This window comes from Triturus cristatus, chromosome 10 (assembly GCF_964204655.1).
Source record: "Triturus cristatus chromosome 10, aTriCri1.1, whole genome shotgun sequence".
Classification (NCBI taxonomy): Eukaryota; Metazoa; Chordata; class Amphibia; order Caudata; family Salamandridae; genus Triturus; species Triturus cristatus.
The window spans coordinates 878,991,659-879,063,747 of record NC_140593.1 but is presented as its reverse complement, the minus strand read 5'-3'; positions in this window follow the sequence as shown (position 1 = coordinate 879,063,747).

Sequence of the window (72,089 nt, the reverse complement as noted above, 5' to 3'; positions counted from 1 at the left end):
GCTCCTTTTCAACGTTGGCTGGAGTTACAAGAACAGACTATTCTAAATAGTAATACATCTTGAGTATCAGAGTCCCACAAACAGAGTGCAGGGAAACCGGTTAAATGAGCTTTCTTTCATGTCAAAGTCAATCACTCTAACTTAAGAAAACTCATTCCAGCCTCAAAGAGTAATTTCCTCTGAGGGAATATTGCTAGCAAAAGTATCTAAAGAAAGATTTGTCAGCCTTGTAGACGGCCAAAGTCTTTGATAAACTATCAAGACACTCATAGCATCATACACATTGCTACCGTCTTGACAAATTATATTGACGCGTAAGACCCCACTAAAAGGTACGGGGAGATGTCAGATGCTATGAACTTCTTTTAATGAGAAGCAAAAAGATTAAATGCGAGTTGGACTTACCATATAAATGGATGAAGTGCAGCAGGCTCATGAATTTTTTTTTTTGTTTCTCTCAGCATCGTAGAGAAATTCTCTTCTGCAACACTGCCTCTGTTGGTCAATTCAATGTATCCTGCAGATGAAAGGCTGATGAACGTTTTTTTTTTTTGGACCGTAGACAAATTCTCCTCTGCAACACTTTCTCTGCTGGTCATTCAATATATTCTTCAGATGAAAGGCTGATTAAAGTGTTTTTTTTTGTCTCAGCAAAGGAGAGAAATTCTCTTCTGCAACACTGCCTCTGTTGGTCAATTCAATGTATCCTGCAGATGAAAGGCTGATGAACTTTTTTTTTTTTTTTTTGAACGCAGACAAATTCTCCTCTGCAACACTTTCTCTGCTGGTCATTCAATATATTCTTCAGATGAAAGGCTGATTAAAGTGTTTGTTTTGTCTCAGCAAAGGAGAGAAATTCTCTTCTGCAACACTGCCTCTGTTGGTCAATTCAATGTATCCTGCAGATGAAAGGCTGATGAACTTTTTTTTTTCGAACACAGACAAATTCTCCTCCGCAACACTTCCTCTGCTGGTCATTCAATATATTCTTCAGATGAAAGGCTGATTAAAGTGGTTTTTTTGTCTCAGCAAAGGAGAGAAATTCTCTTCTGCAACACTGCCTCTGTTGGTCATTCAATATATTCTGCAGATGAAAGGCTGATGAACTTTTTTTTTTGTCTCAGCAACGCAGAAAAATTATATTCCGCAACACTGCCTCTGCTGGTCATTCAGTATATTCTGCAGATGGAAAAGTCCACTGTTAGTACATTATAAGAACTTGAATATTTCCAAAATAATGCAACAAAATAAAAAACTTATTTTTACCAAGCATTATTAATTAGGACTATGGAGTCTATAATATTGTGAAAGTTTACAGCTCAAAAAAAATTCAAATCTCAAGTTTTTTTTCAACCTAGCATACTTCTCTCAATCCGGTCTTATTTGCTACCAATCTCGACACAACTCAAGCACCTATATTAGGACTTAGATAAAAAGATCTCATGGCCAGCCAACTGACATCATACCCTTCTCTCTGCAATTCTTATAGGTTATGGTACACCACTAGCAATTAAGTAAGCTGAAAAGTTGAGGGAGGAAGTTTCATGCTACAGTTATTGGGAATATTGAAAACTATGAATAACAGATTCTAACATCTTCATTTTAGCACATCCCTATCAGCTAACCCTATAGAGAAGGCAAAAATATTATGATCAACCACACCTTCAAAAAAATGTATAAGCCTCAAATAATGCCAGAGTTTCTTTCATCTCAACATCTCAGTCTTCATCTGGGTGTCCTGTCTACCCTGCTACCCATTTCAATACGATGATAAATAGATCCCATTGCTTGCTAGGCAATTGATTGGCCCTCATGTCAGATGACATCCTCCTGTAGCTTTATCATGTTAGGGCACCACCTGACCAATCGCTCTGGGGGACTATTACACAAGAGGACGAGACATCAGCAATTACTCACTGGGTAATTCTCTGTAATTAACAATGCAAGAAAGTAGGGGGTGTAAGGGGAATGTACTTTGTACCATTGCAACCATCGGGCTCCTTTTCAACGTTGGCTGGAGTTACAAGAACAGACTATTCTAAATAGTAATACATCTTGAGTATCAGAGTCCCACAAACAGAGTGCAGGGAAACCGGTTAAATGAGCTTTCTTTCATGTCAAAGTCAATCACTCTAACTTAAGAAAACTCATTCCAGCCTCAAAGAGTAATTTCCTCTGAGGGAATATTGCTAGCAAAAGTATCTAAAGAAAGATTTGTCAGCCTTGTAGACGGCCAAAGTCTTTGATAAACTATCAAGACACTCATAGCATCATACACATTGCTACCGTCTTGACAAATTATATTGACGCGCAAGACCCCACTAAAAGGTACGGGGAGATGTCAGATGCTATGAACTTCTTTTAATGAGAAGCAAAAAGATTAAATGCGAGTTGGACTTACCATATAAATGGATGAAGTGCAGCAGGCTCATGAATTTTTTTTTTTGTTTCTCTCAGCATCGTAGAGAAATTCTCTTCTGCAACACTGCCTCTGTTGGTCAATTCAATGTATCCTGCAGATGAAAGGCTGATGAAGGTTTTTTTTTTTTTGGACCGTAGACAAATTCTCCTCTGCAACACTTTCTCTGCTGGTCATTCAATATATTCTTCAGATGAAAGGCTGATTAAAGTGTTTTTTTTTGTCTCAGCAAAGGAGAGAAATTCTCTTCTGCAACACTGCCTCTGTTGGTCAATTCAATGTATCCTGCAGATGAAAGGCTGATGAACTTTTTTTTTTTTTTTTTTGAACGCAGACAAATTCTCCTCTGCAACACTTTCTCTGCTGGTCATTCAATATATTCTTCAGATGAAAGGCTGATTAAAGTGTTTGTTTTGTCTCAGCAAAGGAGAGAAATTCTCTTCTGCAACACTGCCTCTGTTGGTCAATTCAATGTATCCTGCAGATGAAAGGCTGATGAACTTTTTTTTTTCGAACACAGACAAATTCTCCTCCGCAACACTTCCTCTGCTGGTCATTCAATATATTCTTCAGATGAAAGGCTGATTAAAGTGGTTTTTTTGTCTCAGCAAAGGAGAGAAATTCTCTTCTGCAACACTGCCTCTGTTGGTCATTCAATATATTCTGCAGATGAAAGGCTGATGAACTTTTTTTTTTGTCTCAGCAACGCAGAAAAATTCTATTCCGCAACACTGCCTCTGCTGGTCATTCAGTATATTCTGCAGATGGAAAAGTCCACTGTTAGTACATTATAAGAACTTGAATATTTCCAAAATAATGCAACAAAATAAAAAACTTATTTTTACCAAGCATTATTAATTAGGACTATGGAGTCTATAATATTGTGAAAGTTTACAGCTCAAAAAAAATTCAAATCTCAATTTTTTTTCAACCTAGCATACTTCTCTCAATCCGGTCTTATTTGCTACCAATCTCGACACAACTCAAGCACCTATATTAGGACTTAGATAAAAAGATTTCATGGCAAGCCAACTGACATCATACCCTTCTCTCTGCAATTCTTATAGGTTATGGTATACCACTAGCAATTAAGTAAGCTTAAAAGTTGAGGGAGGAAGTTTCATGCTACAGTTATTGGGAATATTGAAAACTATGAATAACAGATTCTAACATCTTTATTTTAGCACATCCCTATCAGCTAACCCTATAGAGAAGGCAAGAATATTATGATCAACCACACCTTCAAAAAAATGTATAAGCCTCAAATAATGCCAGAGTTTCTTTCATCTCAACATCTCAGTCTTCATCTGGGTGTCCTGTCTACCCTGCTACCCATTTCAATAAGATGATAAATAGATCCCATTGCTTGCTAGGCAATTGATTGGCCCACATGTCAGATGACATCCTCCTGTAGCTTTATCATGTTAGGGCACCACCTGACCAATCGCTCTGGGGGACTATTACACAAGAGGACGAGACATCAGCAATTACTCACTGGGTAATTCTCTGTAATTAACAATGCAAGAAAGTAGGCGGTGTAAGGGGAATGTACTTTGTACCATTGCAACCATCGGGCTCCTTTTCAACGTTGGCTGGAGTTACAAGAACAGACTATTCTAAATAGTAATACATCTTGAGTATCAGAGTCCCACAAACAGAGTGCAGGGAAACCGGTTAAATGAGCTTTCTTTCATGTCAAAGTCAATCACTCTAACTTAAGAAAACTCATTCCAGCCTCAAAGAGTAATTTCCTCTGAGGGAATATTGCTAGCAAAAGTATCTAAAGAAAGATTTGTCAGCCTTGTAGACGGCCAAAGTCTTTGATAAACTATCAAGACACTCATAGCATCATACACATTGCTACCGTCTTGACAAATTATATTGACGCGTAAGACCCCACTAAAAGGTACGGGGAGATGTCAGATGCTATGAACTTCTTTTAATGAGAAGCAAAAAGATTAAATGCGAGTTGGACTTACCATATAAATGGATGAAGTGCAGCAGGCTCATGAATTTTTTTTTTTGTTTCTCTCAGCATCGTAGAGAAATTCTCTTCTGCAACACTGCCTCTGTTGGTCAATTCAATGTATCCTGCAGATGAAAGGCTGATGAACGTTTTTTTTTTTTTGGACCGTAGACGAATTCTCCTCTGCAACACTTTCTCTGCTGGTCATTCAATATATTCTTCAGATGAAAGGCTGATTAAAGTGTTTTTTTTTGTCTCAGCAAAGGAGAGAAATTCTCTTCTGCAACACTGCCTCTGTTGGTCAATTCAATGTATCCTGCAGATGAAAGGCTGATGAACTTTTTTTTTTTTTTTTTGAACGCAGACAAATTCTCCTCTGCAACACTTTCTCTGCTGGTCATTCAATATATTCTTCAGATGAAAGGCTGATTAAAGTGTTTGTTTTGTCTCAGCAAAGGAGAGAAATTCTCTTCTGCAACACTGCCTCTGTTGGTCAATTCAATGTATCCTGCAGATGAAAGGCTGATGAACTTTTTTTTTTCGAACACAGACAAATTCTCCTCCGCAACACTTCCTCTGCTGGTCATTCAATATATTCTTCAGATGAAAGGCTGATTAAAGTGGTTTTTTTGTCTCAGCAAAGGAGAGAAATTCTCTTCTGCAACACTGCCTCTGTTGGTCATTCAATATATTCTGCAGATGAAAGGCTGATGAACTTTTTTTTTTGTCTCAGCAACGCAGAAAAATTCTATTCCGCAACACTGCCTCTGCTGGTCATTCAGTATATTCTGCAGATGGAAAAGTCCACTGTTAGTACATTATAAGAACTTGAATATTTCCAAAATAATGCAACAAAATAAAAAACTTATTTTTACCAAGCATTATTAATTAGGACTATGGAGTCTATAATATTGTGAAAGTTTACAGCTCAAAAAAAATTCAAATCTCAATTTTTTTTCAACCTAGCATACTTCTCTCAATCCGGTCTTATTTGCTACCAATCTCGACACAACTCAAGCACCTATATTAGGACTTAGATAAAAAGATTTCATGGCAAGCCAACTGACATCATACCCTTCTCTCTGCAATTCTTATAGGTTATGGTATACCACTAGCAATTAAGTAAGCTGAAAAGTTGAGGGAGGAAGTTTCATGCTACAGTTATTGGGAATATTGAAAACTATGAATAACAGATTCTAACATCTTTATTTTAGCACATCCCTATCAGCTAACCCTATAGAGAAGGCAAGAATATTATGATCAACCACACCTTCAAAAAAATGTATAAGCCTCAAATAATGCCAGAGTTTCTTTCATCTCAACATCTCAGTCTTCATCTGGGTGTCCTGTCTACCCTGCTACCCATTTCAATAAGATGATAAATAGATCCCATTGCTTGCTAGGCAATTGATTGGCCCACATGTCAGATGACATCCTCCTGTAGCTTTATCATGTTAGGGCACCACCTGACCAATCGCTCTGGGGGACTATTACACAAGAGGACGAGACATCAGCAATTACTCACTGGGTAATTCTCTGTAATTAACAATGCAAGAAAGTAGGCGGTGTAAGGGGAATGTACTTTGTACCATTGCAACCATCGGGCTCCTTTTCAACGTTGGCTGGAGTTACAAGAACAGACTATTCTAAATAGTAATACATCTTGAGTATCAGAGTCCCACAAACAGAGTGCAGGGAAACCGGTTAAATGAGCTTTCTTTCATGTCAAAGTCAATCACTCTAACTTAAGAAAACTCATTCCAGCCTCAAAGAGTAATTTCCTCTGAGGGAATATTGCTAGCAAAAGTATCTAAAGAAAGATTTGTCAGCCTTGTAGACGGCCAAAGTCTTTGATAAACTATCAAGACACTCATAGCATCATACACATTGCTACCGTCTTGACAAATTATATTGACGCGTAAGACCCCACTAAAAGGTACGGGGAGATGTCAGATGCTATGAACTTCTTTTAATGAGAAGCAAAAAGATTAAATGCGAGTTGGACTTACCATATAAATGGATGAAGTGCAGCAGGCTCATGAATTTTTTTTTTTGTTTCTCTCAGCATCGTAGAGAAATTCTCTTCTGCAACACTGTCTCTGTTGGTCAATTCAATGTATCCTGCAGATGAAAGGCTGATGAACGTTTTTTTTTTTTTTGGACCGTAGACAAATTCTCCTCTGCAACACTTTCTCTGCTGGTCATTCAATATATTCTTCAGATGAAAGGCTGATTAAAGTGTTTTTTTTTGTCTCAGCAAAGGAGAGAAATTCTCTTCTGCAACACTGCCTCTGTTGGTCAATTCAATGTATCCTGCAGATGAAAGGCTGATGAACTTTTTTTTTTTTTTTTTGAACGCAGACAAATTCTCCTCTGCAACACTTTCTCTGCTGGTCATTCAATATATTCTTCAGATGAAAGGCTGATTAAAGTGTTTGTTTTGTCTCAGCAAAGGAGAGAAATTCTCTTCTGCAACACTGCCTCTGTTGGTCAATTCAATGTATCCTGCAGATGAAAGGCTGATGAACTTTTTTTTTTCGAACACAGACAAATTCTCCTCCGCAACACTTCCTCTGCTGGTCATTCAATATATTCTTCAGATGAAAGGCTGATTAAAGTGGTTTTTTTGTCTCAGCAAAGGAGAGAAATTCTCTTCTGCAACACTGCCTCTGTTGGTCATTCAATATATTCTGCAGATGAAAGGCTGATGAACTTTTTTTTTTGTCTCAGCAACGCAGAAAAATTCTATTCCGCAACACTGCCTCTGCTGGTCATTCAGTATATTCTGCAGATGGAAAAGTCCACTGTTAGTACATTATAAGAACTTGAATATTTCCAAAATAATGCAACAAAATAAAAAACTTATTTTTACCAAGCATTATTAATTAGGACTATGGAGTCTATAATATTGTGAAAGTTTACAGCTCAAAAAAAATTCAAATCTCAATTTTTTTTCAACCTAGCATACTTCTCTCAATCCGGTCTTATTTGCTACCAATCTCGACACAACTCAAGCACCTATATTAGGACTTAGATAAAAAGATTTCATGGCAAGCCAACTGACATCATACCCTTCTCTCTGCAATTCTTATAGGTTATGGTATACCACTAGCAATTAAGTAAGCTGAAAAGTTGAGGGAGGAAGTTTCATGCTACAGTTATTGGGAATATTGAAAACTATGAATAACAGATTCTAACATCTTTATTTTAGCACATCCCTATCAGCTAACCCTATAGAGAAGGCAAGAATATTATGATCAACCACACCTTCAAAAAAATGTATAAGCCTCAAATAATGCCAGAGTTTCTTTCATCTCAACATCTCAGTCTTCATCTGGGTGTCCTGTCTACCCTGCTACCCATTTCAATAAGATGATAAATAGATCCCATTGCTTGCTAGGCAATTGATTGGCCCTCATGTCAGATGACATCCTCCTGTAGCTTTATCATGTTAGGGCACCACCTGACCAATCGCTCTGGGGGACTATTACACAAGAGGACGAGACATCAGCAATTACTCACTGGGTAATTCTCTGTAATTAACAATGCAAGAAAGTAGGCGGTGTAAGGGGAATGTACTTTGTACCATTGCAACCATCGGGCTCCTTTTCAACGTTGGCTGGAGTTACAAGAACAGACTATTCTAAATAGTAATACATCTTGAGTATCAGAGTCCCACAAACAGAGTGCAGGGAAACCGGTTAAATGAGCTTTCTTTCATGTCAAAGTCAATCACTCTAACTTAAGAAAACTCATTCCAGCCTCAAAGAGTAATTTCCTCTGAGGGAATATTGCTAGCAAAAGTATCTAAAGAAAGATTTGTCAGCCTTGTAGACGGCCAAAGTCTTTGATAAACTATCAAGACACTCATAGCATCATACACATTGCTACCGTCTTGACAAATTATATTGACGCGTAAGACCCCACTAAAAGGTACGGGGAGATGTCAGATGCTATGAACTTCTTTTAATGAGAAGCAAAAAGATTAAATGCGAGTTGGACTTACCATATAAATGGATGAAGTGCAGCAGGCTCATGAATTTTTTTTTTTGTTTCTCTCAGCATCGTAGAGAAATTCTCTTCTGCAACACTGCCTCTGTTGGTCAATTCAATGTATCCTGCAGATGAAAGGCTGATGAACGTTTTTTTTTTTTTGGACCGTAGACAAATTCTCCTCTGCAACACTTTCTCTGCTGGTCATTCAATATATTCTTCAGATGAAAGGCTGATTAAAGTGTTTTTTTTTGTCTCAGCAAAGGAGAGAAATTCTCTTCTGCAACACTGCCTCTGTTGGTCAATTCAATGTATCCTGCAGATGAAAGGCTGATGAACTTTTTTTTTTTTTTTTTGAACGCAGACAAATTCTCCTCTGCAACACTTTCTCTGCTGGTCATTCAATATATTCTTCAGATGAAAGGCTGATTAAAGTGTTTGTTTTGTCTCAGCAAAGGAGAGAAATTCTCTTCTGCAACACTGCCTCTGTTGGTCAATTCAATGTATCCTGCAGATGAAAGGCTGATGAACTTTTTTTTTTCGAACACAGACAAATTCTCCTCCGCAACACTTCCTCTGCTGGTCATTCAATATATTCTTCAGATGAAAGGCTGATTAAAGTGGTTTTTTTGTCTCAGCAAAGGAGAGAAATTCTCTTCTGCAACACTGCCTCTGTTGGTCATTCAATATATTCTGCAGATGAAAGGCTGATGAACTTTTTTTTTTGTCTCAGCAACGCAGAAAAATTCTATTCCGCAACACTGCCTCTGCTGGTCATTCAGTATATTCTGCAGATGGAAAAGTCCACTGTTAGTACATTATAAGAACTTGAATATTTCCAAAATAATGCAACAAAATAAAAAACTTATTTTTACCAAGCATTATTAATTAGGACTATGGAGTCTATAATATTGTGAAAGTTTACAGCTCAAAAAAAATTCAAATCTCAATTTTTTTTCAACCTAGCATACTTCTCTCAATCCGGTCTTATTTGCTACCAATCTCGACACAACTCAAGCACCTATATTAGGACTTAGATAAAAAGATTTCATGGCAAGCCAACTGACATCATACCCTTCTCTCTGCAATTCTTATAGGTTATGGTATACCACTAGCAATTAAGTAAGCTGAAAAGTTGAGGGAGGAAGTTTCATGCTACAGTTATTGGGAATATTGAAAACTATGAATAACAGATTCTAACATCTTCATTTTAGCACATCCCTATCAGCTAACCCTATAGAGAAGGCAAAAATATTATGATCAACCACACCTTCAAATAAATGTATAAGCCTCAAATAATGCCAGAGTTTCTTTCATCTCAACATCTCAGTCTTCATCTGGGTGTCCTGTCTACCCTGCTACCCATTTCAATACGATGATAAATAGATCCCATTGCTTGCTAGGCAATTGATTGGCCCTCATGTCAGATGACATCCTCCTGTAGCTTTATCATGTTAGGGCACCACCTGACCAATCGCTCTGGGGGACTATTACACAAGAGGACGAGACATCAGCAATTACTCACTGGGTAATTCTCTGTAATTAACAATGCAAGAAAGTAGGCGGTGTAAGGGGAATGTACTTTGTACCATTGCAACCATCGGGCTCCTTTTCAACGTTGGCTGGAGTTACAAGAACAGACTATTCTAAATAGTAATACATCTTGAGTATCAGAGTCCCACAAACAGAGTGCAGGGAAACCGGTTAAATGAGCTTTATTTCATGTCAAAGTCAATCACTCTAACTTAAGAAAACTCATTCCAGCCTCAAAGAGTAATTTCCTCTGAGGGAATATTGCTAGCAAAAGTATCTAAAGAAAGATTTGTCAGCCTTGTAGACGGCCAAAGTCTTTGATAAACTATCAAGACACTCATAGCATCATACACATTGCTACCGTCTTGACAAATTATATTGACGCGTAAGACCCCACTAAAAGGTACGGGGAGATGTCAGATGCTATGAACTTCTTTTAATGAGAAGCAAAAAGATTAAATGCGAGTTGGACTTACCATATAAATGGATGAAGTGCAGCAGGCTCATGAATTTTTTTTTTTGTTTCTCTCAGCATCGTAGAGAAATTCTCTTCTGCAACACTGCCTCTGTTGGTCAATTCAATGTATCCTGCAGATGAAAGGCTGATGAACCTTTTTTTTTTTTTTTTTTTTGAACGCAGACAAATTCTCCTCTGCAACACTTTCTCTGCTGGTCATTCAATATATTCTTCAGATGAAAGGCTGATTAAAGTGTTTTTTTGTCTCAGCAAAGGAGATAAATTCTCTTCTGCAACACTGCCTCTGTTGGTCAATTCAATGTATCCTGCAGATGAAAGGCTGATGAACTTTTTTTTTTTCGAACACAGACAAATTCTCCTCTGCAACACTTCCTCTGCTGGTCATTCAATATATTCTTCAGATGAAAGGCTGATTAAAGTGGTTTTTTTGTCTCAGCAAAGGAGAGAAATTCTCTTCTGCAACACTGCCTCTGTTGGTCATTCAATATATTCTGCAGATGAAAGGCTGATTAAAATGTTTTTTTTGTCTCAGCAACGCAGAAAAATTCTATTCCGCAACACTGCCTCTGCTGGTCATTCAGTATATTCTGCAGATGGAAAAGTCCACTGTTAGTACATTATAAGAACTTGAATATTTCCAAAATAATGCAACAAAATAAAAAACTTATTTTTACCAAGCATTATTAATTAGGACTATGGAGTCTATAATATTGTGAAAGTTTACAGCTCAAAAAAAATTCAAATCTCAAGTTTTTTTTCAACCTAGCATACTTCTCTCAATCCGGTCTTATTTGCTACCAATCTCGACACAACTCAAGCACCTATATTAGGACTTAGATAAAAAGATCTCATGGCCAGCCAACTGACATCATACCCTTCTCTCTGCAATTCTTATAGGTTATGGTACACCACTAGCAATTAAGTAAGCTGAAAAGTTGAGGGAGGAAGTTTCATGCTACAGTTATTGGGAATATTGAAAACTATGAATAACAGATTCTAACATCTTCATTTTAGCACATCCCTATCAGCTAACCCTATAGAGAAGGCAAAAATATTATGATCAACCACACCTTCAAAAAAATGTATAAGCCTCAAATAATGCCAGAGTTTCTTTCATCTCAACATCTCAGTCTTCATCTGGGTGTCCTGTCTACCCTGCTACCCATTTCAATACGATGATAAATAGATCCCATTGCTTGCTAGGCAATTGATTGGCCCTCATGTCAGATGACATCCTCCTGTAGCTTTATCATGTTAGGGCACCACCTGACCAATCGCTCTGGGGGACTATTACACAAGAGGACGAGACATCAGCAATTACTCACTGGGTAATTCTCTGTAATTAACAATGCAAGAAAGTAGGGGGTGTAAGGGGAATGTACTTTGTACCATTGCAACCATCGGGCTCCTTTTCAACGTTGGCTGGAGTTACAAGAACAGACTATTCTAAATAGTAATACATCTTGAGTATCAGAGTCCCACAAACAGAGTGCAGGGAAACCGGTTAAATGAGCTTTCTTTCATGTCAAAGTCAATCACTCTAACTTAAGAAAACTCATTCCAGCCTCAAAGAGTAATTTCCTCTGAGGGAATATTGCTAGCAAAAGTATCTAAAGAAAGATTTGTCAGCCTTGTAGACGGCCAAAGTCTTTGATAAACTATCAAGACACTCATAGCATCATACACATTGCTACCGTCTTGACAAATTATATTGACGCGTAAGACCCCACTAAAAGGTACGGGGAGATGTCAGATGCTATGAACTTCTTTTAATGAGAAGCAAAAAGATTAAATGCGAGTTGGACTTACCATATAAATGGATGAAGTGCAGCAGGCTCTTGAATTTTTTTTTTTGTTTCTCTCAGCATCGTAGAGAAATTCTCTTCTGCAACACTGCCTCTGTTGGTCAATTCAATGTATCCTGCAGATGAAAGGCTGATGAACGTTTTTTTTTTTTTTGGACCGTAGACAAATTCTCCTCTGCAACACTTTCTCTGCTGGTCATTCAATATATTCTTCAGATGAAAGGCTGATTAAAGTGTTTTTTTTTGTCTCAGCAAAGGAGAGAAATTCTCTTCTGCAACACTGCCTCTGTTGGTCAATTCAATGTATCCTGCAGATGAAAGGCTGATGAACTTTTTTTTTTTTTTTTTGAACGCAGACAAATTCTCCTCTGCAACACTTTCTCTGCTGGTCATTCAATATATTCTTCAGATGAAAGGCTGATTAAAGTGTTTGTTTTGTCTCAGCAAAGGAGAGAAATTCTCTTCTGCAACACTGCCTCTGTTGGTCAATTCAATGTATCCTGCAGATGAAAGGCTGATGAACTTTTTTTTTTCGAACACAGACAAATTCTCCTCCACAACACTTCCTCTGCTGGTCATTCAATATATTCTTCAATATATTCTTGCTGATTAAAGTGGTTTTTTTGTCTCAGCAAAGGAGAGAAATTCTCTTCTGCAACACTGCCTCTGTTGGTCATTCAATATATTCTGCAGAAGAAAGGCTGATGAACTTTTTTTTTTGTCTCAGCAACGCAGAAAAATTCTATTCCGCAACACTGCCTCTGCTGGTCATTCAGTATATTCTGCAGATGGAAAAGTCCACTGTTAGTACATTATAAGAACTTGAATATTTCCAAAATAATGCAACAAAATAAAAAACTTATTTTTACCAAGCATTATTAATTAGGACTATGGAGTCTATAATATTGTGAAAGTTTACAGCTCAAAAAAAATTCAAATCTCAATTTTTTTTCAACCTAGCATACTTCTCTCAATCCGGTCTTATTTGCTACCAATCTCGACACAACTCAAGCACCTATATTAGGACTTAGATAAAAAGATTTCATGGCAAGCCAACTGACATCATACCCTTCTCTCTGCAATTCTTATAGGTTATGGTATACCACTAGCAATTAAGTAAGCTGAAAAGTTGAGGGAGGAAGTTTCATGCTACAGTTATTGGGAATATTGAAAACTATGAATAACAGATTCTAACATCTTTATTTTAGCACATCCCTATCAGCTAACCCTATAGAGAAGGCAAGAATATTATGATCAACCACACCTTCAAAAAAATGTATAAGCCTCAAATAATGCCAGAGTTTCTTTCATCTCAACATCTCAGTCTTCATCTGGGTGTCCTGTCTACCCTGCTACCCATTTCAATAAGATGATAAATAGATCCCATTGCTTGCTAGGCAATTGATTGGCCCTCTTGTCAGATGACATCCTCCTGTAGCTTTATCATGTTAGGGCACCACCTGACCAATCGCTCTGGGGGACTATTACACAAGAGGACGAGACATCAGCAATTACTCATTGGGTAATTCTCTGTAATTAACAATGCAAGAAAGTAGGCGGTGTAAGGGGAATGTACTTTGTACCATTGCAACCATCGGGCTCCTTTTCAACGTTGGCTGGAGTTACAAGAACAGACTATTCTAAATAGTAATACATCTTGAGTATCAGAGTCCCACAAACAGAGTGCAGGGAAACCGGTTAAATGAGCTTTCTTTCATGTCAAAGTCAATCACTCTAACTTAAGAAAACTCATTCCAGCCTCAAAGAGTAATTTCCTCTGAGGGAATATTGCTAGCAAAAGTATCTAAAGAAAGATTTGTCAGCCTTGTAGACGGCCAAAGTCTTTGATAAACTATCAAGACACTCATAGCATCATACACATTGCTACCGTCTTGACAAATTATATTGACGCGTAAGACCCCACTAAAAGGTACGGGGAGATGTCAGATGCTATGAACTTCTTTTAATGAGAAGCAAAAAGATTAAATGCGAGTTGGACTTACCATATAAATGGATGAAGTGCAGCAGGCTCATGAATTTTTTTTTTTGTTTCTCTCAGCATCGTAGAGAAATTCTCTTCTGCAACACTGCCTCTGTTGGTCAATTCAATGTATCCTGCAGATGAAAGGCTGATGAACGTTTTTTTTTTTTTGGACCGTAGACGAATTCTCCTCTGCAACACTTTCTCTGCTGGTCATTCAATATATTCTTCAGATGAAAGGCTGATTAAAGTGTTTTTTTTTGTCTCAGCAAAGGAGAGAAATTCTCTTCTGCAACACTGCCTCTGTTGGTCAATTCAATGTATCCTGCAGATGAAAGGCTGATGAACTTTTTTTTTTTTTTTTTGAACGCAGACAAATTCTCCTCTGCAACACTTTCTCTGCTGGTCATTCAATATATTCTTCAGATGAAAGGCTGATTAAAGTGTTTGTTTTGTCTCAGCAAAGGAGAGAAATTCTCTTCTGCAACACTGCCTCTGTTGGTCAATTCAATGTATCCTGCAGATGAAAGGCTGATGAACTTTTTTTTTTCGAACACAGACAAATTCTCCTCCGCAACACTTCCTCTGCTGGTCATTCAATATATTCTTCAGATGAAAGGCTGATTAAAGTGGTTTTTTTGTCTCAGCAAAGGAGAGAAATTCTCTTCTGCAACACTGCCTCTGTTGGTCATTCAATATATTCTGCAGATGAAAGGCTGATGAACTTTTTTTTTTGTCTCAGCAACGCAGAAAAATTCTATTCCGCAACACTGCCTCTGCTGGTCATTCAGTATATTCTGCAGATGGAAAAGTCCACTGTTAGTACATTATAAGAACTTGAATATTTCCAAAATAATGCAACAAAATAAAAAACTTATTTTTACCAAGCATTATTAATTAGGACTATGGAGTCTATAATATTGTGAAAGTTTACAGCTCAAAAAAAATTCAAATCTCAATTTTTTTTCAACCTAGCATACTTCTCTCAATCCGGTCTTATTTGCTACCAATCTCGACACAACTCAAGCACCTATATTAGGACTTAGATAAAAAGATTTCATGGCAAGCCAACTGACATCATACCCTTCTCTCTGCAATTCTTATAGGTTATGGTATACCACTAGCAATTAAGTAAGCTGAAAAGTTGAGGGAGGAAGTTTCATGCTACAGTTATTGGGAATATTGAAAACTATGAATAACAGATTCTAACATCTTTATTTTAGCACATCCCTATCAGCTAACCCTATAGAGAAGGCAAGAATATTATGATCAACCACACCTTCAAAAAAATGTATAAGCCTCAAATAATGCCAGAGTTTCTTTCATCTCAACATCTCAGTCTTCATCTGGGTGTCCTGTCTACCCTGCTACCCATTTCAATAAGATGATAAATAGATCCCATTGCTTGCTAGGCAATTGATTGGCCCTCATGTCAGATGACATCCTCCTGTAGCTTTATCATGTTAGGGCACCACCTGACCAATCGCTCTGGGGGACTATTACACAAGAGGACGAGACATCAGCAATTACTCACTGGGTAATTCTCTGTAATTAACAATGCAAGAAAGTAGGCGGTGTAAGGGGAATGTACTTTGTACCATTGCAACCATCGGGCTCCTTTTCAACGTTGGCTGGAGTTACAAGAACAGACTATTCTAAATAGTAATACATCTTGAGTATCAGAGTCCCACAAACAGAGTGCAGGGAAACCGGTTAAATGAGCTTTCTTTCATGTCAAAGTCAATCACTCTAACTTAAGAAAACTCATTCCAGCCTCAAAGAGTAATTTCCTCTGAGGGAATATTGCTAGCAAAAGTATCTAAAGAAAGATTTGTCAGCCTTGTAGACGGCCAAAGTCTTTGATAAACTATCAAGACACTCATAGCATCATACACATTGCTACCGTCTTGACAAATTATATTGACGCGTAAGACCCCACTAAAAGGTACGGGGAGATGTCAGATGCTATGAACTTCTTTTAATGAGAAGCAAAAAGATTAAATGCGAGTTGGACTTACCATATAAATGGATGAAGTGCAGCAGGCTCATGAATTTTTTTTTTTGTTTCTCTCAGCATCGTAGAGAAATTCTCTTCTGCAACACTGCCTCTGTTGGTCAATTCAATGTATCCTGCAGATGAAAGGCTGATGAACGTTTTTTTTTTTTTGGACCGTAGACAAATTCTCCTCTGCAACACTTTCTCTGCTGGTCATTCAATATATTCTTCAGATGAAAGGCTGATTAAAGTGTTTTTTTTTGTCTCAGCAAAGGAGAGAAATTCTCTTCTGCAACACTGCCTCTGTTGGTCAATTCAATGTATCCTGCAGATGAAAGGCTGATGAACTTTTTTTTTTTTTTTTTGAACGCAGACAAATTCTCCTCTGCAACACTTTCTCTGCTGGTCATTCAATATATTCTTCAGATGAAAGGCTGATTAAAGTGTTTGTTTTGTCTCAGCAAAGGAGAGAAATTCTCTTCTGCAACACTGCCTCTGTTGGTCAATTCAATGTATCCTGCAGATGAAAGGCTGATGAACTTTTTTTTTTCGAACACAGACAAATTCTCCTCCGCAACACTTCCTCTGCTGGTCATTCAATATATTCTTCAGATGAAAGGCTGATTAAAGTGGTTTTTTTGTCTCAGCAAAGGAGAGAAATTCTCTTCTGCAACACTGCCTCTGTTGGTCATTCAATATATTCTGCAGATGAAAGGCTGATGAACTTTTTTTTTTGTCTCAGCAACGCAGAAAAATTCTATTCCGCAACACTGCCTCTGCTGGTCATTCAGTATATTCTGCAGATGGAAAAGTCCACTGTTAGTACATTATAAGAACTTGAATATTTCCAAAATAATGCAACAAAATAAAAAACTTATTTTTACCAAGCATTATTAATTAGGACTATGGAGTCTATAATATTGTGAAAGTTTACAGCTCAAAAAAAATTCAAATCTCAATTTTTTTTCAACCTAGCATACTTCTCTCAATCCGGTCTTATTTGCTACCAATCTCGACACAACTCAAGCACCTATATTAGGACTTAGATAAAAAGATTTCATGGCAAGCCAACTGACATCATACCCTTCTCTCTGCAATTCTTATAGGTTATGGTATACCACTAGCAATTAAGTAAGCTGAAAAGTTGAGGGAGGAAGTTTCATGCTACAGTTATTGGGAATATTGAAAACTATGAATAACAGATTCTAACATCTTTATTTTAGCACATCCCTATCAGCTAACCCTATAGAGAAGGCAAGAATATTATGATCAACCACACCTTCAAAAAAATGTATAAGCCTCAAATAATGCCAGAGTTTCTTTCATCTCAACATCTCAGTCTTCATCTGGGTGTCCTGTCTACCCTGCTACCCATTTCAATAAGATGATAAATAGATCCCATTGCTTGCTAGGCAATTGATTGGCCCTCATGTCAGATGACATCCTCCTGTAGCTTTATCATATTAGGGCACCACCTGACCAATCGCTCTGGGGGACTATTACACAAGAGGACGAGACATCAGCAATTACTCACTGGGTAATTCTCTGTAATTAACAATGCAAGAAAGTAGGCGGTGTAAGGGGAATGTACTTTGTACCATTGCAACCATCGGGCTCCTTTTCAACGTTGGCTGGAGTTACAAGAACAGACTATTCTAAATAGTAATACATCTTGAGTATCAGAGTCCCACAAACAGAGTGCAGGGAAACCGGTTAAATGAGCTTTCTTTCATGTCAAAGTCAATCACTCTAACTTAAGAAAACTCATTCCAGCCTCAAAGAGTAATTTCCTCTGAGGGAATATTGCAAACAAAAGTATCTAAAGAAAGATTTGTCAGCCTTGTAGACGGCCAAAGTCTTTGATAAACTATCAAGACACTCATAGCATCATACACATTGCTACCGTCTTGACAAATTATATTGACGCGTAAGACCCCACTAAAAGGTACGGGGAGATGTCAGATGCTATGAACTTCTTTTAATGAGAAGCAAAAAGATTAAATGCGAGTTGGACTTACCATATAAATGGATGAAGTGCAGCAGGCTCATGAATTTTTTTTTTTGTTTCTCTCAGCATCGTAGAGAAATTCTCTTCTGCAACACTGCCTCTGTTGGTCAATTCAATGTATCCTGCAGATGAAAGGCTGATGAACGTTTTTTTTTTTTTGGACCGTAGACAAATTCTCCTCTGCAACACTTTCTCTGCTGGTCATTCAATATATTCTTCAGATGAAAGGCTGATTAAAGTGTTTTTTTTTGTCTCAGCAAAGGAGAGAAATTCTCTTCTGCAACACTGCCTCTGTTGGTCAATTCAATGTATCCTGCAGATGAAAGGCTGATGAACTTTTTTTTTTTTTTTTTGAACGCAGACAAATTCTCCTCTGCAACACTTTCTCTGCTGGTCATTCAATATATTCTTCAGATGAAAGGCTGATTAAAGTGTTTGTTTGGTCTCAGCAAAGGAGAGAAATTCTCTTCTGCAACACTGCCTCTGTTGGTCAATTCAATGTATCCTGCAGATGAAAGGCTGATGAACTTTTTTTTTTCGAACACAGACAAATTCTCCTCCGCAACACTTCCTCTGCTGGTCATTCAATATATTCTTCAGATGAAAGGCTGATTAAAGTGGTTTTTTTGTCTCAGCAAAGGAGAGAAATTCTCTTCTGCAACACTGCCTCTGTTGGTCATTCAATATATTCTGCAGATGAAAGGCTGATGAACTTTTTTTTTTGTCTCAGCAACGCAGAAAAATTATATTCCGCAACACTGCCTCTGCTGGTCATTCAGTATATTCTGCAGATGGAAAAGTCCACTGTTAGTACATTATAAGAACTTGAATATTTCCAAAATAATGCAACAAAATAAAAAACTTATTTTTACCAAGCATTATTAATTAGGACTATGGAGTCTATAATATTGTGAAAGTTTACAGCTCAAAAAAAATTCAAATCTCAAGTTTTTTTTCAACCTAGCATACTTCTCTCAATCCGGTCTTATTTGCTACCAATCTCGACACAACTCAAGCACCTATATTAGGACTTAGATAAAAAGATCTCATGGCCAGCCAACTGACATCATACCCTTCTCTCTGCAATTCTTATAGGTTATGGTACACCACTAGCAATTAAGTAAGCTGAAAAGTTGAGGGAGGAAGTTTCATGCTACAGTTATTGGGAATATTGAAAACTATGAATAACAGATTCTAACATCTTCATTTTAGCACATCCCTATCAGCTAACCCTATAGAGAAGGCAAAAATATTATGATCAACCACACCTTCAAAAAAATTTATAAGCCTCAAATAATGCCAGAGTTTCTTTCATCTCAACATCTCAGTCTTCATCTGGGTGTCCTGTCTACCCTGCTACCCATTTCAATACGATGATAAATAGATCCCATTGCTTGCTAGGCAATTGATTGGCCCTCATGTCAGATGACATCCTCCTGTAGCTTTATCATGTTAGGGCACCACCTGACCAATCGCTCTGGGGGACTATTACACAAGAGGACGAGACATCAGCAATTACTCACTGGGTAATTCTCTGTAATTAACAATGCAAGAAAGTAGGGGGTGTAAGGGGAATGTACTTTGTACCATTGCAACCATCGGGCTCCTTTTCAACGTTGGCTGGAGTTACAAGAACAGACTATTCTAAATAGTAATACATCTTGAGTATCAGAGTCCCACAAACAGAGTGCAGGGAAACCGGTTAAATGAGCTTTCTTTCATGTCAAAGTCAATCACTCTAACTTAAGAAAACTCATTCCAGCCTCAAAGAGTAATTTCCTCTGAGGGAATATTGCTAGCAAAAGTATCTAAAGAAAGATTTGTCAGCCTTGTAGACGGCCAAAGTCTTTGATAAACTATCAAGACACTCATAGCATCATACACATTGCTACCGTCTTGACAAATTATATTGACGCGTAAGACCCCACTAAAAGGTACGGGGAGATGTCAGATGCTATGAACTTCTTTTAATGAGAAGCAAAAAGATTAAATGCGAGTTGGACTTACCATATAAATGGATGAAGTGCAGCAGGCTCATGAATTTTTTTTTTTGTTTCTCTCAGCATCGTAGAGAAATTCTCTTCTGCAACACTGCCTCTGTTGGTCAATTCAATGTATCCTGCAGATGAAAGGCTGATGAACCTTTTTTTTTTTTTTTTTTGAACGCAGACAAATTCTCCTCTGCAACACTTTCTCTGCTGGTCATTCAATATATTCTTCAAATGAAAGGCTGATTAAAGTGTTTTTTTTGTCTCAGCAAAGGAGATAAATTCTCTTCTGCAACACTGCCTCTGTTGGTCAATTCAATGTATCCTGCAGATGAAAGGCTGATGAACTTTTTTTTTTTCGAACACAGACAAATTCTCCTCTGCAACACTTCCTCTGCTGGTCATTCAATATATTCTTCAGATGAAAGGCTGATTAAAGTGTTTTTTTTGTCTCAGCAAAGGAGAGAAATTCTCTTCTGCAACACTGCCTCTGTTGGTCATTCAATATATTCTGCAGATGAAAGGCTGATTAAAATGTTTTTTTTGTCTCAGCAACGCAGAAAAATTATATTCCGCAACACTGCCTCTGCTGGTCATTCAGTATATTCTGCAGATGGAAAAGTCCACTGTTAGTACATTATAAGAACTTGAATATTTCCAAAATAATGCAACAAAATAAAAAACTTATTTTTACCAAGCATTATTAATTAGGACTATGGAGTCTATAATATTGTGAAAGTTTACAGCTCAAAAAAAATTAAAATCTCAAGTTTTTTTTCAACCTAGCATACTTCTCTCAATCCGGTCTTATTTGCTACCAATCTCGACACAACTCAAGCACCTATATTAGGACTTAGATAAAAAGATCTCATGGCCAGCCAACTGACATCATACCCTTCTCTCTGCAATTCTTATAGGTTATGGTACACCACTAGCAATTAAGTAAGCTGAAAAGTTGAGGGAGGAAGTTTCATGCTACAGTTATTGGGAATATTGAAAACTATGAATAACAGATTCTAACATCTTCATTTTAGCACATCCCTATCAGCTAACCCTATAGAGAAGGCAAAAATATTATGATCAACCACACCTTCAAAAAAATGTATAAGCCTCAAATAATGCCAGAGTTTCTTTCATCTCAACATCTCAGTCTTCATCTGGGTGTCCTGTCTACCCTGCTACCCATTTCAATACGATGATAAATAGATCCCATTGCTTGCTAGGCAATTGATTGGCCCTCATGTCAGATGACATCCTCCTGTAGCTTTATCATGTTAGGGCACCACCTGACCAATCGCTCTGGGGGACTATTACACAAGAGGACGAGACATCAGCAATTACTCACTGGGTAATTCTCTGTAATTAACAATGCAAGAAAGTAGGGGGTGTAAGGGGAATGTACTTTGTACCATTGCAACCATCGGGCTCCTTTTCAACGTTGGCTGGAGTTACAAGAACAGACTATTCTAAATAGTAATACATCTTGAGTATCAGAGTCCCACAAACAGAGTGCAGGGAAACCGGTTAAATGAGCTTTCTTTCATGTCAAAGTCAATCACTCTAACTTAAGAAAACTCATTCCAGCCTCAAAGAGTAATTTCCTCTGAGGGAATATTGCTAGCAAAAGTATCTAAAGAAAGATTTGTCAGCCTTGTAGACGGCCAAAGTCTTTGATAAACTATCAAGACACTCATAGCATCATACACATTGCTACCGTCTTGACAAATTATATTGACGCGCAAGACCCCACTAAAAGGTACGGGGAGATGTCAGATGCTATGAACTTCTTTTAATGAGAAGCAAAAAGATTAAATGCGAGTTGGACTTACCATATAAATGGATGAAGTGCAGCAGGCTCATGAATTTTTTTTTTTGTTTCTCTCAGCATCGTAGAGAAATTCTCTTCTGCAACACTGCCTCTGTTGGTCAATTCAATGTATCCTGCAGATGAAAGGCTGATGAAGGTTTTTTTTTTTTTGGACCGTAGACAAATTCTCCTCTGCAACACTTTCTCTGCTGGTCATTCAATATATTCTTCAGATGAAAGGCTGATTAAAGTGTTTGTTTTGTCTCAGCAAAGGAGAGAAATTCTCTTCTGCAACACTGCCTCTGTTGGTCAATTCAATGTATCCTGCAGATGAAAGGCTGATGAACTTTTTTTTTTCGAACACAGACAAATTCTCCTCCGCAACACTTCCTCTGCTGGTCATTCAATATATTCTTCAGATGAAAGGCTGATTAAAGTGTTTTTTTTGTCTCAGCAAAGGAGAGAAATTCTCTTCTGCAACACTGCCTCTGTTGGTCATTCAATATATTCTGCAGATGAAAGGCTGATGAACTTTTTTTTTTGTCTCAGCAACGCAGAAAAATTCTATTCCGCAACACTGCCTCTGCTGGTCATTCAGTATATTCTGCAGATGGAAAAGTCCACTGTTAGTACATTATAAGAACTTGAATATTTCCAAAATAATGCAACAAAATAAAAAACTTATTTTTACCAAGCATTATTAATTAGGACTATGGAGTCTATAATATTGTGAAAGTTTACAGCTCAAAAAAAATTCAAATCTCAATTTTTTTTCAACCTAGCATACTTCTCTCAATCCGGTCTTATTTGCTACCAATCTCGACACAACTCAAGCACCTATATTAGGACTTAGATAAAAAGATTTCATGGCAAGCCAACTGACATCATACCCTTCTCTCTGCAATTCTTATAGGTTATGGTATACCACTAGCAATTAAGTAAGCTGAAAAGTTGAGGGAGGAAGTTTCATGCTACAGTTATTGGGAATATTGAAAACTATGAATAACAGATTCTAACATCTTTATTTTAGCACATCCCTATCAGCTAACCCTATAGAGAAGGCAAGAATATTATGATCAACCACACCTTCAAAAAAATGTATAAGCCTCAAATAATGCCAGAGTTTCTTTCATCTCAACATCTCAGTCTTCATCTGGGTGTCCTGTCTACCCTGCTACCCATTTCAATAAGATGATAAATAGATCCCATTGCTTGCTAGGCAATTGATTGGCCCTCATGTCAGATGACATCCTCCTGTAGCTTTATCATGTTAGGGCACCACCTGACCAATCGCTCTGGGGGACTATTACACAAGAGGACGAGACATCAGCAATTACTCACTGGGTAATTCTCTGTAATTAACAATGCAAGAAAGTAGGCGGTGTAAGGGGAATGTACTTTGTACCATTGCAACCATCGGGCTCCTTTTCAACGTTGGCTGGAGTTACAAGAACAGACTATTCTAAATAGTAATACATCTTGAGTATCAGAGTCCCACAAACAGAGTGCAGGGAAACCGGTTAAATGAGCTTTCTTTCATGTCAAAGTCAATCACTCTAACTTAAGAAAACTCATTCCAGCCTCAAAGAGTAATTTCCTCTGAGGGAATATTGCAAACAAAAGTATCTAAAGAAAGATTTGTCAGCCTTGTAGACGGCCAAAGTCTTTGATAAACTATCAAGACACTCATAGCATCATACACATTGCTACCGTCTTGACAAATTATATTGACGCGTAAGACCCCACTAAAAGGTACGGGGAGATGTCAGATGCTATGAACTTCTTTTAATGAGAAGCAAAAAGATTAAATGCGAGTTGGACTTACCATATAAATGGATGAAGTGCAGCAGGCTCATGAATTTTTTTTTTTGTTTCTCTCAGCATCGTAGAGAAATTCTCTTCTGCAACACTGCCTCTGTTGGTCAATTCAATGTATCCTGCAGATGAAAGGCTGATGAACGTTTTTTTTTTTTTGGACCGTAGACAAATTCTCCTCTGCAACACTTTCTCTGCTGGTCATTCAATATATTCTTCAGATGAAAGGCTGATTATAGTGTTTTTTTTTGTCTCAGCAAAGGAGAGAAATTCTCTTCTGCAACACTGCCTCTGTTGGTCAATTCAATGTATCCTGCAGATGAAAGGCTGATGAACTTTTTTTTTTTTTTTTGAACGCAGACAAATTCTCCTCTGCAACACTTTCTCTGCTGGTCATTCAATATATTCTTCAGATGAAAGGCTGATTAAAGTGTTTGTTTGGTCTCAGCAAAGGAGAGAAATTCTCTTCTGCAACACTGCCTCTGTTGGTCAATTCAATGTATCCTGCAGATGAAAGGCTGATGAACTTTTTTTTTTCGAACACAGACAAATTCTCCTCCGCAACACTTCCTCTGCTGGTCATTCAATATATTCTTCAGATGAAAGGCTGATTAAAGTGGTTTTTTTGTCTCAGCAAAGGAGAGAAATTCTCTTCTGCAACACTGCCTCTGTTGGTCATTCAATATATTCTGCAGATGAAAGGCTGATGAACTTTTTTTTTTGTCTCAGCAACGCAGAAAAATTATATTCCGCAACACTGCCTCTGCTGGTCATTCAGTATATTCTGCAGATGGAAAAGTCCACTGTTAGTACATTATAAGAACTTGAATATTTCCAAAATAATGCAACAAAATAAAAAACTTATTTTTACCAAGCATTATTAATTAGGACTATGGAGTCTATAATATTGTGAAAGTTTACAGCTCAAAAAAAATTCAAATCTCAAGTTTTTTTTCAACCTAGCATACTTCTCTCAATCCGGTCTTATTTGCTACCAATCTCGACACAACTCAAGCACCTATATTAGGACTTAGATAAAAAGATCTCATGGCCAGCCAACTGACATCATACCCTTCTCTCTGCAATTCTTATAGGTTATGGTACACCACTAGCAATTAAGTAAGCTGAAAAGTTGAGGGAGGAAGTTTCATGCTACAGTTATTGGGAATATTGAAAACTATGAATAACAGATTCTAACATCTTCATTTTAGCACATCCCTATCAGCTAACCCTATAGAGAAGGCAAAAATATTATGATCAACCACACCTTCAAAAAAATTTATAAGCCTCAAATAATGCCAGAGTTTCTTTCATCTCAACATCTCAGTCTTCATCTGGGTGTCCTGTCTACCCTGCTACCCATTTCAATACGATGATAAATAGATCCCATTGCTTGCTAGGCAATTGATTGGCCCTCATGTCAGATGACATCCTCCTGTAGCTTTATCATGTTAGGGCACCACCTGACCAATCGCTCTGGGGGACTATTACACAAGAGGACGAGACATCAGCAATTACTCACTGGGTAATTCTCTGTAATTAACAATGCAAGAAAGTAGGGGGTGTAAGGGGAATGTACTTTGTACCATTGCAACCATCGGGCTCCTTTTCAACGTTGGCTGGAGTTACAAGAACAGACTATTCTAAATAGTAATACATCTTGAGTATCAGAGTCCCACAAACAGAGTGCAGGGAAACCGGTTAAATGAGCTTTCTTTCATGTCAAAGTCAATCACTCTAACTTAAGAAAACTCATTCCAGCCTCAAAGAGTAATTTCCTCTGAGGGAATATTGCTAGCAAAAGTATCTAAAGAAAGATTTGTCAGCCTTGTAGACGGCCAAAGTCTTTGATAAACTATCAAGACACTCATAGCATCATACACATTGCTACCGTCTTGACAAATTATATTGACGCGTAAGACCCCACTAAAAGGTACGGGGAGATGTCAGATGCTATGAACTTCTTTTAATGAGAAGCAAAAAGATTAAATGCGAGTTGGACTTACCATATAAATGGATGAAGTGCAGCAGGCTCATGAATTTTTTTTTTTGTTTCTCTCAGCATCGTAGAGAAATTCTCTTCTGCAACACTGCCTCTGTTGGTCAATTCAATGTATCCTGCAGATGAAAGGCTGATGAACCTTTTTTTTTTTTTTTTTTGAACGCAGACAAATTCTCCTCTGCAACACTTTCTCTGCTGGTCATTCAATATATTCTTCAAATGAAAGGCTGATTAAAGTGTTTTTTTTGTCTCAGCAAAGGAGATAAATTCTCTTCTGCAACACTGCCTCTGTTGGTCAATTCAATGTATCCTGCAGATGAAAGGCTGATGAACTTTTTTTTTTTCGAACACAGACAAATTCTCCTCTGCAACACTTCCTCTGCTGGTCATTCAATATATTCTTCAGATGAAAGGCTGATTAAAGTGTTTTTTTTGTCTCAGCAAAGGAGAGAAATTCTCTTCTGCAACACTGCCTCTGTTGGTCATTCAATATATTCTGCAGATGAAAGGCTGATTAAAATGTTTTTTTTGTCTCAGCAACGCAGAAAAATTATATTCCGCAACACTGCCTCTGCTGGTCATTCAGTATATTCTGCAGATGGAAAAGTCCACTGTTAGTACATTATAAGAACTTGAATATTTCCAAAATAATGCAACAAAATAAAAAACTTATTTTTACCAAGCATTATTAATTAGGACTATGGAGTCTATAATATTGTGAAAGTTTACAGCTCAAAAAAAATTAAAATCTCAAGTTTTTTTTCAACCTAGCATACTTCTCTCAATCCGGTCTTATTTGCTACCAATCTCGACACAACTCAAGCACCTATATTAGGACTTAGATAAAAAGATCTCATGGCCAGCCAACTGACATCATACCCTTCTCTCTGCAATTCTTATAGGTTATGGTACACCACTAGCAATTAAGTAAGCTGAAAAGTTGAGGGAGGAAGTTTCATGCTACAGTTATTGGGAATATTGAAAACTATGAATAACAGATTCTAACATCTTCATTTTAGCACATCCCTATCAGCTAACCCTATAGAGAAGGCAAAAATATTATGATCAACCACACCTTCAAAAAAATGTATAAGCCTCAAATAATGCCAGAGTTTCTTTCATCTCAACATCTCAGTCTTCATCTGGGTGTCCTGTCTACCCTGCTACCCATTTCAATACGATGATAAATAGATCCCATTGCTTGCTAGGCAATTGATTGGCCCTCATGTCAGATGACATCCTCCTGTAGCTTTATCATGTTAGGGCACCACCTGACCAATCGCTCTGGGGGACTATTACACAAGAGGACGAGACATCAGCAATTACTCACTGGGTAATTCTCTGTAATTAACAATGCAAGAAAGTAGGGGGTGTAAGGGGAATGTACTTTGTACCATTGCAACCATCGGGCTCCTTTTCAACGTTGGCTGGAGTTACAAGAACAGACTATTCTAAATAGTAATACATCTTGAGTATCAGAGTCCCACAAACAGAGTGCAGGGAAACCGGTTAAATGAGCTTTCTTTCATGTCAAAGTCAATCACTCTAACTTAAGAAAACTCATTCCAGCCTCAAAGAGTAATTTCCTCTGAGGGAATATTGCTAGCAAAAGTATCTAAAGAAAGATTTGTCAGCCTTGTAGACGGCCAAAGTCTTTGATAAACTATCAAGACACTCATAGCATCATACACATTGCTACCGTCTTGACAAATTATATTGACGCGCAAGACCCCACTAAAAGGTACGGGGAGATGTCAGATGCTATGAACTTCTTTTAATGAGAAGCAAAAAGATTAAATGCGAGTTGGACTTACCATATAAATGGATGAAGTGCAGCAGGCTCATGAATTTTTTTTTTTGTTTCTCTCAGCATCGTAGAGAAATTCTCTTCTGCAACACTGCCTCTGTTGGTCAATTCAATGTATCCTGCAGATGAAAGGGTGATGAAGGTTTTTTTTTTTTTGGACCGTAGACAAATTCTCCTCTGCAACACTTTCTCTGCTGGTCATTCAATATATTCTTCAGATGAAAGGCTGATTAAAGTGTTTGTTTTGTCTCAGCAAAGGAGAGAAATTCTCTTCTGCAACACTGCCTCTGTTGGTCAATTCAATGTATCCTGCAGATGAAAGGCTGATGAACTTTTTTTTTTCGAACACAGACAAATTCTCCTCCGCAACACTTCCTCTGCTGGTCATTCAATATATTCTTCAGATGAAAGGCTGATTAAAGTGGTTTTTTTGTCTCAGCAAAGGAGAGAAATTCTCTTCTGCAACACTGCCTCTGTTGGTCATTCAATATATTCTGCAGATGAAAGGCTGATGAACTTTTTTTTTTGTCTCAGCAACGCAGAAAAATTCTATTCCGCAACACTGCCTCTGCTGGTCATTCAGTATATTCTGCAGATGGAAAAGTCCACTGTTAGTACATTATAAGAACTTGAATATTTCCAAAATAATGCAACAAAATAAAAAACTTATTTTTACCAAGCATTATTAATTAGGACTATGGAGTCTATAATATTGTGAAAGTTTACAGCTCAAAAAAAATTCAAATCTCAAGTTTTTTTTCAACCTAGCATACTTCTCTCAATCCGGTCTTATTTGCTACCAATCTCGACACACCTCAAGCACCTATATTGGGACTTAGATAAAAAGATCTCATGGCCAGCCAACTGACATCATACCCTTCTCTCTGCAATTCTTATAGGTTATGGTACACCACTAGCAATTAAGTAAGCTGAAAAGTTGAGGGAGGAAGTTTCATGCTACAGTTATTGGGAATATTGAAAACTATGAATAACAGATTCTAACATCTTCATTTTAGCACATCCCTATCAGCTAACCCTATAGAGAAGGCAAAAATATTATGATCAACCACACCTTCAAAAAAATGTATAAGCCTCAAATAATGCCAGAGTTTCTTTCATCTCAACATCTCAGTCTTCATCTGGGTGTCCTGTCTACCCTGCTACCCATTTCAATACGATGATAAATAGATCCCATTGCTTGCTAGGCAATTCATTGGCCCTCATGTCAGATGACATCCTCCTGTAGCTTTATCATGTTAGGGCACCACCTGACCAATCGCTCTGGGGGACTATTACACAAGAGGACGAGACATCAGCAATTACTCACTGGGTAATTCTCTGTAATTAACAATGCAAGAAAGTAGGGGGTGTAAGGGGAATGTACTTTGTACCATTGCAACCATCGGGCTCCTTTTCAACGTTGGCTGGAGTTACAAGAACAGACTATTCTAAATAGTAATACATCTTGAGTATCAGAGTCCCACAAACAGAGTGCAGGGAAACCGGTTAAATGAGCTTTCTTTCATGTCAAAGTCAATCACTCTAACTTAAGAAAACTCATTCCAGCCTCAAAGAGTAATTTCCTCTGAGGGAATATTGCTAGCAAAAGTATCTAAAGAAAGATTTGTCAGCCTTGTAGACGGCCAAAGTCTTTGATAAACTATCAAGACACTCATAGCATCATACACATTGCTACCGTCTTGACAAATTATATTGACGCGTAAGACCCCACTAAAAGGTACGGGGAGATGTCAGATGCTATGAACTTCTTTTAATGAGAAGCAAAAAGATTAAATGCGAGTTGGACTTACCATATAAATGGATGAAGTGCAGCAGGCTCATGAATTTTTTTTTTTGTTTCTCTCAGCATCGTAGAGAAATTCTCTTCTGCAACACTGCCTCTGTTGGTCAATTCAATGTATCCTGCAGATGAAAGGCTGATGAACGTTTTTTTTTTTTGGACCGTAGACAAATTCTCCTCTGCAACACTTTCTCTGCTGGTCATTCAATATATTCTTCAGATGAAAGGCTGATTAAAGTGTTTTTTTTTGTCTCAGCAAAGGAGAGAAATTCTCTTCTGCAACACTGCCTCTGTTGGTCAATTCAATGTATCCTGCAGATGAAAGGCTGATGAACTTTTTTTTTTTTTTTTGAACGCAGACAAATTCTCCTCTGCAACACTTTCTCTGCTGGTCATTCAATATATTCTTCAGATGAAAGGCTGATTAAAGTGTTTGTTTTGTCTCAGCAAAGGAGAGAAATTCTCTTCTGCAACACTGCCTCTGTTGGTCAATTCAATGTATCCTGCAGATGAAAGGCTGATGAACTTTTTTTTTTCGAACACAGACAAATTCTCCTCCGCAACACTTCCTCTGCTGGTCATTCAATATATTCTTCAGATGAAAGGCTGATTAAAGTGGTTTTTTTGTCTCAGCAAAGGAGAGAAATTCTCTTCTGCAACACTGCCTCTGTTGGTCATTCAATATATTCTGCAGATGAAAGGCTGATGAACTTTTTTTTTTGTCTCAGCAACGCAGAAAAATTCTATTCCGCAACACTGCCTCTGCTGGTCATTCAGTATATTCTGCAGATGGAAAAGTCCACTGTTAGTACATTATAAGAACTTGAATATTTCCAAAATAATGCAACAAAATAAAAAACTTATTTTTACCAAGCATTATTAATTAGGACTATGGAGTCTATAATATTGTGAAAGTTTACAGCTCAAAAAAAATTCAAATCTCAATTTTTTTTCAACCTAGCATACTTCTCTCAATCCGGTCTTATTTGCTACCAATCTCGACACAACTCAAGCACCTATATTAGGACTTAGATAAAAAGATTTCATGGCAAGCCAACTGACATCATACCCTTCTCTCTGCAATTCTTATAGGTTATGGTATACCACTAGCAATTAAGTAAGCTGAAAAGTTGAGGGAGGAAGTTTCATGCTACAGTTATTGGGAATATTGAAAACTATGAATAACAGATTCTAACATCTTTATTTTAGCACATCCCTATCAGCTAACCCTATAGAGAAGGCAAGAATATTATGATCAACCACACCTTCAAATAAATGTATAAGCCTCAAATAATGCCAGAGTTTCTTTCATCTCAACATCTCAGTCTTCATCTGGGTGTCCTGTCTACCCTGCTACCCATTTCAATAAGATGATAAATAGATCCCATTGCTTGCTAGGCAATTGATTGGCCCTCTTGTCAGATGACATCCTCCTGTAGCTTTATCATGTTAGGGCACCACCTGACCAATCGCTCTGGGGGACTATTACACAAGAGGACGAGACATCAGCAATTACTCACTGGGTAATTCTCTGTAATTAACAATGCAAGAAAGTAGGCGGTGTAAGGGGAATGTACTTTGTACCATTGCAACCATCGGGCTCCTTTTCAACGTTGGCTGGAGTTACAAGAACAGACTATTCTAAATAGTAATACATCTTGAGTATCAGAGTCCCACAAACAGAGTGCAGGGAAACCGGTTAAATGAGCTTTCTTTCATGTCAAAGTCAATCACTCTAACTTAAGAAAACTCATTCCAGCCTCAAAGAGTAATTTCCTCTGAGGGAATATTGCTAGCAAAAGTATCTAAAGAAAGATTTGTCAGCCTTGTAGACGGCCAAAGTCTTTGATAAACTATCAAGACACTCATAGCATCATACACATTGCTACCGTCTTGACAAATTATATTGACGCCTAAGACCCCACTAAAAGGTACGGGGAGATGTCAGATGCTATGAACTTCTTTTAATGAGAAGCAAAAAGATTAAATGCGAGTTGGACTTACCATATAAATGGATGAAGTGCAGCAGGCTCATGAATTTTTTTTTTTGTTTCTCTCAGCATCGTAGAGAAATTCTCTTCTGCAACACTGCCTCTGTTGGTCAATTCAATGTATCCTGCAGATGAAAGGCTGATGAACGTTTTTTTTTTTTTGGACCGTAGACAAATTCTCCTCTGCAACACTTTCTCTGCTGGTCATTCAATATATTCTTCAGATGAAAGGCTGATTAAAGTGTTTTTTTTGTCTCAGCAAAGGAGAGAAATTCTCTTCTGCAACACTGCCTCTGTTGGTCAATTCAATGTATCCTGCAGATGAAAGGCTGATGAACTTTTTTTTTTTTTTTTTTAACGCAGACAAATTCTCCTCTGCAACACTTTCTCTGCTGGTCATTCAATATATTCTTCAGATGAAAGGCTGATTAAAGTGTTTGTTTTGTCTCAGCAAAGGAGAGAAATTCTCTTCTGCAACACTGCCTCTGTTGGTCAATTCAATGTATCCTGCAGATGAAAGGCTGATGAACTTTTTTTTTTCGAACACAGACAAATTCTCCTCCGCAACACTTCCTCTGCTGGTCATTCAATATATTCTTCAGATGAAAGGCTGATTAAAGTGGTTTTTTTGTCTCAGCAAAGGAGAGAAATTCTCTTCTGCAACACTGCCTCTGTTGGTCATTCAATATATTCTGCAGATGAAAGGCTGATGAACTTTTTTTTTTGTCTCAGCAACGCAGAAAAATTCTATTCCGCAACACTGCCTCTGCTGGTCATTCAGTATATTCTGCAGATGGAAAAGTCCACTGTTAGTACATTATAAGAACTTGAATATTTCCAAAATAATGCAACAAAATAAAAAACTTATTTTTACCAAGCATTATTAATTAGGACTATGGAGTCTATAATATTGTGAAAGTTTACAGCTCAAAAAAAATTCAAATCTCAATTTTTTTTCAACCTAGCATACTTCTCTCAATCCGGTCTTATTTGCTACCAATCTCGACACAACTCAAGCACCTATATTAGGACTTAGATAAAAAGATTTCATGGCAAGCCAACTGACATCATACCCTTCTCTCTGCAATTCTTATAGGTTATGGTATACCACTAGCAATTAAGTAAGCTGAAAAGTTGAGGGAGGAAGTTTCATGCTACAGTTATTGGGAATATTGAAAACTATGAATAACAGATTCTAACATCTTTATTTTAGCACATCCCTATCAGCTAACCCTATAGAGAAGGCAAGAATATTATGATCAACCACACCTTCAAATAAATGTATAAGCCTCAAATAATGCCAGAGTTTCTTTCATCTCAACATCTCAGTCTTCATCTGGGTGTCCTGTCTACCCTGCTACCCATTTCAATAAGATGATAAATAGATCCCATTGCTTGCTAGGCAATTGATTGGCCCTCTTGTCAGATGACATCCTCCTGTAGCTTTATCATGTTAGGGCACCACCTGACCAATCGCTCTGGGGGACTATTACACAAGAGGACGAGACATCAGCAATTACTCACTGGGTAATTCTCTGTAATTAACAATGCAAGAAAGTAGGCGGTGTAAGGGGAATGTACTTTGTACCATTGCAACCATCGGGCTCCTTTTCAACGTTGGCTGGAGTTACAAGAACAGACTATTCTAAATAGTAATACATCTTGAGTATCAGAGTCCCACAAACAGAGTGCAGGGAAACCGGTTAAATGAGCTTTCTTTCATGTCAAAGTCAATCACTCTAACTTAAGAAAACTCATTCCAGCCTCAAAGAGTAATTTCCTCTGAGGGAATATTGCTAGCAAAAGTATCTAAAGAAAGATTTGTCAGCCTTGTAGACGGCCAAAGTCTTTGATAAACTATCAAGACACTCATAGCATCATACACATTGCTACCGTCTTGACAAATTATATTGACGCGTAAGACCCCACTAAAAGGTACGGGGAGATGTCAGATGCTATGAACTTCTTTTAATGAGAAGCAAAAAGATTAAATGCGAGTTGGACTTACCATATAAATGGATGAAGTGCAGCAGGCTCATGAATTTTTTTTTTTGTTTCTCTCAGCATCGTAGAGAAATTCTCTTCTGCAACACTGCCTCTGTTGGTCAATTCAATGTATCCTGCAGATGAAAGGCTGATGAACGTTTTTTTTTTTTTGGACCGTAGACAAATTCTCCTCTGCAACACTTTCTCTGCTGGTCATTCAATATATTCTTCAGATGAAAGGCTGATTAAAGTGTTTTTTTTGTCTCAGCAAAGGAGAGAAATTCTCTTCTGCAACACTGCCTCTGTTGGTCAATTCAATGTATCCTGCAGATGAAAGGCTGATGAACTTTTTTTTTTTTTTTTTTAACGCAGACAAATTCTCCTCTGCAACACTTTCTCTGCTGGTCATTCAATATATTCTTCAGATGAAAGGCTGATTAAAGTGTTTGTTTTGTCTCAGCAAAGGAGAGAAATTCTCTTCTGCAACACTGCCTCTGTTGGTCAATTCAATGTATCCTGCAGATGAAAGGCTGATGAACTTTTTTTTTTCGAACACAGACAAATTCTCCTCCGCAACACTTCCTCTGCTGGTCATTCAATATATTCTTCAGATGAAAGGCTGATTAAAGTGGTTTTTTTGTCTCAGCAAAGGAGAGAAATTCTCTTCTGCAACACTGCCTCTGTTGGTCATTCAATATATTCTGCAGATGAAAGGCTGATGAACTTTTTTTTTTGTCTCAGCAACGCAGAAAAATTCTATTCCGCAACACTGCCTCTGCTGGTCATTCAGTATATTCTGCAGATGGAAAAGTCCACTGTTAGTACATTATAAGAACTTGAATATTTCCAAAATAATGCAACAAAATAAAAAACTTATTTTTACCAAGCATTATTAATTAGGACTATGGAGTCTATAATATTGTGAAAGTTTACAGCTCAAAAAAAATTCAAATCTCAATTTTTTTTCAACCTAGCATACTTCTCTCAATCCGGTCTTATTTGCTACCAATCTCGACACAACTCAAGCACCTATATTAGGACTTAGATAAAAAGATTTCATGGCAAGCCAACTGACATCATACCCTTCTCTCTGCAATTCTTATAGGTTATGGTATACCACTAGCAATTAAGTAAGCTGAAAAGTTGAGGGAGGAAGTTTCATGCTACAGTTATTGGGAATATTGAAAACTATGAATAACAGATTCTAACATCTTTATTTTAGCACATCCCTATCAGCTAACCCTATAGAGAAGGCAAGAATATTATGATCAACCACACCTTCAAATAAATGTATAAGCCTCAAATAATGCCAGAGTTTCTTTCATCTCAACATCTCAGTCTTCATCTGGGTGTCCTGTCTACCCTGCTACCCATTTCAATAAGATGATAAATAGATCCCATTGCTTGCTAGGCAATTGATTGGCCCTCTTGTCAGATGACATCCTCCTGTAGCTTTATCATGTTAGGGCACCACCTGACCAATCGCTCTGGGGGACTATTACACAAGAGGACGAGACATCAGCAATTACTCACTGGGTAATTCTCTGTAATTAACAATGCAAGAAAGTAGGCGGTGTAAGGGGAATGTACTTTGTACCATTGCAACCATCGGGCTCCTTTTCAACGTTGGCTGGAGTTACAAGAACAGACTATTCTAAATAGTAATACATCTTGAGTATCAGAGTCCCACAAACAGAGTGCAGGGAAACCGGTTAAATGAGCTTTCTTTCATGTCAAAGTCAATCACTCTAACTTAAGAAAACTCATTCCAGCCTCAAAGAGTAATTTCCTCTGAGGGAATATTGCTAGCAAAAGTATCTAAAGAAAGATTTGTCAGCCTTGTAGACGGCCAAAGTCTTTGATAAACTATCAAGACACTCATAGCATCATACACATTGCTACCGTCTTGACAAATTATATTGACGCGTAAGACCCCACTAAAAGGTACGGGGAGATGTCAGATGCTATGAACTTCTTTTAATGAGAAGCAAAAAGATTAAATGCGAGTTGGACTTACCATATAAATGGATGAAGTGCAGCAGGCTCATGAATTTTTTTTTTTGTTTCTCTCAGCATCGTAGAGAAATTCTCTTCTGCAACACTGCCTCTGTTGGTCAATTCAATGTATCCTGCAGATGAAAGGCTGATGAACGTTTTTTTTTTTTTGGACCGTAGACAAATTCTCCTCTGCAACACTTTCTCTGCTGGTCATTCAATATATTCTTCAGATGAAAGGCTGATTAAAGTGTTTTTTTTGTCTCAGCAAAGGAGAGAAATTCTCTTCTGCAACACTGCCTCTGTTGGTCAATTCAATGTATCCTGCAGATGAAAGGCTGATGAACCTTTTTTTTTTTTTTTTGAACGCAGACAAATTCTCCTCTGCAACACTTTCTCTGCTGGTCATTCAATATATTCTTCAGATGAAAGGCTGATTAAAGTGTTTGTTTTGTCTCAGCAAAGGAGAGAAATTCTCTTCTGCAACACTGCCTCTGTTGGTCATTCAATATATTCTGCAGATGAAAGGCTGATTAAAATGTTTTTTTTGTCTCAGCAACGCAGAAAAATTATATTCCGCAACACTGCCTCTGCTGGTCATTCAGTATATTCTGCAGATGGAAAAGTCCACTGTTAGTACATTATAAGAACTTGAATATTTCCAAAATAATGCAACAAAATAAAAAACTTATTTTTACCAAGCATTATTAATTAGGACTATGGAGTCTATAATATTGTGAAAGTTTACAGCTCAAGAAAAATTCAAATCTCAAGTTTTTTTTCAACCTAGCATACTTCTCTCAATCCGGTCTTATTTGCTACCAATCTCGACACAACTCAAGCACCTATATTAGGACTTAGATAAAAAGATCTCATGGCCAGCCAACTGACATCATACCCTTCTCTCTGCAATTCTTATAGGTTATGGTACACCACTAGCAATTAAGTAAGCTGAAAAGTTGAGGGAGGAAGTTTCATGCTACAGTTATTGGGAATATTGAAAACTATGAGTAACAGATTCTAACATCTTCATTTTAGCACATCCCTATCAGCTAACCCTATAGAGAAGGCAAAAATATTATGATCAACCACACCTTCAAAAAAATGTATAAGCCTCAAATAATGCCAGAGTTTCTTTCATCTCAACATCTCAGTCTTCATCTGGGTGTCCTGTCTACCCTGCTACCCATTTCAATACGATGATAAATAGATCCCATTGCTTGCTAGGCAATTGATTGGCCCTCATGTCAGATGACATCCTCCTGTAGCTTTATCATGTTAGGGCACCACCTGACCAATCGCTCTGGGGGACTATTACACAAGAGGACGAGACATCAGCAATTACTCACTGGGTAATTCTCTGTAATTAACAATGCAAGAAAGTAGGGGGTGTAAGGGGAATGTACTTTGTACCATTGCAACCATCGGGCTCCTTTTCAACGTTGGCTGGAGTTACAAGAACAGACTATTCTAAATAGTAATACATCTTGAGTATCAGAGTCCCACAAACAGAGTGCAGGGAAACCGGTTAAATGAGCTTTCTTTCATGTCAAAGTCAATCACTCTAACTTAAGAAAACTCATTCCAGCCTCAAAGAGTAATTTCCTCTGAGGGAATATTGCTAGCAAAAGTATCTAAAGAAAGATTTGTCAGCCTTGTAGACGGCCAAAGTCTTTGATAAACTATCAAGACACTCATAGCATCATACACATTGCTACCGTCTTGACAAATTATATTGACGCGTAAGACCCCACTAAAAGGTACGGGGAGATGTCAGATGCTATGAACTTCTTTTAATGAGAAGCAAAAAGATTAAATGCGAGTTGGACTTACCATATAAATGGATGAAGTGCAGCAGGCTCATGAATTTTTTTTTTTGTTTCTCTCAGCATCGTAGAGAAATTCTCTTCTGCAACACTGCCTCTGTTGGTCAATTCAATGTATCCTGCAGATGAAAGGCTGATGAACTTTTTTTTTTTTTTTTGGACCGTAGACAAATTCTCCTCTGCAACACTTTCTCTGCTGGTCATTCAATATATTCTTCAGATGAAAGGCTGATTAAAGTGTTTGTTTTGTCTCAGCAAAGGAGAGAAATTCTCTTCTGCAACACTGCCTCTGTTGGTCAATTCAATGTATCCTGCAGATGAAAGGCTGATGAACTTTTTTTTTTCGAACACAGACAAATTCTCCTCCGCAACACTTCCTCTGCTGGTCATTCAATATATTCTTCAGATGAAAGGCTGATTAAAGTGTTTTTTTTGTCTCAGCAAAGGAGAGAAATTCTCTTCTGCAACACTGCCTCTGTTGGTCATTCAATATATTCTGCAGATGAAAGGCTGATGAACTTTTTTTTTTGTCTCAGCAACGCAGAAAAATTCTATTCCGCAACACTGCCTCTGCTGGTCATTCAGTATATTCTGCAGATGGAAAAGTCCACTGTTAGTACATTATAAGAACTTGAATATTTCCAAAATAATGCAACAAAATAAAAAACTTATTTTTACCAAGCATTATTAATTAGGACTATGGAGTCTATAATATTGTGAAAGTTTACAGCTCAAAAAAAATTCAAATCTCAAGTTTTTTTCAACCTAGCATACTTCTCTCAATCCGGTCTTATTTGCTACCAATCTCGACACAACTCAAGCACCTATATTAGGACTTAGATAAAAAGATTTCATGGCAAGCCAACTGACATCATACCCTTCTCTCTGCAATTCTTATAGGTTATGGTATACCACTAGCAATTAAGTAAGCTGAAAAGTTGAGGGAGGAAGTTTCATGCTACAGTTATTGGGAATATTGAAAACTATGAATAACAGATTCTAACATCTTTATTTTAGCACATCCCTATCAGCTAACCCTATAGAGAAGGCAAGAATATTATGATCAACCACACCTTCAAATAAATGTATAAGCCTCAAATAATGCCAGAGTTTCTTTCATCTCAACATCTCAGTCTTCATCTGGGTGTCCTGTCTACCCTGCTACCCATTTCAATAAGATGATAAATAGATCCCATTGCTTGCTAGGCAATTGATTGGCCCTCTTGTCAGATGACATCCTCCTGTAGCTTTATCATGTTAGGGCACCACCTGACCAATCGCTCTGGGGGACTATTACACAAGAGGACGAGACATCAGCAATTACTCACTGGGTAATTCTCTGTAATTAACAATGCAAGAAAGTAGGCGGTGTAAGGGGAATGTACTTTGTACCATTGCAACCATCGGGCTCCTTTTCAACGTTGGCTGGAGTTACAAGAACAGACTATTCTAAATAGTAATACATCTTGAGTATCAGAGTCCCACAAACAGAGTGCAGGGAAACCGGTTAAATGAGCTTTCTTTCATGTCAAAGTCAATCACTCTAACTTAAGAAAACTCATTCCAGCCTCAAAGAGTAATTTCCTCTGAGGGAATATTGCTAGCAAAAGTATCTAAAGAAAGATTTGTCAGCCTTGTAGACGGCCAAAGTCTTTGATAAACTATCAAGACACTCATAGCATCATACACATTGCTACCGTCTTGACAAATTATATTGACGCGTAAGACCCCACTAAAAGGTACGGGGAGATGTCAGATGCTATGAACTTCTTTTAATGAGAAGCAAAAAGATTAAATGCGAGTTGGACTTACCATATAAATGGATGAAGTGCAGCAGGCTCATGAATTTTTTTTTTTGTTTCTCTCAGCATCGTAGAGAAATTCTCTTCTGCAACACTGCCTCTGTTGGTCAATTCAATGTATCCTGCAGATGAAAGGCTGATGAACGTTTTTTTTTTTTTGGACCGTAGACAAATTCTCCTCTGCAACACTTTCTCTGCTGGTCATTCAATATATTCTTCAGATGAAAGGCTGATTAAAGTGTTTTTTTTGTCTCAGCAAAGGAGAGAAATTCTCTTCTGCAACACTGCCTCTGTTGGTCAATTCAATGTATCCTGCAGATGAAAGGCTGATGAACCTTTTTTTTTTTTTTTTGAACGCAGACAAATTCTCCTCTGCAACACTTTCTCTGCTGGTCATTCAATATATTCTTCAGATGAAAGGCTGATTAAAGTGTTTGTTTTGTCTCAGCAAAGGAGAGAAATTCTCTTCTGCAACACTGCCTCTGTTGGTCATTCAATATATTCTGCAGATGAAAGGCTGATTAAAATGTTTTTTTTGTCTCAGCAACGCAGAAAAATTATATTCCGCAACACTGCCTCTGCTGGTCATTCAGTATATTCTGCAGATGGAAAAGTCCACTGTTAGTACATTATAAGAACTTGAATATTTCCAAAATAATGCAACAAAATAAAAAACTTATTTTTACCAAGCATTATTAATTAGGACTATGGAGTCTATAATATTGTGAAAGTTTACAGCTCAAGAAAAATTCAAATCTCAAGTTTTTTTTCAACCTAGCATACTTCTCTCAATCCGGTCTTATTTGCTACCAATCTCGACACAACTCAAGCACCTATATTAGGACTTAGATAAAAAGATCTCATGGCCAGCCAACTGACATCATACCCTTCTCTCTGCAATTCTTATAGGTTATGGTACACCACTAGCAATTAAGTAAGCTGAAAAGTTGAGGGAGGAAGTTTCATGCTACAGTTATTGGGAATATTGAAAACTATGAATAACAGATTCTAACATCTTCATTTTAGCACATCCCTATCAGCTAACCCTATAGAGAAGGCAAAAATATTATGATCAACCACACCTTCAAAAAAATGTATAAGCCTCAAATAATGCCAGAGTTTCTTTCATCTCAACATCTCAGTCTTCATCTGGGTGTCCTGTCTACCCTGCTACCCATTTCAATACGATGATAAATAGATCCCATTGCTTGCTAGGCAATTGATTGGCCCTCATGTCAGATGACATCCTCCTGTAGCTTTATCATGTTAGGGCACCACCTGACCAATCGCTCTGGGGGACTATTACACAAGAGGACGAGACATCAGCAATTACTCACTGGGTAATTCTCTGTAATTAACAATGCAAGAAAGTAGGGGGTGTAAGGGGAATGTACTTTGTACCATTGCAACCATCGGGCTCCTTTTCAACGTTGGCTGGAGTTACAAGAACAGACTATTCTAAATAGTAATACATCTTGAGTATCAGAGTCCCACAAACAGAGTGCAGGGAAACCGGTTAAATGAGCTTTCTTTCATGTCAAAGTCAATCACTCTAACTTAAGAAAACTCATTCCAGCCTCAAAGAGTAATTTCCTCTGAGGGAATATTGCTAGCAAAAGTATCTAAAGAAAGATTTGTCAGCCTTGTAGACGGCCAAAGTCTTTGATAAACTATCAAGACACTCATAGCATCATACACATTGCTACCGTCTTGACAAATTATATTGACGCGTAAGACCCCACTAAAAGGTACGGGGAGATGTCAGATGCTATGAACTTCTTTTAATGAGAAGCAAAAAGATTAAATGCGAGTTGGACTTACCATATAAATGGATGAAGTGCAGCAGGCTCATGAATTTTTTTTTTTGTTTCTCTCAGCATCGTAGAGAAATTCTCTTCTGCAACACTGCCTCTGTTGGTCAATTCAATGTATCCTGCAGATGAAAGGCTGATGAACGTTTTTTTTTTTTTGGACCGTAGACAAATTCTCCTCTGCAACACTTTCTCTGCTGGTCATTCAATATATTCTTCAGATGAAAGGCTGATTAAAGTGTTTTTTTTTGTCTCAGCAAAGGAGAGAAATTCTCTTCTGCAACACTGCCTCTGTTGGTCAAGTCAATGTATCCTGCAGATGAAAGGCTGATGAACTTTTTTTTTTTTTTTTTGAACGCAGACAAATTCTCCTCTGCAACACTTTCTCTGCTGGTCATTCAATATATTCTTCAGATGAAAGGCTGATTAAAGTGTTTGTTTTGTCTCAGCAAAGGAGAGAAATTCTCTTCTGCAACACTGCCTCTGTTGGTCAATTCAATGTATCCTGCAGATGAAAGGCTGATGAACTTTTTTTTTTCGAACACAGACAAATTCTCCTCCGCAACACTTCCTCTGCTGGTCATTCAATATATTCTTCAGATGAAAGGCTGATTAAAGTGGTTTTTTTGTCTCAGCAAAGGAGAGAAATTCTCTTCTGCAACACTGCCTCTGTTGGTCATTCAATATATTCTGCAGATGAAAGGCTGATGAACTTTTTTTTTTGTCTCAGCAACGCAGAAAAATTCTATTCCGCAACACTGCCTCTGCTGGTCATTCAGTATATTCTGCAGATGGAAAAGTCCACTGTTAGTACATTATAAGAACTTGAATATTTCCAAAATAATGCAACAAAATAAAAAACTTATTTTTACCAAGCATTATTAATTAGGACTATGGAGTCTATAATATTGTGAAAGTTTACAGCTCAAAAAAAATTCAAATCTCAAGTTTTTTTCAACCTAGCATACTTCTCTCAATCCGGTCTTATTTGCTACCAATCTCGACACAACTCAAGCACCTATATTAGGACTTAGATAAAAAGATTTCATGGCAAGCCAACTGACATCATACCCTTCTCTCTGCAATTCTTATAGGTTATGGTATACCACTAGCAATTAAGTAAGCTGAAAAGTTGAGGGAGGAAGTTTCATGCTACAGTTATTGGGAATATTGAAAACTATGAATAACAGATTCTAACATCTTTATTTTAGCACATCCCTATCAGCTAACCCTATAGAGAAGGCAAGAATATTATGATCAACCACACCTTCAAATAAATGTATAAGCCTCAAATAATGCCAGAGTTTCTTTCATCTCAACATCTCAGTCTTCATCTGGGTGTCCTGTCTACCCTGCTACCCATTTCAATAAGATGATAAATAGATCCCATTGCTTGCTAGGCAATTGATTGGCCCTCTTGTCAGATGACATCCTCCTGTAGCTTTATCATGTTAGGGCACCACCTGACCAATCGCTCTGGGGGACTATTACACAAGAGGACGAGACATCAGCAATTACTCACTGGGTAATTCTCTGTAATTAACAATGCAAGAAAGTAGGCGGTGTAAGGGGAATGTACTTTGTACCATTGCAACCATCGGGCTCCTTTTCAACGTTGGCTGGAGTTACAAGAACAGACTATTCTAAATAGTAATACATCTTGAGTATCAGAGTCCCACAAACAGAGTGCAGGGAAACCGGTTAAATGAGCTTTCTTTCATGTCAAAGTCAATCACTCTAACTTAAGAAAACTCATTCCAGCCTCAAAGAGTAATTTCCTCTGAGGGAATATTGCTAGCAAAAGTATCTAAAGAAAGATTTGTCAGCCTTGTAGACGGCCAAAGTCTTTGATAAACTATCAAGACACTCATAGCATCATACACATTGCTACCGTCTTGACAAATTATATTGACGCGTAAGACCCCACTAAAAGGTACGGGGAGATGTCAGATGCTATGAACTTCTTTTAATGAGAAGCAAAAAGATTAAATGCGAGTTGGACTTACCATATAAATGGATGAAGTGCAGCAGGCTCATGAATTTTTTTTTTTGTTTCTCTCAGCATCGTAGAGAAATTCTCTTCTGCAACACTGCCTCTGTTGGTCAATTCAATGTATCCTGCAGATGAAAGGCTGATGAACGTTTTCTTTTTTTTTGGACCGTAGACAAATTCTCCTCTGCAACACTTTCTCTGCTGGTCATTCAATATATTCTTCAGATGAAAGGCTGATTAAAGTGTTTTTTTTGTCTCAGCAAAGGAGAGAAATTCTCTTCTGCAACACTGCCTCTGTTGGTCAATTCAATGTATCCTGCAGATGAAAGGCTGATGAACCTTTTTTTTTTTTTTTTGAACGCAGACAAATTCTCCTCTGCAACACTTTCTCTGCTGGTCATTCAATATATTCTTCAGATGAAAGGCTGATTAAAGTGTTTGTTTTGTCTCAGCAAAGGAGAGAAATTCTCTTCTGCAACACTGCCTCTGTTGGTCATTCAATATATTCTGCAGATGAAAGGCTGATTAAAATGTTTTTTTGTCTCAGCAACGCAGAAAAATTATATTCCGCAACACTGCCTCTGCTGGTCATTCAGTATATTCTGCAGATGGAAAAGTCCACTGTTAGTACATTATAAGAACTTGAATATTTCCAAAATAATGCAACAAAATAAAAAACTTATTTTTACCAAGCATTATTAATTAGGACTATGGAGTCTATAATATTGTGAAAGTTTACAGCTCAAGAAAAATTCAAATCTCAAGTTTTTTTTCAACCTAGCATACTTCTCTCAATCCGGTCTTATTTGCTACCAATCTCGACACAACTCAAGCACCTATATTAGGACTTAGATAAAAAGATCTCATGGCCAGCCAACTGACATCATACCCTTCTCTCTGCAATTCTTATAGGTTATGGTACACCACTAGCAATTAAGTAAGCTGAAAAGTTGAGGGAGGAAGTTTCATGCTACAGTTATTGGGAATATTGAAAACTATGAATAACAGATTCTAACATCTTCATTTTAGCACATCCCTATCAGCTAACCCTATAGAGAAGGCAAAAATATTATGATCAACCACACCTTCAAAAAAATGTATAAGCCTCAAATAATGCCAGAGTTTCTTTCATCTCAACATCTCAGTCTTCATCTGGGTGTCCTGTCTACCCTGCTACCCATTTCAATACGATGATAAATAGATCCCATTGCTTGCTAGGCAATTGATTGGCCCTCATGTCAGATGACATCCTCCTGTAGCTTTATCATGTTAGGGCACCACCTGACCAATCGCTCTGGGGGACTATTACACAAGAGGACGAGACATCAGCAATTACTCACTGGGTAATTCTCTGTAATTAACAATGCAAGAAAGTAGGGGGTGTAAGGGGAATGTACTTTGTACCATTGCAACCATCGGGCTCCTTTTCAACGTTGGCTGGAGTTACAAGAACAGACTATTCTAAATAATAATACATCTTGAGTATCAGAGTCCCACAAACAGAGTGCAGGGAAACCGGTTAAATGAGCTTTCTTTCATGTCAAAGTCAATCACTCTAACTTAAGAAAACTCATTCCAGCCTCAAAGAGTAATTTCCTCTGAGGGAATATTGCTAGCAAAAGTATCTAAAGAAAGATTTGTCAGCCTTGTAGACGGCCAAAGTCTTTGATAAACTATCAAGACACTCATAGCATCATACACATTGCTACCGTCTTGACAAATTATATTGACGCGTAAGACCCCACTAAAAGGTACGGGAAGATGTCAGATGCTATGAACTTCTTTTAATGAGAAGCAAAAAGATTAAATGCGAGTTGGACTTACCATATAAATGGATGAAGTGCAGCAGGCTCATGAATTTTTTTTTTTGTTTCTCTCAGCATCGTAGAGAAATTCTCTTCTGCAACACTGCCTCTGTTGGTCAATTCAATGTATCCTGCAGATGAAAGGCTGATGACCGTTTTTTTTTTTTTGGACCGTAGACAAATTCTCCTCTGCAACACTTTCTCTGCTGGTCATTCAATATATTCTTCAGATGAAAGGCTGATTAAAGTGTTTTTTTTGTCTCAGCAAAGGAGAGAAATTCTCTTCTGCAACACTGCCTCTGTTGGTCAATTCAATGTATCCTGCAGATGAAAGGCTGATGAACTTTTTTTTTTTTTTTTTTAACGCAGACAAATTCTCCTCTGCAACACTTTCTCTGCTGGTCATTCAATATATTCTTCAGATGAAAGGCTGATTAAAGTGTTTGTTTTGTCTCAGCAAAGGAGAGAAATTCTCTTCTGCAACACTGCCTCTGTTGGTCAATTCAATGTATCCTGCAGATGAAAGGCTGATGAACTTTTTTTTTTCGAACACAGACAAATTCTCCTCCGCAACACTTCCTCTGCTGGTCATTCAATATATTCTTCAGATGAAAGGCTGATTAAAGTGGTTTTTTTGTCTCAGCAAAGGAGAGAAATTCTCTTCTGCAACACTGCCTCTGTTGGTCGTTCAATATATTCTGCAGATGAAAGGCTGATGAACTTTTTTTTTTGTCTCAGCAACGCAGAAAAATTCTATTCCGCAACACTGCCTCTGCTGGTCATTCAGTATATTCTGCAGATGGAAAAGTCCACTGTTAGTACATTATAAGAACTTGAATATTTCCAAAATAATGCAACAAAATAAAAAACTTATTTTTACCAAGCATTATTAATTAGGACTATGGAGTCTATAATATTGTGAAAGTTTACAACTCAAAAAAAATTCAAATCTCAATTTTTTTTCAACCTAGCATACTTCTCTCAATCCGGTCTTATTTGCTACCAATCTCGACACAACTCAAGCACCTATATTAGGACTTAGATAAAAAGATTTCATGGCAAGCCAACTGACATCATACCCTTCTCTCTGCAATTCTTATAGGTTATGGTATACCACTAGCAATTAAGTAAGCTGAAAAGTTGAGGGAGGAAGTTTCATGCTACAGTTATTGGGAATATTGAAAACTATGAATAACAGATTCTAACATCTTTATTTTAGCACATCCCTATCAGCTAACCCTATAGAGAAGGCAAGAATATTATGATCAACCACACCTTCAAAAAAATGTATAAGCCTCAAATAATGCCAGAGTTTCTTTCATCTCAACATCTCAGTCTTCATCTGGGTGTCCTGTCTACCCTGCTACCCATTTCAATAAGATGATAAATAGATCCCATTGCTTGCTAGGCAATTGATTGGCCCTCATGTCAGATGACATCCTCCTGTAGCTTTATCATGTTAGGGCACCACCTGACCAATCGCTCTGGGGGACTATTACACAAGAGGACGAGACATCAGCAATTACTCACTGGGTAATTCTCTGTAATTAACAATGCAAGAAAGTAGGCGGTGTAAGGGGAATGTACTTTGTACCATTGCAACCATCGGGCTCCTTTTCAACGTTGGCTGGAGTTACAAGAACAGACTATTCTAAATAGTAATACATCTTGAGTATCAGAGTCCCACAAACAGAGTGCAGGGAAACCGGTTAAATGAGCTTTCTTTCATGTCAAAGTCAATCACTCTAACTTAAGAAAACTCATTCCAGCCTCAAAGAGTAATTTCCTCTGAGGGAATATTGCTAGCAAAAGTATCTAAAGAAAGATTTGTCAGCCTTGTAGACGGCCAAAGTCTTTGATAAACTATCAAGACACTCATAGCATCATACACATTGCTACCGTCTTGACAAATTATATTGACGCGTAAGACCCCACTAAAAGGTACGGGGAGATGTCAGATGCTATGAACTTCTTTTAATGAGAAGCAAAAAGATTAAATGCGAGTTGGACTTACCATATAAATGGATGAAGTGCAGCAGGCTCATGAATTTTTTTTTTTTGTTTCTCTCAGCACCGTAGAGAAATTCTCTTCTGCAACACTGCCTCTGTTGGTCAATTCAATGTATCCTGCAGATGAAAGGCTGATGAACCTTTTTTTTTTTTTTTTTTGAACGCAGACAAATTCTCCTCTGCAACACTTTCTCTGCTGGTCATTCAATATATTCTTCAGATGAAAGGCTGATTAAAGTGTTTTTTTTGTCTCAGCAAAGGAGATAAATTCTCTTCTGCAACACTGCCTCTGTTGGTCAATTCAATGTATCCTGCAGATGAAAGGCTGATGAACTTTTTTTTTTTCGAACACAGACAAATTCTCCTCTGCAACACTTCCTCTGCTGGTCATTCAATATATTCTTCAGATGAAAGGCTGATTAAAGTGGTTTTTTTGTCTCAGCAAAGGAGAGAAATTCTCTTCTGCAACACTGCCTCTGTTGGTCATTCAATATATTCTGCAGATGAAAGGCTGATTAAAATGTTTTTTTTGTCTCAGCAACGCAGAAAAATTATATTCCGCAACACTGCCTCTGCTGGTCATTCAGTATATTCTGCAGATGGAAAAGTCCACTGTTAGTACATTATAAGAACTTGAATATTTCCAAAATAATGCAACAAAATAAAAAACCTATTTTTACCAAGCATTATTAATTAGGACTATGGAGTCTATAATATTGTGAAAGTTTACAGCTCAAAAAAAATTCAAATCTCAATTTTTTTTCAACCTAGCATACTTCTCTCAATCCGGTCTTATTTGCTACCAATCTCGACACAACTCAAGCACCTATATTAGGACTTAGATAAAAAGATTTCATGGCAAGCCAACTGACATCATACCCTTCTCTCTGCAATTCTTATAGGTTATGGTATACCACTAGCAATTAAGTAAGCTGAAAAGTTGAGGGAGGAAGTTTCATGCTACAGTTATTGGGAATATTGAAAACTATGAATAACAGATTCTAACATCTTTATTTTAGCACATCCCTATCAGCTAACCCTATAGAGAAGGCAAGAATATTATGATCAACCACACCTTCAAAAAAATGTATAAGCCTCAAATAATGCCAGAGTTTCTTTCATCTCAACATCTCAGTCTTCATCTGGGTGTCCTGTCTACCCTGCTACCCATTTCAATACGATGATAAATAGATCCCATTGCTTGCTAGGCAATTGATTGGCCCTCATGTCAGATGACATCCTCCTGTAGCTTTATCATGTTAGGGCACCACCTGACCAATCGCTCTGGGGGACTATTACACAAGAGGACGAGACATCAGCAATTACTCACTGGGTAATTCTCTGTAATTAACAATGCAAGAAAGTAGGCGGTGTAAGGGGAATGTACTTTGTACCATTGCAACCATCGGGCTCCTTTTCAACGTTGGCTGGAGTTACAAGAACAGACTATTCTAAATAGTAATACATCTTGAGTATCAGAGTCCCACAAACAGAGTGCAGGGAAACCGGTTAAATGAGCTTTCTTTCATGTCAAAGTCAATCACTCTAACTTAAGAAAACTCATTCCAGCCTCAAAGAGTAATTTCCTCTGAGGGAATATTGCTAGCAAAAGTATCTAAAGAAAGATTTGTCAGCCTTGTAGACGGCCAAAGTCTTTGATAAACTATCAAGACACTCATAGCATCATACACATTGCTACCGTCTTGACAAATTATATTGACGCGTAAGACCCCACTAAAAGGTACGGGGAGATGTCAGATGCTATGAACTTCTTTTAATGAGAAGCAAAAAGATTAAATGCGAGTTGGACTTACCATATAAATGGATGAAGTGCAGCAGGCTCATGAATTTTTTTTTTTGTTTCTCTCAGCATCGTAGAGAAATTCTCTTCTGCAACACTGCCTCTGTTGGTCAATTCAATGTATCCTGCAGATGAAAGGCTGATGAACGTTTTCTTTTTTTTTGGACCGTAGACAAATTCTCCTCTGCAACACTTTCTCTGCTGGTCATTCAATATATTCTTCAGATGAAAGGCTGATTAAAGTGTTTTTTTTTGTCTCAGCAAAGGAGAGAAATTCTCTTCTGCAACACTGCCTCTGTTGGTCAATTCAATGTATCCTGCAGATGAAAGGCTGATGAACTTTTTTTTTTTTTTTTTGAACGCAGACAAATTCTCCTCTGCAACACTTTCTCTGCTGGTCATTCAATATATTCTTCAGATGAAAGGCTGATTAAAGTGTTTGTTTTGTCTCAGCAAAGGAGAGAAATTCTCTTCTGCAACACTGCCTCTGTTGGTCAATTCAATATATCCTGCAGATGAAAGGCTGATGAACTTTTTTTTTTTCGAACACAGACAAATTCTCCTCCGCAACACTTCCTCTGCTGGTCATTCAATATATTCTTCAGATGAAAGGCTGATTAAAGTGGTTTTTTTGTCTCAGCAAAGGAGAGAAATTCTCTTCTGCAACACTGCCTCTGTTGGTCATTCAATATATTCTGCAGATGAAAGGCTGATGAACTTTTTTTTTTGTCTCAGCAACGCAGAAAAATTCTATTCCGCAACACTGCCTCTGCTGGTCATTCAGTATATTCTGCAGATGGAAAAGTCCACTGTTAGTACATTATAAGAACTTGAATATTTCCAAAATAATGCAACAAAATAAAAAACTTATTTTTACCAAGCATTATTAATTAGGACTATGGAGTCTATAATATTGTGAAAGTTTACAGCTCAAAAAAAATTCAAATCTCAATTTTTTTTCAACCTAGCATACTTCTCTCAATCCGGTCTTATTTGCTACCAATCTCGACACAACTCAAGCACCTATATTAGGACTTAGATAAAAAGATTTCATGGCAAGCCAACTGACATCATACCCTTCTCTCTGCAATTCTTATAGGTTATGGTATACCACTAGCAATTAAGTAAGCTGAAAAGTTGAGGGAGGAAGTTTCATGCTACAGTTATTGGGAATATTGAAAACTATGAATAACAGATTCTAACATCTTCATTTTAGCACATCCCTATCAGCTAACCCTATAGAGAAGGCAAAAATATTATGATCAACCACACCTTCAAAAAAATGTATAAGCCTCAAATAATGCCAGAGTTTCTTTCATCTCAACATCTCAGTCTTCATCTGGGTGTCCTGTCTACCCTGCTACCCATTTCAATACGATGATAAATAGATCCCATTGCTTGCTAGGCAATTGATTGGCCCTCATGTCAGATGACATCCTCCTGTAGCTTTATCATGTTAGGGCACCACCTGACCAATCGCTCTGGGGGACTATTACACAAGAGGACGAGACATCAGCAATTACTCACTGGGTAATTCTCTGTAATTAACAATGCAAGAAAGTAGGGGGTGTAAGGGGAATGTACTTTGTACCATTGCAACCATCGGGCTCCTTTTCAACGTTGGCTGGAGTTACAAGAACAGACTATTCTAAATAGTAATACATCTTGAGTATCAGAGTCCCACAAACAGAGTGCAGGGAAACCGGTTAAATGAGCTTTCTTTCATGTCAAAGTCAATCACTCTAACTTAAGAAAACTCATTCCAGCCTCAAAGAGTAATTTCCTCTGAGGGAATATTGCTAGCAAAAGTATCTAAAGAAAGATTTGTCAGCCTTGTAGACGGCCAAAGTCTTTGATAAACTATCAAGACACTCATAGCATCATACACATTGCTACCGTCTTGACAAATTATATTGACGCGTAAGACCCCACTAAAAGGTACGGGGAGATGTCAGATGCTATGAACTTCTTTTAATGAGAAGCAAAAAGATTAAATGCGAGTTGGACTTACCATATAAATGGATGAAGTGCAGCAGGCTCATGAATTTTTTTTTTGTTTCTCTCAGCATCGTAGAGAAATTCTCTTCTGCAACACTGCCTCTGTTGGTCAATTCAATGTATCCTGCAGATGAAAGGCTGATGAACGTTTTTTTTTTTTTGGACCGTAGACAAATTCTCCTCTGCAACACTTTCTCTGCTGGTCATTCAATATATTCTTCAGATGAAAGGCTGATTAAAGTGTTTTTTTTTGTCTCAGCAAAGGAGAGAAATTCTCTTCTGCAACACTGCCTCTGTTGGTCAATTCAATGTATCCTGCAGATGAAAGGCTGATGAACTTTTTTTTTTTTTTTTTGAACGCAGACAAATTCTCCTCTGCAACACTTTCTCTGCTGGTCATTCAATATATTCTTCAGATGAAAGGCTGATTAAAGTGTTTGTTTTGTCTCAGCAAAGGAGAGAAATTCTCTTCTGCAACACTGCCTCTGTTGGTCAATTCAATGTATCCTGCAGAATAAAGGCTGATGAACTTTTTTTTTCGAACACAGACAAATTCTCCTCCGCAACACTTCCTCTGCTGGTCATTCAATATATTCTTCAATATATTCTTGCTGATTAAAGTGGTTTTTTTGTCTCAGCAAAGGAGAGAAATTCTCTTCTGCAACACTGCCTCTGTTGGTCATTCAATATATTCTGCAGATGAAAGGCTGATGAACTTTTTTTTTTGTCTCAGCAACGCAGAAAAATTCTATTCCGCAACACTGCCTCTGCTGGTCATTCAGTATATTCTGCAGATGGAAAAGTCCACTGTTAGTACATTATAAGAACTTGAATATTTCCAAAATAATGCAACAAAATAAAAAACTTATTTTTACCAAGCATTATTAATTAGGACTATGGAGTCTATAATATTGTGAAAGTTTACAGCTCAAAAAAAATTCAAATCTCAATTTTTTTTCAACCTAGCATACTTCTCTCAATCCGGTCTTATTTGCTACCAATCTCGACACAACTCAAGCACCTATATTAGGACTTAGATAAAAAGATTTCATGGCAAGCCAACTGACATCATACCCTTCTCTCTGCAATTCTTATAGGTTATGGTATACCACTAGCAATTAAGTAAGCTGAAAAGTTGAGGGAGGAAGTTTCATGCTACAGTTATTGGGAATATTGAAAACTATGAATAACAGATTCTAACATCTTTATTTTAGCACATCCCTATCAGCTAACCCTATAGAGAAGGCAAGAATATTATGATCAACCACACCTTCAAAAAAATGTATAAGCCTCAAATAATGCCAGAGTTTCTTTCATCTCAACATCTCAGTCTTCATCTGGGTGTCCTGTCTACCCTGCTACCCATTTCAATACGATGATAAATAGATCCCATTGCTTGCTAGGCAATTGATTGGCCCTCATGTCAGATGACATCCTCCTGTAGCTTTATCATGTTAGGGCACCACCTGACCAATCGCTCTGGGGGACTATTACACAAGAGGACGAGACATCAGCAATTACTCACTGGGTAATTCTCTGTAATTAACAATGCAAGAAAGTAGGCGGTGTAAGGGGAATGTACTTTGTACCATTGCAACCATCGGGCTCCTTTTCAACGTTGGCTGGAGTTACAAGAACAGACTATTCTAAATAGTAATACATCTTGAGTATCAGAGTCCCACAAACAGAGTGCAGGGAAACCGGTTAAATGAGCTTTCTTTCATGTCAAAGTCAATCACTCTAACTTAAGAAAACTCATTCCAGCCTCAAAGAGTAATTTCCTCTGAGGGAATATTGCTAGCAAAAGTATCTAAAGAAAGATTTGTCAGCCTTGTAGACGGCCAAAGTCTTTGATAAACTATCAAGACACTCATAGCATCATACACATTGCTACCGTCTTGACAAATTATATTGACGCGTAAGACCCCACTAAAAGGTACGGGGAGATGTCAGATGCTATGAACTTCTTTTAATGAGAAGCAAAAAGATTAAATGCGAGTTGGACTTACCATATAAATGGATGAAGTGCAGCAGGCTCATGAATTTTTTTTTTTGTTTCTCTCAGCATCGTAGAGAAATTCTCTTCTGCAACACTGCCTCTGTTGGTCAATTCAATGTATCCTGCAGATGAAAGGCTGATGAACGGTTTTTTTTTTTTGGACCGTAGACAAATTCTCCTCTGCAACACTTTCTCTGCTGGTCATTCAATATATTCTTCAGATGAAAGGCTGATTAAAGTGTTTTTTTTGTCTCAGCAAAGGAGAGAAATTCTCTTCTGCAACACTGCCTCTGTTGGTCAATTCAATGTATCCTGCAGATGAAAGGCTGATGAACTTTTTTTTTTTTTTTTTGAACGCAGACAAATTCTCCTCTGCAACACTTTCTCTGCTGGTCATTCAATATATTCTTCAGATGAAAGGCTGATTAAAGTGTTTGTTTTGTCTCAGCAAAGGAGAGAAATTCTCTTCTGCAACACTGCCTCTGTTGGTCAATTCAATGTATCCTGCAGATGAAAGGCTGATGAACTTTTTTTTTTCGAACACAGACAAATTCTCCTCCGCAACACTTCCTCTGCTGGTCATTCAATATATTCTTCAGATGAAAGGCTGATTAAAGTGGTTTTTTTGTCTCAGCAAAGGAGAGAAATTCTCTTCTGCAACACTGCCTCTGTTGGTCATTCAATATATTCTGCAGATGAAAGGCTGATGAACTTTTTTTTTTGTCTCAGCAACGCAGAAAAATTCTATTCCGCAACACTGCCTCTGCTGGTCATTCAGTATATTCTGCAGATGGAAAAGTCCACTGTTAGTACATTATAAGAACTTGAATATTTCCAAAATAATGCAACAAAATAAAAAACTTATTTTTACCAAGCATTATTAATTAGGACTATGGAGTCTATAATATTGTGAAAGTTTACAGCTCAAAAAAAATTCAAATCTCAATTTTTTTTCAACCTAGCATACTTCTCTCAATCCGGTCTTATTTGCTACCAATCTCGACACAACTCAAGCACCTATATTAGGACTTAGATAAAAAGATTTCATGGCAAGCCAACTGACATCATACCCTTCTCTCTGCAATTCTTATAGGTTATGGTATACCACTAGCAATTAAGTAAGCTGAAAAGTTGAGGGAGGAAGTTTCATGCTACAGTTATTGGGAATATTGAAAACTATGAATAACAGATTCTAACATCTTTATTTTAGCACATCCCTATCAGCTAACCCTATAGAGAAGGCAAGAATATTATGATCAACCACACCTTCAAAAAAATGTATAAGCCTCAAATAATGCCAGAGTTTCTTTCATCTCAACATCTCAGTCTTCATCTGGGTGTCCTGTCTACCCTGCTACCCATTTCAATAAGATGATAAATAGATCCCATTGCTTGCTAGGCAATTGATTGGCCCTCATGTCAGATGACATCCTCCTGTAGCTTTATCATGTTAGGGCACCACCTGACCAATCGCTCTGGGGGACTATTACACAAGAGGACGAGACATCAGCAATTACTCACTGGGTAATTCTCTGTAATTAACAATGCAAGAAAGTAGGCGGTGTAAGGGGAATATACTTTGTACCATTGCAACCATCGGGCTCCTTTTCAACGTTGGCTGGAGTTACAAGAACAGACTATTCTAAATAGTAATACATCTTGAGTATCAGAGTCCCACAAACAGAGTGCAGGGAAACCGGTTAAATGAGCTTTCTTTCATGTCAAAGTCAATCACTCTAACTTAAGAAAACTCATTCCAGCCTCAAAGAGTAATTTCCTCTGAGGGAATATTGCTAGCAAAAGTATCTAAAGAAAGATTTGTCAGCCTTGTAGACGGCCAAAGTCTTTGATAAACTATCAAGACACTCATAGCATCATACACATTGCTACCGTCTTGACAAATTATATTGACGCGTAAGACCCCACTAAAAGGTACGGGGAGATGTCAGATGCTATGAACTTCTTTTAATGAGAAGCAAAAAGATTAAATGCGAGTTGGACTTACCATATAAATGGATGAAGTGCAGCAGGCTCATGAATTTTTTTTTTTGTTTCTCTCAGCATCGTAGAGAAATTCTCTTCTGCAACACTGCCTCTGTTGGTCAATTCAATGTATCCTGCAGATGAAAGGCTGATGAACGTTTTTTTTTTTTTGGACCGTAGACAAATTCTCCTCTGCAACACTTTCTCTGCTGGTCATTCAATATATTCTTCAGATGAAAGGCTGATTAAAGTGTTTTTTTTGTCTCAGCAAAGGAGAGAAATTCTCTTCTGCAACACTGCCTCTGTTGGTCAATTCAATGTATCCTGCAGATGAAAGGCTGATGAACTTTTTTTTTTTTTTTTTGAACGCAGACAAATTCTCCTCTGCAACACTTTCTCTGCTGGTCATTCAATATATTCTTCAGATGAAAGGCTGATTAAAGTGTTTGTTTTGTCTCAGCAAAGGAGAGAAATTCTCTTCTGCAACACTGCCTCTGTTGGTCAATTCAATGTATCCTGCAGATGAAAGGCTGATGAACTTTTTTTTTTCGAACACAGACAAATTCTCCTCCGCAACACTTCCTCTGCTGGTCATTCAATATATTCTTCAGATGAAAGGCTGATTAAAGTGGTTTTTTTGTCTCAGCAAAGGAGAGAAATTCTCTTCTGCAACACTGCCTCTGTTGGTCATTCAATATATTCTGCAGATGAAAGGCTGATGAACTTTTTTTTTGTCTCAGCAACGCAGAAAAATTCTATTCCGCAACACTGCCTCTGCTGGTCATTCAGTATATTCTGCAGATGGAAAAGTCCACTGTTAGTACATTATAAGAACTTGAATATTTCCAAAATAATGCAACAAAATAAAAAACTTATTTTTACCAAGCATTATTAATTAGGACTATGGAGTCTATAATATTGTGAAAGTTTACAGCTCAAAAAAAATTCAAATCTCAATTTTTTTTCAACCTAGCATACTTCTCTCAATCCGGTCTTATTTGCTACCAATCTCGACACAACTCAAGCACCTATATTAGGACTTAGATAAAAAGATTTCATGGCAAGCCAACTGACATCATACCCTTCTCTCTGCAATTCTTATAGGTTATGGTATACCACTAGCAATTAAGTAAGCTGAAAAGTTGAGGGAGGAAGTTTCATGCTACAGTTATTGGGAATATTGAAAACTATGAATAACAGATTCTAACATCTTTATTTTAGCACATCCCTATCAGCTAACCCTATAGAGAAGGCAAGAATATTATGATCAACCACACCTTCAAAAAAATGTATAAGCCTCAAATAATGCCAGAGTTTCTTTCATCTCAACATCTCAGTCTTCATCTGGGTGTCCTGTCTACCCTGCTACCCATTTCAATAAGATGATAAATAGATCCCATTGCTTGCTAGGCAATTGATTGGCCCTCATGTCAGATGACATCCTCCTGTAGCTTTATCATGTTAGGGCACCACCTGACCAATCGCTCTGGGGGACTATTACACAAGAGGACGAGACATCAGCAATTACTCACTGGGTAATTCTCTGTAATTAACAATGCAAGAAAGTAGGCGGTATAAGGGGAATGTACTTTGTACCATTGCAACCATCGGGCTCCTTTTCAACGTTGGCTGGAGTTACAAGAACAGACTATTCTAAATAGTAATACATCTTGAGTATCAGAGTCCCACAAACAGAGTGCAGGGAAACCGGTTAAATGAGCTTTCTTTCATGTCAAAGTCAATCACTCTAACTTAAGAAAACTCATTCCAGCCTCAAAGAGTAATTTCCTCTGAGGGAATATTGCTAGCAAAAGTATCTAAAGAAAGATTTGTCAGCCTTGTAGACGGCCAAAGTCTTTGATAAACTATCAAGACACTCATAGCATCATACACATTGCTACCGTCTTGACAAATTATATTGACGCGTAAGACCCCACTAAAAGGTACGGGGAGATGTCAGATGCTATGAACTTCTTTTAATGAGAAGCAAAAAGATTAAATGCGAGTTGGACTTACCATATAAATGGATGAAGTGCAGCAGGCTCATGAATTTTTTTTTTTGTTTCTCTCAGCATCGTAGAGAAATTCTCTTCTGCAACACTGCCTCTGTTGGTCAATTCAATGTATCCTGCAGATGAAAGGCTGATGAACGTTTTTATTTTTTGGACCGTAGACAAATTCTCCTCTGCAACACTTTCTCTGCTGGTCATTCAATATATTCTTCAGATGAAAGGCTGATTAAAGTGTTTTTTTTGTCTCAGCAAAGGAGAGAAATTCTCTTCTGCAACACTGCCTCTGTTGGTCAATTCAATGTATCCTGCAGATGAAAGGCTGATGAACTTTTTTTTTTTTTTTTGAACGCAGACAAATTCTCCTCTGCAACACTTTCTCTGCTGGTCATTCAATATATTCTTCAGATGAAAGGCTGATTAAAGTGTTTGTTTTGTCTCAGCAAAGGAGAGAAATTCTCTTCTGCAACACTGCCTCTGTTGGTCAATTCAATGTATCCTGCAGATGAAAGGCTGATGAACTTTTTTTTTTCGAACACAGACAAATTCTCCTCCGCAACACTTCCTCTGCTGGTCATTCAATATATTCTTCAGATGAAAGGCTGATTAAAGTGGTTTTTTTGTCTCAGCAAAGGAGAGAAATTCTCTTCTGCAACACTGCCTCTGTTGGTCATTCAATATATTCTGCAGATGAAAGGCTGATGAACTTTTTTTTTTGTCTCAGCAACGCAGAAAAATTCTATTCCGCAACACTGCCTCTGCTGGTCATTCAGTATATTCTGCAGATGGAAAAGTCCACTGTTAGTACATTATAAGAACTTGAATATTTCCAAAATAATGCAACAAAATAAAAAACTTATTTTTACCAAGCATTATTAATTAGGACTATGGAGTCTATAATATTGTGAAAGTTTACAGCTCAAAAAAAATTCAAATCTCAATTTTTTTTCAACCTAGCATACTTCTCTCAATCCGGTCTTATTTGCTACCAATCTCGACACAACTCAAGCACCTATATTAGGACTTAGATAAAAATATCTCATGGCCAGCCAACTGACATCATACCCTTCTCTCTGCAATTCTTATAGGTTATGGTATACCACTAGCAATTAAGTAAGCTGAAAAGTTGAGGGAGGAAGTTTCATGCTACAGTTATTGGGAATATTGAAAACTATGAATAACAGATTCTAACATCTTTATTTTAGCACATCCCTATCAGCTAACCCTATAGAGAAGGCAAGAATATTATGATCAACCACACCTTCAAAAAAATGTATAAGCCTCAAATAATGCCAGAGTTTCTTTCATCTCAACATCTCAGTCTTCATCTGGGTGTCCTGTCTACCCTGCTACCCATTTCAATAAGATGATAAATAGATCCCATTGCTTGCTAGGCAATTGATTGGCCCTCATGTCAGATGACATCCTCCTGTAGCTTTATCATGTTAGGGCACCACCTGACCAATCGCTCTGGGGGACTATTACACAAGAGGACGAGACATCAGCAATTACTCACTGGGTAATTCTCTGTAATTAACAATGCAAGAAAGTAGGCGGTGTAAGGGGAATGTACTTTGTACCATTGCAACCATCGGGCTCCTTTTCAACGTTGGCTGGAGTTACAAGAACAGACTATTCTAAATAGTAATACATCTTGAGTATCAGAGTCCCACAAACAGAGTGCAGGGAAACCGGTTAAATGAGCTTTCTTTCATGTCAAAGTCAATCACTCTAACTTAAGAAAACTCATTCCAGCCTCAAAGAGTAATTTCCTCTGAGGGAATATTGCTAGCAAAAGTATCTAAAGAAAGATTTGTCAGCCTTGTAGACGGCCAAAGTCTTTGATAAACTATCAAGACACTCATAGCATCATACACATTGCTACCGTCTTGACAAATTATATTGACGCGTAAGACCCCACTAAAAGGTACGGGGAGATGTCAGATGCTATGAACTTCTTTTAATGAGAAGCAAAAAGATTAAATGCGAGTTGGACTTACCATATAAATGGATGAAGTGCAGCAGGCTCATGAATTTTTTTTTTTGTTTCTCTCAGCATCGTAGAGAAATTCTCTTCTGCAACACTGCCTCTGTTGGTCAATTCAATGTATCCTGCAGATGAAAGGCTGATGAACGTTTTTTTTTTTTTGGACCGTAGACGAATTCTCCTCTGCAACACTTTCTCTGCTGGTCATTCAATATATTCTTCAGATGAAAGGCTGATTAAAGTGTTTTTTTTGTCTCAGCAAAGGAGAGAAATTCTCTTCTGCAACACTGCCTCTGTTGGTCAATTCAATGTATCCTGCAGATGAAAGGCTGATGAACTTTTTTTTTTTTTTTTTTTGAACGCAGACAAATTCTCCTCTGCAACACTTTCTCTGCTGGTCATTCAATATATTCTTCAGATGAAAGGCTGATTAAAGTGTTTTTTTTGTCTCAGCAAAGGAGAGAAATTCTCTTCTGCAACACTGCCTCTGTTGGTCAATTCAATGTATCCTGCAGATGAAAGGCTGATGAACTTTTTTTTTTTCGAACACAGACAAATTCTCCTCCGCAACACTTCCTCTGCTGGTCATTCAATATATTCTTCAGATGAAAGGCTGATTAAAGTGGTTTTTTTGTCTCAGCAAAGGAGAGAAATTCTCTTCTGCAACACTGCCTCTGTTGGTCATTCAATATATTCTGCAGATGAAAGGCTGATGAACTTTTTTTTTTGTCTCAGCAACGCAGAAAAATTCTATTCCGCAACACTGCCTCTGCTGGTCATTCAGTATATTCTGCAGATTGAAAAGTCCACTGTTAGTACATTATAAGAACTTGAATATTTCCAAAATAATGCAACAAAATAAAAAACTTATTTTTACCAAGCATTATTAATTAGGACTATGGAGTCTATAATATTGTGAAAGTTTACAGCTCAAAAAAAATTCAAATCTCAATTTTTTTTCAACCTAGCATACTTCTCTCAATCCGGTCTTATTTGCTACCAATCTCGACACAACTCAAGCACCTATATTAGGACTTAGATAAAAATATCTCATGGCCAGCCAACTGACATCATACCCTTCTCTCTGCAATTCTTATAGGTTATGGTACACCACTAGCAATTAAGTAAGCTGAAAAGTTGAGGGAGGAAGTTTCATGCTACAGTTATTGGGAATATTGAAAACTATGAATAACAGATTCTAACATCTTCATTTTAGCACATCCCTATCAGCTAACCCTATAGAGAAGGCAAGAATATTATGATCAACCACACCTTCAAAAAAATGTATAAGCCTCAAATAATGCCAGAGTTTCTTTCATCTCAACATCTCAGTCTTCATCTGGGTGTCCTGTCTACCCTGCTACCCATTTCAATAAGATGATAAATAGATCCCATTGCTTGCTAGGCAATTGATTGGCCCTCATGTCAGATGACATCCTCCTGTAGCTTTATCATGTTAGGGCACCACCTGACCAATCGCTCTGGGGGACTATTACACAAGAGGACGAGACATCAGCAATTACTCACTGGGTAATTCTCTGTAATTAACAATGCAAGAAAGTAGGCGGTGTAAGGGGAATGTACTTTGTACCATTGCAACCATCGGGCTCCTTTTCAACGTTGGCTGGAGTTACAAGAACAGACTATTCTAAATAGTAATACATCTTGAGTATCAGAGTCCCACAAACAGAGTGCAGGGAAACCGGTTAAATGAGCTTTCTTTCATGTCAAAGTCAATCACTCTAACTTAAGAAAACTCATTCCAGCCTCAAAGAGTAATTTCCTCTGAGGGAATATTGCTAGCAAAAGTATCTAAAGAAAGATTTGTCAGCCTTGTAGACGGCCAAAGTCTTTGATAAACTATCAAGACACTCATAGCATCATACACATTGCTACCGTCTTGACAAATTATATTGACGCGTAAGACCCCACTAAAAGGTACGGGGAGATGTCAGATGCTATGAACTTCTTTTAATGAGAAGCAAAATGATTAAATGCGAGTTGGACTTACCATATAAATGGATGAAGTGCAGCAGGCTCATGAATTTTTTTTTTTGTTTCTCTCAGCATCGTAGAGAAATTCTCTTCTGCAACACTGCCTCTGTTGGTCAATTCAATGTATCCTGCAGATGAAAGGCTGATGAACCTTTTTTTTTTTTTTTTTGAACGCAGACAAATTCTCCTCTGCAACACTTTCTCTGCTGGTCATTCAATATATTCTTCAGATGAAAGGCTGATTAAAGTGGTTTTTTTGTCTCAGCAAAGGAGAGAAATTCTCTTCTGCAACACTGCCTCTGTTGGTCAATTCAATGTATCCTGCAGATGAAAGGCTGATGAACTTTTTTTTTTTCGAACACAGACAAATTCTCCTCCGCAACACTTCCTCTGCTGGTCATTCAATATATTCTTCAGATGAAAGGCTGATTAAAGTGGTTTTTTTGTCTCAGCAAAGGAGAGAAATTCTCTTCTGCAACACTGCCTCTGTTGGTCATTCAATATATTCTGCAGATGAAAGGCTGATTAAAATGTTTTTTTTGTCTCAGCAACGCAGAAAAATTATATTCCGCAACACTGCCTCTGCTGGTCATTCAGTATATTCTGCAGATGGAAAAGTCCACTGTTAGTACATTATAAGAACTTGAATATTTCCAAAATAATGCAACAAAATAAAAAACTTATTTTTACCAAGCATTATTAATTAGGACTATGGAGTCTATAATATTGTGAAAGTTTACAGCTCAAAAAAAATTCAAATCTCAAGTTTTTTTTCAACCTAGCATACTTCTCTCAATCCGGTCTTATTTGCTACCAATCTCGACACAACTCAAGCACCTATATTAGGACTTAGATAAAAAGATCTCATGGCCAGCCAACTGACATCATACCCTTCTCTCTGCAATTCTTATAGGTTATGGTACACCACTAGCAATTAAGTAAGCTGAAAAGTTGAGGGAGGAAGTTTCATGCTACAGTTATTGGGAATATTGAAAACTATGAATAACAGATTCTAACATCTTCATTTTAGCACATCCCTATCAGCTAACCCTATAGAGAAGGCAAAAATATTATGATCAACCACACCTTCAAAAAAATGTATAAGCCTCAAATAATGCCAGAGTTTCTTTCATCTCAACATCTCAGTCTTCATCTGGGTGTCCTGTCTACCCTGCTACCCATTTCAATACGATGATAAATAGATCCCATTGCTTGCTAGGCAATTGATTGGCCCTCATGTCAGATGACATCCTCCTGTAGCTTTATCATGTTAGGGCACCACCTGACCAATCGCTCTGGGGGACTATTACATAAGAGGACGAGACATCAGCAATTACTCACTGGGTAATTCTCTGTAATTAACAATGCAAGAAAGTAGGGGGTGTAAGGGGAATGTACTTTGTACCATTGCAACCATCGGGCTCCTTTTCAACGTTGGCTGGAGTTACAAGAACAGACTATTCTAAATAGTAATACATCTTGAGTATCAGAGTCCCACAAACAGAGTGCAGGGAAACCGGTTAAATGAGCTTTCTTTCATGTCAAAGTCAATCACTCTAACTTAAGAAAACTCATTCCAGCCTCAAAGAGTAATTTCCTCTGAGGGAATATTGCTAGCAAAAGTATCTAAAGAAAGATTTGTCAGCCTTGTAGACGGCCAAAGTCTTTGATAAACTATCAAGACACTCATAGCATCATACACATTGCTACCATCTTGACAAATTATATTGACGCGTAAGACCCCACTAAAAGGTACGGGGAGATGTCAGATGCTATGAACTTCTTTTAATGAGAAGCAAAAAGATTAAATGCGAGTTGGACTTACCATATAAATGGATGAAGTGCAGCAGGCTCATGAATTTTTTTTTTTGTTTCTCTCAGCATCGTAGAGAAATTCTCTTCTGCAACACTGCCTCTGTTGGTCAATTCAATGTATCCTGCAGATGAAAGGCTGATGAACGTTTTTTTTTTTTTGGACCGTAGACGAATTCTCCTCTGCAACACTTTCTCTGCTGGTCATTCAATATATTCTTCAGATGAAAGGCTGATTAAAGTGTTTTTTTTGTCTCAGCAAAGGAGAGAAATTCTCTTCTGCAACACTGCCTCTGTTGGTCAATTCAATGTATCCTGCAGATGAAAGGCTGATGAACTTTTTTTTTTTTTTTTTTGAACGCAGACAAATTCTCCTCTGCAACACTTTCTCTGCTGGTCATTCAATATATTCTTCAGATGAAAGGCTGATTAAAGTGTTTTTTTTGTCTCAGCAAAGGAGAGAAATTCTCTTCTGCAACACTGCCTCTGTTGGTCAATTCAATGTATCCTGCAGATGAAAGGCTGATGAACTTTTTTTTTTTCGAACACAGACAAATTCTCCTCCGCAACACTTCCTCTGCTGGTCATTCAATATATTCTTCAGATGAAAGGCTGATTAAAGTGGTTTTTTTGACTCAGCAAAGGAGAGAAATTCTCTTCTGCAACACTGCCTCTGTTGGTCATTCAATATATTCTGCAGATGAAAGGCTGATTAAAATGTTTTTTTTGTCTCAGCAACGCAGAAAAATTCTATTCCGCAACACTGCCTCTGCTGGTCATTCAGTATATTCTGCAGATGGAAAAGTCCACTGTTAGTACATTATAAGAACTTGAATATTTCCAAAATAATGCAACAAAATAAAAAACTTATTTTTACCAAGCATTATTAATTAGGACTATGGAGTCTATAATATTGTGAAAGTTTACAGCTCAAAAAAAATTCAAATCTCAAGTTTTTTTTCAACCTAGCATACTTCTCTCAATCCGGTCTTATTTGCTACCAATCTCGACACAACTCAAGCACCTATATTAGGACTTAGATAAAAAGATCTCATGGCCAGCCAACTGACATCATACCCTTCTCTCTGCAATTCTTATAGGTTATGGTACACCACTAGCAATTAAGTAAGCTGAAAAGTTGAGGGAGGAAGTTTCATGCTACAGTTATTGGGAATATTGAAAACTATGAATAACAGATTCTAACATCTTCATTTTAGCACATCCCTATCAGCTAACCCTATAGAGAAGGCAAAAATATTATGATCAACCACACCTTCAAAAAAATGTATAAGCCTCAAATAATGCCAGAGTTTCTTTCATCTCAACATCTCAGTCTTCATCTGGGTGTCCTGTCTACCCTGCTACCCATTTCAATACGATGATAAATAGATCCCATTGCTTGCTAGGCAATTGATTGGCCCTCATGTCAGATGACATCCTCCTGTAGCTTTATCATGTTAGGGCACCACCTGACCAATCGCTCTGGGGGAATATTACACAAGAGGACGAGACATCAGCAATTACTCACTGGGTAATTCTCTGTAATTAACAATGCAAGAAAGTAGGGGGTGTAAGGGGAATGTACTTTGTACCATTGCAACCATCGGGCTCCTTTTCAACGTTGGCTGGAGTTACAAGAACAGACTATTCTAAATAGTAATACATCTTGAGTATCAGAGTCCCACAAACAGAGTGCAGGGAAACCGGTTAAATGAGCTTTCTTTCATGTCAAAGTCCATCACTCTAACTTAAGAAAACTCATTCCAGCCTCAAAGAGTAATTTCCTCTGAGGGAATATTGCTAGCAAAAGTATCTAAAGAAAGATTTGTCAGCCTTGTAGACGGCCAAAGTCTTTGATAAACTATCAAGACACTCATAGCATCATACACATTGCTACCGTCTTGACAAATTATATTGACGCGTAAGACCCCACTAAAAGGTACGGGGAGATGTCAGATGCTATGAACTTCTTTTAATGAGAAGCAAAAAGATTAAATGCGAGTTGGACTTACCATATAAATGGATGAAGTGCAGCAGGCTCATGAATTTTTTTTTTTGTTTCTCTCAGCATCGTAGAGAAATTCTCTTCTGCAACACTGCCTCTGTTGGTCAATTCAATGTATCCTGCAGATGAAAGGCTGATGAACGTTTTTTTTTTTTTGGACCGTAGACAAATTCTCCTCTGCAACACTTTCTCTGCTGGTCATTCAATATATTCTTCAGATGAAAGGCTGATTAAAGTGTTTTTTTTGTCTCAGCAAAGGAGAGAAATTCTCTTCTGCAACACTGCCTCTGTTGGTCAATTCAATGTATCCTGCAGATGAAAGGCTGATGAACTTTTTTTTTTTTTTTTTTGAACGCAGACAAATTCTCCTCTGCAGCACTTTCTCTGCTGGTCATTCAATATATTCTTCAGATGAAAGGCTGATTAAAGTGTTTTTTTTGTCTCAGCAAAGGAGAGAAATTCTCTTCTGCAACACTGCCTCTGTTGGTCAATTCAATGTATCCTGCAGATGAAAGGCTGATTAACTTTTTTTTTTTCGAACACAGACAAATTCTCCTCCGCAACACTTCCTCTGCTGGTCATTCAATATATTCTTCAGATGAAAGGCTAGTTAAAGTGTTTTTTTTGTCTCAGCAAAGGAGAGAAATTCTCTTCTGCAACACTGCCTCTGTTGGTCATTCAATATATTCTGCAGATGAAAGGCTGATTAAAATGTTTTTTTTGTCTCAGCAACGCAGAAAAATTATATTCCGCAACACTGCCTCTGCTGGTCATTCAGTATATTTTGCAGATGGAAAAGTCCACTGTTAGTACATTATAAGAACTTGAATATTTCCAAAATAATGCAACAAAATAAAAAACTTATTTTTACCAAGCATTATTAATTAGGACTATGGAGTCTATAATATTGTGAAAGTTTACAGCTCAAAAAAAATTCAAATCTCAAGTTTTTTTTCAACCTAGCATACTTCTCTCAATCCGGTCTTATTTGCTACCAATCTCGACACAACTCAAGCACCTATATTAGGACTTAGATAAAAAGATCTCATGGCCAGCCAACTGACATCATACCCTTCTCTCTGCAATTCTTATAGGTTATGGTACACCACTAGCAATTAAGTAAGCTGAAAAGTTGAGGGAGGAAGTTTCATGCTACAGTTATTGGGAATATTGAAAACTATGAATAACAGATTCTAACATCTTCATTTTAGCACATCCCTATCAGCTAACCCTATAGAGAAGGCAAAAATATTATGATCAACCACACCTTCAAAAAAATGTATAAGCCTCAAATAATGCCAGAGTTTCTTTCATCTCAACATCTCAGTCTTCATCTGGGTGTCCTGTCTACCCTGCTACCCATTTCAATACGATGATAAATAGATCCCATTGCTTGCTAGGCAATTGATTGGCCCTCATGTCAGATGACATCCTCCTGTAGCTTTATCATGTTAGGGCACCACCTGACCAATCGCTCTGGGGGACTATTACACAAGAGGACGAGACATCAGCAATTACTCACTGGGTAATTCTCTGTAATTAACAATGCAAGAAAGTAGGGGGTGTAAGGGGAATGTACTTTGTACCATTGCAACCATCGGGCTCCTTTTCAACGTTGGCTGGTGTTACAAGAACAGACTATTCTAAATAGTAATATATCTTGAGTATCAGAGTCCCACAAACAGAGTGCAGGGAAACCGGTTAAATGAGCTTTCTTTCATGTCAAAGTCAATCACTCTAACTTAAGAAAACTCATTCCAGCCTCAAAGAGTAATTTCCTCTGAGGGAATATTGCTAGCAAAAGTATCTAAAGAAAGATTTGTCAGCCTTGTAGACGGCCAAAGTCTTTGATAAACTATCAAGACACTCATAGCATCATACACATTGCTACCGTCTTGACAAATTATATTGACGCGTAAGACCCCACTAAAAGGTACGGGGAGATGTCAGATGCTATGAACTTCTTTTAATGAGAAGCAAAATGATTAAATGCGAGTTGGACTTACCATATAAATGGATGAAGTGCAGCAGGCTCATGAATTTTTTTTTTTGTTTCTCTCAGCATCGTAGAGAAATTCTCTTCTGCAACACTGCCTCTGTTGGTCAATTCAATGTATCCTGCAGATGAAAGGCTGATGAACGTTTTTTTTTTTTGGACCGTAGACAAATTCTCCTCTGCAACACTTTCTCTGCTGGTCATTCAATATATTCTTCAGATGAAAGGCTGATTAAAGTGTTTTTTTTGTCTCAGCAAAGGAGAGAAATTCTCTTCTGCAACACTGCCTCTGTTGGTCAATTCAATGTATCCTGCAGATGAAAGGCTGATGAACTTTTTTTTTTTTTTTTTTTTTGAACGCAGACAAATTCTCCTCTGCAACACTTTCTCTGCTGGTCATTCAATATATTCTTCAGATGAAAGGCTGATTAAAGTGTTTTTTTTGTCTCAGCAAAGGAGAGAAATTCTCTTCTGCAACACTGCCTCTGTTGGTCAATTCAATGTATCCTGCAGATGAAAGGCTGATGAACTTTTTTTTTTTCGAACACAGACAAATTCTCCTCCGCAACACTTCCTCTGCTGGTCATTCAATATATTCTTCAGATGAAAGGCTGATTAAAGTGGTTTTTTTGTCTCAGCAAAGGAGAGAAATTCTCTTCTGCAACACTGCCTCTGTTGGTCATTCAATATATTCTGCAGATGAAAGGCTGATGAACTTTTTTTTTTGTCTCCGCAACGCAGAAAAATTCTATTCCGCAACACTGCCTCTGCTGGTCATTCAGTATATTCTGCAGATGGAAAAGTCCACTGTTAGTACATTATAAGAACTTGAATATTTCCAAAATAATGCAACAAAATAAAAAACTTATTTTTACCAAGCATTATTAATTAGGACTATGGAGTCTATAATATTGTGAAAGTTTACAGCTCAAAAAAAATTCAAATCTCAATTTTTTTTCAACCTAGCATACTTCTCTCAATCCGGTCTTATTTGCTACCAATCTCGACACAACTCAAGCACCTATATTAGGACTTAGATAAAAATATCTCATGGCCAGCCAACTGACATCATACCCTTCTCTCTGCAATTCTTATAGGTTATGGTACACCACTAGCAATTAAGTAAGCTGAAAAGTTGAGGGAGGAAGTTTCATGCTACAGTTATTGGGAATATTGAAAACTATGAATAACAGATTCTAACATCTTCATTTTAGCACATCCCTATCAGCTAACCCTATAGAGAAGGCAAGAATATTATGATCAACCACACCTTCAAAAAAATGTATAAGCCTCAAATAATGCCAGAGATTCTTTCATCTCAACATCTCAGTCTTCATCTGGGTGTCCTGTCTACCCTGCTACCCATTTCAATAAGATGATAAATAGATCCCATTGCTTGCTAGGCAATTGATTGGCCCTCATGTCAGATGACATCCTCCTGTAGCTTTATCATGTTAGGGCACCACCTGACCAATCGCTCTGGGGGACTATTACACAAGAGGACGAGACATCAGCAATTACTCACTGGGTAATTCTCTGTAATTAACAATGCAAGAAAGTAGGCGGTGTAAGGGGAATGTACTTTGTACCATTGCAACCATCGGGCTCCTTTTCAACGTTGGCTGGAGTTACAAGAACAGACTATTCTAAATAGTAATACATCTTGAGTATCAGAGTCCCACAAACAGAGTGCAGGGAAACCGGTTAAATGAGCTTTCTTTCATGTCAAAGTCAATCACTCTAACTTAAGAAAACTCATTCCAGCCTCAAAGAGTAATTTCCTCTGAGGGAATATTGCTAGCAAAAGTATCTAAAGAAAGATTTGTCAGCCTTGTAGACGGCCAAAGTCTTTGATAAACTATCAAGACACTCATAGCATCATACACATTGCTACCGTCTTGACAAATTATATTGACGCGTAAGACCCCACTAAAAGGTACGGGGAGATGTCAGATGCTATGAACTTCTTTTAATGAGAAGCAAAATGATTAAATGCGAGTTGGACTTACCATATAAATGGATGAAGTGCAGCAGGCTCATGAAATTTTTTTTTTGTTTCTCTCAGCATCGTAGAGAAATTCTCTTCTGCAACACTGCCTCTGTTGGTCAATTCAATGTATCCTGCAGATGAAAGGCTGATGAACGTTTTTTTTTTAACGCAGACAAATTCTCCTCTGCAACACTTTCTCTGCTGGTCATTCAATATATTCTTCAGATGAAAGGCTGATTAAAGTGTTTTTTTTGTCTCAGCAAAGGAGAGAAATTCTCTTCTGCAACACTGCCTCTGTTGGTCAATTCAATGTATCCTGCAGATGAAAGGCTGATGAACTTTTTTTTTTTCGAACACAGACAAATTCTCCTCCGCAACACTTCCTCTGCTGGTCATTCAATATATTCTTCAGATGAAAGGCTGATTAAAGTGGTTTTTTTGTCTCAGCAAAGGAGAGAAATTCTCTTCTGCAACACTGCCTCTGTTGGTCATTCAATATATTCTGCAGATGAAAGGCTGATTAAAATGTTTTTTTTGTCTCAGCAACGCAGAAAAATTATATTCCGCAACACTGCCTCTGCTGGTCATTCAGTATAATCTGCAGATGGAAAAGTCCACTGTTAAAACATTATAAGAACTTGAATATTTCCAAAATAATGCAACAAAATAAAAAACTTATTTTTACCAAGCATTATTAATTAGGACTATGGAGTCTATAATATTGTGAAAGTTTACAGCTCAAAAAAAATTCAAATCTCAAGTTTTTTTTCAACCTAGCATACTTCTCTCAATCCGGTCTTATTTGCTACCAATCTCGACACAACTCAAGCACCTATATTAGGACTTAGATAAAAAGATCTCATGGCCAGCCAACTGACATCATACCCTTCTCTCTGCAATTCTTATAGGTTATGGTACACCACTAGCAATTAAGTAAGCTGAAAAGTTGAGGGAGGAAGTTTCATGCTACAGTTATTGGGAATATTGAAAACTATGAATAACAGATTCTAACATCTTCATTTTAGCACATCCCTATCAGCTAACCCTATAGAGAAGGCAAAAATATTATGATCAACCACACCTTCAAAAAAATGTATAAGCCTCAAATAATGCCAGAGTTTCTTTCATCTCAACATCTCAGTCTTCATCTGGGTGTCCTGTCTACCCTGCTACCCATTTCAATACGATGATAAATAGATCCCATTGCTTGCTAGGCAATTGATTGGCCCTCATGTCAGATGACATCCTCCTGTAGCTTTATCATGTTAGGGCACCACCTGACCAATCGCTCTGGGGGACTATTACACAAGAGGACGAGACATCAGCAATTACTCACTGGGTAATTCTCTGTAATTAACAATGCAAGAAAGTAGGGGGTGTAAGGGGAATGTACTTTGTACCATTGCAACCATCGGGCTCCTTTTCAACGTTGGCTGGAGTTACAAGAACAGACTATTCTAAATAGTAATACATCTTGAGTATCAGAGTCCCACAAACAGAGTGCAGGGAAACCGGTTAAATGAGCGTTCTTTCATGTCAAAGTCAATCACTCTAACTTAAGAAAACTCATTCCAGCCTCAAAGAGTAATTTCCTCTGAGGGAATATTGCTAGCAAAAGTATCTAAAGAAAGATTTGTCAGCCTTGTAGACGGCCAAAGTCTTTGATAAACTATCAAGACACTCATAGCATCATACACATTGCTACCGTCTTGACAAATTATATTGACGCGTAAGACCCCACTAAAAGGTACGGGGAGATGTCAGATGCTATGAACTTCTTTTAATGAGAAGCAAAAAGATTAAATGCGAGTTGGACTTACCATATAAATGGATGAAGTGCAGCAGGCTCATGAATTTTTTTTTTTGTTTCTCTCAGCATCATAGAGAAATTCTCTTCTGCAACACTGCCTCTGTTGGTCAATTCAATGTATCCTGCAGATGAAAGGCTGATGAACGTTTTTTTTTTTTTGGACCGTAGACAAATTCTCCTCTGCAACACTTTCTCTGCTGGTCATTCAATATATTCTTCAGATGAAAGGCTGATTAAAGTGTTTTTTTTGTCTCAGCAAAGGAGAGAAATTCTCTTCTGCAACACTGCCTCTGTTGGTCAATTCAATGTATCCTGCAGATGAAAGGCTGATGAACTTTTTTTTTTTCGAACACAGACAAATTCTCCTCCGCAACACTTCCTCTGCTGGTCATTCAATATATTCTTCAGATGAAAGGCTGATTAAAGTGGTTTTTTTGTCTCAGCAAAGGAGAGAAATTCTCTTCTGCAACACTGCCTCTGTTGGTCATTCAATATATTCTGCAGATGAAAGGCTGATGAACTTTTTTTTTTGTCTCAGCAACGCAGAAAAATTCTATTCCGCAACACTGCCTCTGCTGGTCATTCAGTATATTCTGCAGATTGAAAAGTCCACTGTTAGTACATTATAAGAACTTGAATATTTCCAAAATAATGCAACAAAATAAAAAACTTATTTTTACCAAGCATTATTAATTAGGACTATGGAGTCTATAATATTGTGAAAGTTTACAGCTCAAAAAAAATTCAAATCTCAATTTTTTTTCAACCTAGCATACTTCTCTCAATCCGGTCTTATTTGCTACCAATCTCGACACAACTCAAGCACCTATATTAGGACTTAGATAAAAATATCTCATGGCCAGCCAACTGACATCATACCCTTCTCTCTGCAATTCTTATAGGTTATGGTACACCACTAGCAATTAAGTAAGCTGAAAAGTTGAGGGAGGAAGTTTCATGCTACAGTTATTGGGAATATTGAAAACTATGAATAACAGATTCTAACATCTTCATTTTAGCACATCCCTATCAGCTAACCCTATAGAGAAGGCAAGAATATTATGATCAACCACACCTTCAAAAAAATGTATAAGCCTCAAATAATGCCAGAGTTTCTTTCATCTCAACATCTCAGTCTTCATCTGGGTGTCCTGTCTACCCTGCTACCCATTTCAATAAGATGATAAATAGATCCCATTGCTTGCTAGGCAATTGATTGGCCCTCATGTCAGATGACATCCTCCTGTAGCTTTATCATGTTAGGGCACCACCTGACCAATCGCTCTGGGGGACTATTACACAAGAGGACGAGACATCAGCAATTACTCACTGGGTAATTCTCTGTAATTAACAATGCAAGAAAGTAGGCGGTGTAAGGGGAATGTACTTTGTACCATTGCAACCATCGGGCTCCTTTTCAACGTTGGCTGGAGTTACAAGAACAGACTATTCTAAATAGTAATACATCTTGAGTATCAGAGTCCCACAAACAGAGTGCAGGGAAACCGGTTAAATGAGCTTTCTTTCATGTCAAAGTCAATCACTCTAACTTAAGAAAACTCATTCCAGCCTCAAAGAGTAATTTCCTCTGAGGGAATATTGCTAGCAAAAGTATCTAAAGAAAGATTTGTCAGCCTTGTAGACGGCCAAAGTCTTTGATAAACTATCAAGACACTCATAGCATCATACACATTGCTACCGTCTTGACAAATTATATTGACGCGTAAGACCCCACTAAAAGGTACGGGGAGATGTCAGATGCTATGAACTTCTTTTAATGAGAAGCAAAATGATTAAATGCGAGTTGGACTTACCATATAAATGGATGAAGTGCAGCAGGCTCATGAATTTTTTTTTTTGTTTCTCTCAGCATCGTAGAGAAATTCTCTTCTGCAACACTGCCTCTGTTGGTCAATTCAATGTATCCTGCAGATGAAAGGCTGATGAACCTTTTTTTTTTTTTTTTTGAACGCAGACAAATTCTCCTCTGCAACACTTTCTCTGCTGGTCATTCAATATATTCTTCAGATGAAAGGCTGATTAAAGTGGTTTTTTTGTCTCAGCAAAGGAGAGAAATTCTCTTCTG